We start from the raw sequence: 72089 nt of genomic DNA, 5'->3' as shown, positions 1-72089 counted from the left end.
TACTCTTTTTTTTTTTCGCGTGCACTGTAAAATAATTTACACCCTTAAATGTAAATAACGGTGTAAACCAGCCTATAACTTGCACCCTTACACCCTTGTTGAGTTTAAGGGTGGGAGTTAGAGATATTTACACCATTCTTTAATTTTAAGGGTGTAAATTATTTTACAGTGTATAGACCACGGTGCGCCGGTGTCTGGCCATGTATACGAAAGGCGCGTGTACAGCAGTTGTGTCTGATGCGTTATCGACGCGGCAGTATGTAGATCAGAAGGGGCGAAGATGGGCGGAAGTATTTCAAGGTGTATACGGCATCTGACGGTGACCGCCTCTATAGGGAACAGCGGATGGCCGTCTCGGCGCGGATGAGTCAGCGGAACTTCGGCGAATCGCGAGCTGTACGTAAGATCGATGAAAAATGGAATGTTCAGACGCGATCGAGATTCATCTCTCAGATTCTTTTGTGATGACAAGAGCAAGCAGTGTCATTATTTTTTTTCTTATCTTTTCTTTTTTCTTGCGCCAACTTCAGCGCTGTCTTATATATTTGTTCGAAACTGTCTGAACTGTCGCTGCTACACCTGCAAGATTCAAAAGAAGCCACGTATGAGACGTCGCGAACTACCCGACACGGCATAGCTCCGTACTTGGTTTTGGCATTGCGCTGCTCAGCGCGAGGTCGAGGTTTCGATTCCGGTCGATGTGACCGCATTCCTACAGGGGCGGAATACGAAAAAAAAAAAAAAAAATGAGTCACTTAAGTGATTTGAATGCGAAAGCATTCGGACTTGTCTAAATTATCACCTTAAATTAAAGCTCCACCTCAATCCACATTAATGGACGTTTCGGTAACTTAATCCACTGTAATCCGCCTTAATCTGCTTATAGTCCACCTTAATCCACATTGCTCTAATTTATACCAACCTTGATCCACTTTAATCCACCTGAATCCAATTTTGAGATTGGGCCAGGTCTGTTTTTTTGGGCGTGGGCCACGGGGTCCGACGTTCACCGTGGGATTTCGCAGTGCGAGCCGCAGCAGGTCCAGCGCCGGGAGCGTGACGTCATCACTTGGTCACGTGGGTTTTCTTGCCATCCGATGTTAACGCCGGACGCTCGCCGGATTTTTTGCTTCATCGGACATATGGCTTTCGCCTTAAAAAAAATAAAAAGAAGAAGAAAGAAATGCTCTCGTACCGTGTATTCGGTGCACATTAAAAGACTCTATCTAGGTGTTCAAAATTTAATTCGGAGTCCTTCGGTATACGGCGTGCATCTCGTAATCAGGTCGCGGTTTCGGCACTTGAAACCGCGAGAATTTATTTGTGAACGCGATAACGTTAAGGGCCCCGTGTCTCAGAAAATCTGGCGTCGGCGTTGGTGTCGGCGTCCGCGGCCGAGAAAATCATCTCAGACAACGCAGGCTCTCCGATTATATTTAAGTATATGTATATAGGGGCCTTCTTATATGACGTGCGGTATATGTACACACCATTACTATCACTAATGTTGCTCATACCGTGTCTTACATTCTTGACAAAGCTATTCCTCGGAATTTTGAGAATGACAATTCACAAACAAATCTCAGTGAAACAAAACACCCACAGCGCATGCCTTTTATGTTAAATCTTCTCAGACTGAAATATTATAAGTGCGAAATAAAAACGGAAACCTGAAAATGATGTATTATTTTTGGCGCGGTTGTGCACTAGTCGCCGGGATCGGCCCACGCAAGAGGCCGCGTTTCTACCACAAAGCTCGCCTTCGTGCATAGCGTTGGCCACCAGTGTTTGCCGATAACCGTTACGGTTGCATAAGCTGCAGTTGTCGAGAAGCGTGAGAACCAGTCAAGGATCTTTGAATGCTAACGCGTTCCACTCTTAAAAGCGAAGCTTGAACGTCCTCCGGTTTTTTTTTTTTTTTAAACGTCGAACTCGCTCGTTGCTATTCAAATCAAGAAATACATTTTTTTTAATTTAAAGGCACGAACACCTGCCGAATCTGCGTCAGCGAGTAGACATGTGACCAGTCAAGTGACGCCAATACTCCCAAGAACGGAAAATGTGGACGAGTTTCGTGTGACTTCAAAGTCGTCTGACGCACCAAGTGACCGATATTCCATTGTTCTTTTCGTTTTTGTAGATTGCAGGTTGTTCTTCGTGCGCCATTACATTTGCGATATTATGTATTTGTGTATGCGTGTGTTCGGCTTTGATGACGTCATGATGTCTTATTGCGCGGTATCTCGAAAGTGTGCTGAAACACATTTGTCTTCTCTTTCTTGTTGAACGTGGCTGTCTGTGTATGCTAGAAGACTTTCCTTCGGTCCCGTTTCAGACTATGCAGAAAGTGCGATATTTCTCTTTGTTATGCTCTCTTTTTTATATACGTATTGCAGACGACTACCCCGATTGTGGTAGCGAACCGCTTAGTAGCTGTAAGGATACGCTTCATCTCACAGCGTGCGTTCACTGGTAGTACTTAACATCGTGGAGAAATCGGCAATCAGTCAATCAATCAATCAATAAATAAAACAATAAATCAATCAATCACTGAATCACTAAATCAATTAGCAATCAATCAATTAGCAATAGTCACTGAAGCACGACGACGGGTTGAGAAAGGTTCTCCACAGTTACAAAAACATATGTCGCTGGTTATTATCTATAGCGCTTCGTCACTTCACGCGACATTCTGCATCAATCGCGGAGGGCCGAAGGGGTAGTCTTAAATAGGATTCATGTAGAGAGGTCGGAAACAGTACACCTCCGGGTATTCCATGTCACTTATACGGGATAATGGCAAATTTGCTTAAAGAAGTCAATTAAATGAAATAGTAAGAAAAAAATGTAAAGGGCAGTTTGTACTGCCTGCACAAGCAAACACCAACAACATCAAAAGAGAGGCAAAGAAAAAAAAATGACTGAACAGCAACAACAACAAAAACACATAATGCTAGTCATTGTACATATAAATTAGTATCCGTACTAATAAATAAATGTTTCACTACAGTGGAAGCTGTTTTATCAGGGGCACTAGCCGGCCACGGTCCAAGTATTATCCCAAGTGACGACGGACGGTTGTCCAGCGCCTAAAGTTTGCAGCGTAGCATCCTTCTCCTTGGCTGGGCATTCGGAGGGGGGCGGGTTGCAAGCGCGAAAACACGGGGCCAACCAACGAGCGAGGGGGAAGAGAGGATATAGTGAAGAAGGAGGGCAGCGGGGAAGCCACTTCCGAGCGGTTCCTCCCGGGCGTCGCCTTCTCATCTCCTTCTTCCTGGTGTGGTGTGTGTCCCCCCCTCGAAGCAGGTGCATCGGCCGCCCGCTCGTCGGGTCCGTCGCCCGGGTTGGTGCGCGCGTTCCTGTCATGCCCGAGTGCGTTGGCACCCACGGGTTGTCCGCTCTGCCGCAAGCCGTGTAACTGAGCACGGGCTTTGGCTCTGGACCACAGTGGCAGCGCGGCGGTGGGCATTGAGGCACCCCTGACATTGCCTGCGTCACAGAGACAGACAGACAGAGAGAGAGAGAAAGATGAACACTTTATTTAAAATGAATAGGTTTGTTCCGATTCAGAAAAGGTGCACGGCACCACAAACAAAAATGTGCAGGTGGTGACGCTAATGGTGTGCCGGGCTGTACCCACTCACTGCAAGGTTCGAGGGTGCAATGCACCGCGGCGGCACCTTGCCTTGCACCCCGTGCAATCGAGCACGGGGGTGCAGGGTGCACTGCTGCACATCGGGGACTCGAAGGTCTAGGTGCAGTACACCGTTAACGGGTGCAGAAGCTGCAGAGAAGCTTGGCTCAATCGAATAAACCTAATAATGGAGCTGGTGGAGGCCCTGAATCCGAGGCCTCGCTGGTGCACTCTTTCAAGGCGGCGTTGATGAATTTCACCAGGTGCTATTGTGGTGCCGGTAAGGAGGTGGCTTTATGTCGGCCACGTAGCCGATGGGGTAGAGGAGTGGAGGGAAAAAGAAGGAGATAGGAAGTGGGGGGGGAGAAAGACAGAGAGAAAGGATGTATAAAAAAAGCAAATAAATGAACCGGAAGTCATTTGTAAAGAAAAACTTAACGTCGAGAAACTGCACGGTGCCCTATGAGGTTCGCCGTATAACTCGAGGACTCCAGATTAACTGCGATCACTTGGGGGTTCTTTAACGTATATACACAACACACGATGCAAGAGTGTTCTTGTATTTTTATTGACGTCGAAATGCGGCCGCTGCGGCAGGGATCGAACTCTCGACCTCGAGCTCAGCAGCGCATTGTCATAGCCACTGGGCTATATATGGCGTTGGTGCAAATATACTATTGTGCAAAAAAAAAAAACGATTTTGAAAGAATTATTTGCTAGTAAAAGGTGTTTTAGTGTGTTCGATAGTCCTTTATAACGCTTCCATATCTATAACCTAATCCGTGGAGCTCTCCTTCGAGACTGGTCAGGGCTGCAATTTTAGCCTTATCTTGTTATATTATCTGATTATATGGAAGAATTTTGTCGCATTGTAAAAATGTGTACTTCCCTTCCCTGTAGTTGCAAAACCCAACAAATGTAACTCCACTCCGCTAAAACCCCCAATTCGGGGTCGCAGTATTTATAAATAAAATGAAATCAAATTATCTGCCAAGATGAACAGCTGATGGATGCTATATAGACGACGAGGAACCATCCGTGATACGAGCGAGCAATTTTGTTATGCTCGGCCCCCTGTCTTAACCAGGAATGAGGAACGGGTATATGGATCGACACTGCCATATAATATGCTCGGCACCCTAGACCGGCGCATTGGCAAATCAGTATGCGGAACTAGAAATTTAGGCGCGGGATCGTGACGTGCGAATACTTCTCATCGCCTTCTTCCATATAGGAATTCTCTGCTTCTTATTCGGTGTTATTGAAGCACTCTGGTTATGCTATCGCAAAAAAGTATTCGCTCTGTGCGTTTTCATCTTGAGTCGGGCCAGACCTGGTCCGCGCTAGCATCAAGCCTATATAGTAGTTTCGTGCGCCTAATGTGAATCACGTTTGGCGAGATTAATTAAGGTCGTGATGGGGGATCGGCGATCCTGCGTTTGGGTCACGAAGTGTGCAAGGTTTGATGCGAGTTCGGCGCCGCGTTATACGGAGATTAAGATCAGAGGACGGGTTTAAGATAGGGGGCCGAATTTTTCCGTGCGATTAATTCCGGGTCTCCGTTTAGTTTTGATTGGGTCAAGCGAGGCCGCGGCGTCAGCTTCCCGTGGGTGTATCCGCTTTTAGGAGACAGCTAAGGCTTGGCCGTGAGGACGACGTCTCGCGGAGTTTGCCGCACTGAGTTTGGGTTGGTGTTTGTTTAGGTGATAGACTATACGCGAGGAGACGTGGGCTGATAGTTGTCTACGTGTCGTATTGAGTGTCGTAATCTCATTACAACACTACGACACCACATACGACACTGCGACACGACACACGACACGTTTCAGCAGTTAGCCTGAAAAGCTCGCACTCGTGGCAGTCGACAAGTAATCTCGGTACTGGACTATATACGCTGTAAGTTAATTGTTGATATTCGGCGTGACGCAAGCGCCACGCGCATGCCGTCCCAAGAAACGGTGATTGGCAATGTTCACAACTGTTCACTCGTCGCATGCCTGCATCTGTGGCTACGGCGCTATCGGACCCTGGTTCACGTTCCGTCCCCTGACACAATTTATTTTTCATTGATGAAGCCCCAAACTATGCGATACAGGAACCTAGGTACAGTCAACCGCAAAGGTTTTCGGGACGCAGGATCTGCCAAGAAGCTGACTCCTAGCGAAGCGTGGTCACACAGCCTCAAATTAAATGTTCCGGCATGTAGTAGCCTTCGCCACCTACACAGTGATTCATTAAATTAGAAGTGCCATGCCTTAACAGTGCAGGAATTCACCTTTGCGGGTAGAAACCGCATCACGTAAACTTTTGTGGTTGACTGTACCTACGTACCTACCGCAATGTGACTGGTAAGAGGCAAAGAATGCTTTTAATTCACACCTTTTTGGAAGCAGTCAAATTCCTTCCTTCCTTCCTTCCTTCCTTCCTTCCTTCCTTCCTTCCTTCCTTCCTTCCTTCCTTCCTTCCTTCCTTCCTTCCTTCCTTCATTCATTCATTCATTCATTCATTCATTCATTCATTCATTCATTCTTCGCTGTTTCACTAACAGTTTAAGCTGCCGGTCAGCTGGCGTCGCGCCCTGTAGAGCTGACGAAGGACGCCGTTCGGTCCGTGGGAGCGGCGGCGAAGGCGCGCGACGCGAGTTCACCCGCGAAGGAGGCTTCTCCGCCGAGCGCGCACGCGTTTCCTGTATTGACGAGGAACGTATTGGCGCAGCGGCGCTGCTTATCTCAGCCTCCGGCACACCGCGGCCGCTTACGGTAACAGAGACGCCGGAAGTGTGGGCCACCTTCTCCTCCTCCTCCCCTTACACACACACACTCCGTGCACCCCTTGGCCTCCAATTACGTCGCGAAGAAATCGATCTACGGGACTCTCGGCGGTGGCATCGACCACCGACGCCACTACTACTACTACGAGACCGCCCGGGGCAGTCTCTACCCTCGCCCTCCCACCTCTCTCTCCCGCCGATGGAAGAACAGGTGCGACCAGCGCGAACCGCGGAGGCCGTCGCCTCGACAGCGCGGCGCGCCTCGGCGAAAGCGTTCATCGCGCACGGTCGCGAATCCGGTCGTACTGTGGAAGACGAAAGCGAAGTGGGCTTAGCAGTATAGTAGTTGTAGTAGTAGTAGTAGCAGCAGCAGCAGCAGCAGCGCTAGTAAGTAGTGGTACTAATAGCAGCAGTAATGTATAGTGCTCAGCAAGTAGTCCGTCGATTTATTAACCGTCACCTTTCTTTGCGACCATCCGATCCTTCAATCAAACGTGCCGCGCGACTGGCCTCTCAAAGCACTTTGCGTGTATTCGATGGGCTTCTTTCGCGCTCGGAAAAAAACACTTTTACGTTGCACGTATTGAGCAGCAGAAAGCTGTGTCGGGATTTTTTCATGTTGCTCTAGAATTTTCTCATTGCCAGTTTTCGTCCAATTGTAATATTTGAGAAGTTGATAAATTAATTAGCACTAAATGCCTAATTAGGCGGAATGCAAAAAATAATCCGAGTATCTCCAAGCGACGGCAAACAACATTGCCTCAGTTCTGTCCAGCTACGTGGCATTTGCATATTTTTTTTTAAAGTTTGGCTAAAGTTACGTGGGACACTTTGTAGATATAGGGTGTCCCGGCTAAAGTTAGCCAAGCTGTTGAAGAAAAAGAAACGGTGCAAGATACGGTTCTAAAGCCTACAGTGTTCGGTCGTCATACGTGTGACGAGCGAACACCGTAGGTTTTATAATTGTATCTTGCATCGGTGTTCTTTTTTTATTCATCTTTTTCTTTAGCGGCTCGGCTAACGTTAGCTAGGACACGCGGTATAAGTTTATTTACGAACACATGTCAGCCTGTCTATGCATGTTACAGCTTAAACGAGCGGCGCTCTGTACAGTGTCCTTTTAGAAGGCTGGAACCTTTGTTCGTTTGAAGGTGCCGCACGTCCATATTTCTACCTCCTAATTCCCTCTCCGTCTTATCTTCCGGCATTTTGGCTCCGTATACTTTGTCCGCCATTTTTGCTCCTACAGAGAGAATGAGGAACCGGTAACTTGCAAGATGGCTCTCCGCATAGTTGCGGCCGCGAGCCGTGCATCGCCGTTGCGATCGGTATCTCTCCGTATATTACTTGGCATGTGGTGCTGATAGGAGCTCGTCGGACGAAACAGCCTGGTATGCGCCGCCCTGATGGGCGTAGAGCTCCAGCTGGGCGGTGTTGCAACGCGACTCAACCAACTCTTTCTATATTTGCGGTGAATAATGCGACTTCGTGGTTGCTCGGGCAGCGGTAATATAATAAACGCAAGAAATCGTCGGCATAGCAAGAAAAAGAATCTCCAAGTGATTGTTGATTCTCATTGATTATGCTTGGAAAGAGGAGCCAGCCGTTAAGCGTTACGGGGGCTACTGTATTTTGCCGCCTGCACGTATGTCGTCGGTCGTGACTCTTCGTGAAGCGTCCCTATAAATAAACGCAATCTTCATGTGCGAGTCAGTTCGTGTTGAGATCAAGAAGAAGAAGAAGAAATGAGTTCTTTCTTGGCTGCCATTTTCTTCTTTATTTCTCTAAGCCTTTATTTCACCCTCCCTATGTACCCTACCGCCGACCACTCACCTGTACAGTGGGTAAGTATCATTATTTCACGAAAGAGCAGAGAGAGAAAGACGTTTAATGATATCAAAGGCAGAGAGGCCAGCCTGGGGTACATTCCTCTAGCTAGCTACTCGGCGCTGGTGGAAGGGAAAGGGGAACAAGATGGGTGACAATCAAGCAAGGAAGACATCACACACCTGCCTTAGGCACACGAAATTCACGCAGTTAAGGAGATTCGTACTTCGGCTCCACAAAGAAACCCCACAATGGCAGATCATCTGAACGTGATACATTTTGCTCACATGAAAGTCTTCTGGGCTTTCGAGCACTGACAGCAACGGTACCACACTGAGCCTGATATATGTTCCACACATAGTGCGGATTGTCAACCAAGAAGGCATCAAGATGGTGGGGATCGCTTCACACTGGCGGACTAGTTGCATGATGATGTTGAATTTAAACCTATACAATCTTTAGTAAATGCTTCGGTATACGAGTATACTGCCATGTTACCGACTCGCACTCATCGATAAATGTTGCAACGTACGAAGAGAGCAAGCTGCGTTAGCCTCGGTCAAGTATAGTCAAGCCATGCTGAAGACTATAGAGTCATCTCCACGAAAGGCCTACCGCATCTTCCTAATTGCGTAAAGAAGAAGGGGGGGGGGGGGGGTCCACTTGACGCTGGCAAGCCGTCGCTTCAATGCAAGCAAGCTGTTTATATAGAGCGGCAGTCTTCACATGTCCAGGCATGCGCTCAAGCGTCCAAAGTATAACGCGTGTGGAGACATATAGACATCGTTGCACACTCGTGCACAATCACAATGGTAACGGTTAATTCACCCGGGGCCGCCTCATATTTTCAGCTGCGACCTTGACAGGAGCTACCTTTGTCTTTAAATGCAAAAAAAAAGTGTGTGTGTGCCTGGGGGGAGGGGGAAGGGTTGAAGCTCACGGTCCGCCCCCCTCTCATCTTAACAAAACCACGGTCGCTCAGCTCAGAATGTTCGTCCTGTATAGGGTGCTCGGAAGTGTCCTTGATGCAGGTAAGGAGGAAGCGGCGGAGGAAGGCATGCGTTTGCGTGGTTCTTCTATATCGCTTCTGCCCCCGTGTGCAGGCATCCGCAGCCGGTGCTCGTATCATCATATGAGGAGCGAGTAAGAAGAAGAAGAAGCGGGTCTGCTGCTCTCTTAGCGCTAACTGCCGGTGGTGGTGGTGGTGCCATGGTTGTTGCGTGTGTACAAACTGCTGCCGCACCAGCGTGGTAGGGGACAACAGAGACGGACGAGTGGCGAAGGGGGATGGGTGGGGGGGGGGGGCAAGAAGGGGGTCGCGCGGATCAACGTCCTCGGTGCTGCGTGCTCCTAGCTGGCGCCGCCGCCGCAGCCAGAGCAAAGCATGCGGACGGACACACGCACGTACAGACACACCGACGACAGCGCTAAAGCAGCGGCGTATGCAGAGGCAGAAGCGCCGTCCTGGGAACCTTCGGGGTGCCCGCGGCAGCGGCAGCGTCGTCGTCGTCCCATTCCGCGCTTGACCGCCGCCGCTCTCTGAGCGCCGGAAATCGTCGCGTAATTGCGGCGCCCTTTGCTGACCCCCCGGAGGAGCCGCCGCCGACGACGACGACGCCGGATGCGGACGCGCAGCGCTGCTGCAGCGGTGAGAGGGAGGAGGCGCGCTCCCCTCCTCCTCCTGTGCTCCACTGTAGCGCCTGGGCGCTCATCCGTCGAGCTTCGTATTCGCCGCTGGAGTCGACGCGCCGCTGCGGAGCGACGACTGTACCCGGTAGCAGCGCGGCTGCGGCGTCTCTGCAGCGATGCGACGGCGTTGCTCCCGAAAGGCGCCCCCCCCCCCCCTCCTTCCTCCACACCCCTTTCACCCTCTCCACCACGTCTTCTTCTTCTTCATCTCTCTCTCTCTCTCTGCCGCCGGTGTCTTAGTTCTTCTTCCTGTTTCGCCCTCTCTCTATATACCAACTGAGTTATGATAGTGGCCTAGCTCGTGGAAGCAGCTGATCCCGAGACCCCATCACGGAGCATGGACGTCGGGTATTAAACGTCGCGCTCCGCACGCCCTCTTCCAGGACCCTCCTGCGGGGCCACGGAGGCCCGAGGTGTCGCGCAGCGCCTGCGCGTGGTCTTGTGGGGCATTCGCCATTTAATCTAGATCGTGCACGCGGCCGTGCTGTGGAAGAGACTCGCCACGTTCAGATCACGTGCTCAGCGGCTCTTCCGGCGCCCTGATGACAGTATACCGTGTGTCCCAGCTGACGTCAGCCAAGCTGTCTAAATGAAAAAAAAAAAAAAAAAAAACATTATTAAAACATCACAGTGCAAGGTATGATTATAAGACTTGCGACGTTGAGTTGTCAGAGTTCTGATGACCCAACAGCCTAGGTTTTAAAATCGTATCTTCCACCACGTTCTCTCTTTTTTCTTTCTTTTTGTTTAAGCAGCTTGGCTAACCTTAGCTGGGACACACGGTATGTAGTCCTTGTCACTTTGCCGCGGTACTTGGGTTTGAGGCAACGTTCAGGAAAATGCCGAGGAAAATGTCATTGTGAATTTCTTTCTTGTTAATTTTAGTGGAAATTGCGGACGCTTCTTTTATACCCCACTCGTACTGTACAATCATTTTATCTCCACCTCGTTACCTTTCGATCCCGAGGGCTATGCAGGTTCGTCGTGGTACAAACACAACGCGCCTCTTATCACAGTCGCCTTCATCCCCCTAAGGACTGTATACTACTACCGACATGCTTTGCGGCAGTAGTGGCGCATAGTGAAACTCTTCGTGAAATCTGTCCAGCAATTTTACTCTACGGCAAAATAAACAATATATATATATATATATATATATATATATATATATATATATTGCTTAGGGTTCACTCGGACTTCAACTCGCCGAAGTTCTTCTCAGCCAGGCTCACTCGGCAATCGGATTCACACGAATTCTACACACTCGGCAAACTCACTCGGTATCACACTCACCAACGTTCTACTCAGCCGAGCTAACTCGGACTCACGGGTCGGTTTGTGTCTGAGTGAGTCGAATCATGAGTGAATTTGCCGACCTATGCTCTGACCTGAGCTTAATCACCGGCTATATGTAGTTTGCTCCCTTTCTCGTAATCTGACTCGGGTAGAGGAAGTCGCTCTCAGTAGACTTACCTCCGTATTCAGAAATGCACCTTAACTTGAAGTCCATATGCATGCTTGGCTTGAATATGGTGCCACAGTTTTTTTTTTTTTTTTTTTTTGAACAGCTTGGTTAACGTTAGCTGGGACACCCTTTATATAAGGCGTTAGCAGACCATACGGTCAAAAAAAAAAAAAAAGAAAAGAAAAGAAAAAAAAAGAACGCTGCATTCCTTAGCAATATACTGATACGTGTCGTGTTTTTTTTTTTTTTTTTTTTTTTTAGGCGGTTGTGGAATATACTGCGGCGTATACATGAATAACGTTTATATTTCATGCTATTGACGGTCTCCAATACACCTCTTGTATAGTTACATTAAGTTCCATTAGGAAGCTGTACGACATTATCAGCTGTATCACTTTTTTATTCTCACCAACATCGAGCTGACTGGTTTCGCCTATGGCCGAAAGTGAGTCCTCGGATTATGAAATCAGGGCACTCCTTTAGGCCATTTGTTTCAATATGTCGATTTTTTTTTGTTCGTTACACTCGAGGATCCCCCGGAAAGGTGACCGATGTTTACCGCCGTGGTGTCGCAGGCCAATTACTTCGGATGGATTCCCGATTAATTTTGACCATCGCGTATAGGTTCTTCAACGCATGCGTCCAACTCAAGTAGGCCCGTATACATCTCGCGTCTGACGGGATGCAGCCGCCGCTTGTGGGATTCGAACCCACGACTTCGACGCGCAGCGGCGGACGGCTATAGGTGTATTCTAGCGTCACGTGACAGTGGTTAGACCGTTTTTATTTTGAGCCTCTGGGCGGTTGGATCTGAAAGGAGTACTGACAGAGGAGCCTTGTGTCTCGCTTTTCATGCTTTATTATATAGATACTAACTGCAGACTCCGTAACGATGGTGTGCTGTTTCCAGAATTCCTCCAGCGTGAGTGAAATCGTTACTAATATCGTCCTTTAATTTGGCTAATGTGATATGCACGGTAAGAACATTTTGCACCATTAGGACAAAATTTCTTAAAGAATTTCTTCTCCCCCAAGAAAGAAAGAAAGAAAAAAGAAAGTTTAAATTTCGGCCTTAATGCGAAGCAGCGACGCGATAACTCGTGAAGTGTTATATCCGTATTATGTTTTGCACTAATGAAGTCTTGTCTGTTCCCTGTTTTACCTTGTGTTCCGTTTTGTCGCGCAATTTGTATCGAAGTCTTGCATTCTTTTGGTCGGTATTGGCAGTATTGGTTGGAGTAAACGTTCGAAGGTGCGCGCGAGCAATTTCCCTTCCGAGAAGACGAAAACTTTAGCCAGTGGTATATATAGACGGAGTCATCTTCGTTTATGTAGGTGGTGCTCCCTATAGTGGTGTACACATAGATTCTGAGGGACGCCACTCCTTTTACCTCCTCTTTCCTATGCAAGCCTTTCGTTTCTCCTCACCGGCTTCGTTTATCTTCTTTCACCTCGGCGCTGGCTTACGTGGACGAGCTACGCATATATCGTGGTGTCAGCCAGTCATTTTAACGAGGGCTCAAGAGGCCAGGCGCACGATTGTACAGGCGCAGTACTCCTTGGTGTGGCATTGGCGGAGTGTCAAAAAAAAAAAAAGAAGGAAAAGACCGGCTGAGAGGTAGAATATTCGACTCGCAACTGTGCGTCCGGAGTTCCAATCCCGGTGGTGCTGAGCGAGATAAAGAAAAAAAAAAAAGGATTCTAGAAATATATTGTGGGATTCCAGAGACAGATCGACGCCGGCGGACGTCAAAGCGACACAGTCAGACCACGGCATAACGAACGTTCACTTAACGACATTCGCGATGTAAGGAACTATTTTTATTTCCCGATCTTAGTTCCGTTGCCTTAATGAATCCTAGAATTAACGAAATTCGCGTTATAACGAAGTTTTTCGCTGCACGTACGACTTCGTTATATCGAGGTTTATAGGCAAGTGAGCCCATAACAGCTATCGCTGTAAAAGTGCCATATATATTTCACGCATTTCCTTTCTGTAACGCTGTGTTCACGGTATACTTTCACGTCCCGAATGACATGCGCCTGACAGCGTGACGTAGCGTTCTTGACGGGAAAGCTGCGAGCGCAGATTGTTACATAAAGAAATGGGTGCACAGGATTGATGGCGATAAGATAAGCGTGTAAAATAAGGGTGTAAAGTGTAGGATAAAAGTAACTTTTTTTTTAAAGTGTATGCTCACTGCGCCTATCGGTGTAATCACATGTATACAAAATGCCGCTCCTCTTAGCTTCTTCGTATAACATATAAGTGTGTGCTGTGCTGCCACTTGCGAAAGCAAATACCACGCTCCGAACAGCTGACAGATTTCAAAGGAGATTGCGCGTGCGCCTTTTCGCCATCCTTAATTATCGGTGGCTTCGAACATCGGCCTCGCACCATCCCGGCTGTCCTGCCGCGCAGCTTTCCTATCGGGTCCCCGATAACGGTCGCGCCGCGTTTGACGCTCGGGCAAATGATATGCGTATACGTATAGTGCCACGAACAGGCGCTCCCATGTGCTTGGAAATCCGGAAAGATAAGGATTAATAAATAACGTCAGAAGAACGCTTGAAGCCCACAAGTACGAATATCAGGCAAATCCGTGTACTAACCATCATTCCCGTCGTATCGTGAGCGATTGCAGCGCCGGTGTTCAACCTATAGTGATTTTTGTACTAAACTATGATCGAAACCGTTGGTGGTGCAAGATGCCTTATGTAGCTGTCGTCTCTTTCACAACTTTTCACCGGTCATATAGTCCATTAAATATTCGTTCTGTGTTTTTTTAGCTATAGGGTACCGAACTGGAATTCGACGAAAAACCGAAAGAAAAAAAAAAAAAGTTATTTCTGCGCGAACCGAAACTAAACCGGCACGTTACTTTCTTCTTTTTTTCCACATTGGATCAAAACCGAAAAGGAAATAACGGTTTTAGGTTAAGGTTGCCCATCTTCTCGAGAGCTGTTCACCCGCGCACTGCCTGCAGTCGTGGCTCGACAATGCTGCCTCGTATGTTTTCGCGTCGTTTTCCGAGCGTGAAAGAAGCCCGCGAATGCACGCAAAGTGCCTCCGAGCGGTCAGTCGCGCGGCAATATTGCGTGTGTTCTCGGGCTTCTTTCACGCTCCGGAAAAACACTTTTATTTAGCACGTGTTGAGCAACAAAAAGCTGTACGGGAAGTTCTTTCATGATGCTGTCCAATTTTCTCATTGACACTTTTCATCTTATTATAATATTTGAGCTCAAAGTTGAATCAATTTTAGGGCTAATTGTGTAATTAGGCGGAATGCGAAACATAATATGACTATCTCCAAGCGATGGCAAACACCATTATACCTTGGTTCTGTCCAGCTACGCAGAATTTGCATATTTTTTAAGGTTTGCCTAAAGTTATGTGGGACACCCTGTATAAATCGCTGAAATTGGGCGGTCGCTTTTCATCATACTGCAATTTAAACTAATGTAGAGGTACGATTGACGTAATGCTTCTGAGGCATTGCCTGTGATGTGTGCTTCCATAATATGACTTTTTTTTGCGTACATGCGTTCCTTCTTTTTTTCTTGTTTTTTTTTTAGTTTTTCCGTGTAGTTCAAGAAAGAGCAGCGTCGAGGTTTTGTACAAAATACATTTATGCTGTTTTCATGTAATTGTACATAAGTTGTGAAAACCAACATAAACTGGTTCAAACCAGTTTGAACCGTTGCTTTTTTGACCCAGAGTGTAACCGGGACTGAACTGTTTTTGCTGATCCGGAACCAGAAAATTTTCGGTTCGACATTCTGGTTTTAGTACACCGTTCTGCGTCTATACAAGCTCGACATCACATTAAATAATTAATGAGTTAAGTAATTAATCAAACGACATAGAATGTTGAACTGAAAGTAAGCATAGCAAGACATAAGACATTTAGCCATATTTTGGCTTCTTATATTGAGACGGAGCTCTCATTTGGAGGACATGACATGGAGCCCTCATAAAGGAGGTTTCTAGTGTATACTAGAATAATAAAGTTCAAGTTATTCGCTCAATGCCCTCTGTTATCGTAGTTTTGCATCATTTTTATATTCCATATTCCACATTCCATATTTAAAAAAAATCCAGGTGTGACCAGGCCAGAGTTCTAGACCAGGGCCCTTTTACAATTGGCTCTGGACTTTATTAAATGACTCCAGTCCTTTAATTAAGGACTTCGTTCTTTTATCAAAGTCCTATAATCATACCAGAGTTTTTCAACAAACCACTGGTATGACCAAGTCTGGTCCAGCCGTGGACTCATACCGGATTCCTTTAATAAAGGACTCTCGTAAGATTCAAGGACCATATATCAGAGTCCTTTATTAAATGACTCTGGTATGCTTTGTCGCCTTGCGGAGTTGACCTGGGTGGTCCATTGCAAAGCAGTTCGAGCCACGTGATGTGACCAAAGCGTTGTCGGGCTGCAACACCAGCACCCCCCCCCCCTCTCATCGTTACCCTCTTCCTCCTCAGCCAAATTAAGTGCATTGGAAGACAAATGCGCTCCAAGTGACTCTGTTCTCCACCAAAGGTGCCCCTTCATCGCCCATGTGGCGAATTGTCTCGCCTTATCTTTCGCCCACATCAATATCGCACCACTCTTGCAGCCTTCGGGACACCGCAAACCCCAGAAGCACGCATAATGGCTGTCTATGAAACCATTAGTGGCACCGCTCGGGACACCTGAGTCACGCGAAGGCTTCACACGTTCCGATATCTGACCTTTCCGTTTCACCCCTTTCTGGTTGCTGCGCGGTCGCGGACATTTTTTTTTTTTCTTCTTTCTAACGGCGTCCGACAGACCATCGATCAAAGCGAGAACGAGACTCGGCATGAGCGGAGAAGGGGGGTACAAAAAGAAAGAAAAGAAAATGACCTCCTAAATAAGCCGGGACACGATGGTGTGCCTCCGCGTAGCGGTTATCGGGGAGACAAACACAACAGCAAAAGAAGTCCGAGAGAAGTTAACTGAACCCCGGGTTCCGGAGGGGGCGTGTCCTCCTCCGTGTGCATGAAAAAACGGTGGGACCCAGAGGAGGGGGCGGAGGAGGCGTGGCCTCGGGTGAACGACCCGTCTTTCTCCTCCTAACGACAACGGCGTATGGGACTCTAGGGGTGGCGGCGACGTCCTTGGGATCGGATCCCAGACCAGAAAAGGGGACCCGGGTCACGCCGGAGGCGGTGCCTAACGACCGTCGCGCTATAAACCCTATAGCGCAAGCCGGGGACGAGGAAAGAAGAGATAAAAAAAAAGAAAGAAAGAAAACCCGGGAGGGGAACCATTTGCCGGTAATGGCGGATCCGGGATCATCGGGGGCGCAGCGCGCGCTGTGTTTGCTGCTCGCGTTACGCGCAAGGCACAGCATCGGCGGGGGGCGAAGGCGGAAGCGCGCTCGACGCCGATAAGGCAAAGCGCGGCTGGGGCGATCTGGGCCGGCCATCTGGGTCAGCCGCCCCCCGCCGACAGCGGCAGCGAGCGGGAGCCTCTGGTCCGAGCGTGCAGCTGGGGAACGCGCCAGGAATAAACTCCGAACCGACGACGACGGGGAGACTGTGCTGTGCAATCGCTTCTCCCGTCGTCGCCTATAGCTTCGGAAGCAGACCCGCCGTCGTTATAGCAGCACGCGCCAGCTGCAGCGAGTCGAGTCGCGCACAGAAACGGCGCGCGGAAACACCCCCCCGCCGAGCGCGAAATCTCAGCGGGACGTCCAAACTGCGCGCCGTGATCCATCAGAGCGCCGGTCCGACGACGCCGAGTGGACCCGTTGCCGGAGCCCGCAGCTCGGTCCGCAGCTGTGTTGGTCCCAAGAAAAAGAAAGATTTCAAAGCCTTTCACTCCCGCGTGTGGCGTCGGAGTGCGTTGCGAGAGAGGAGCGGCGCGCGGCCGTTTGCCTCTCTAGCAGCGCACGAGGCCGCACTGTCAAGCTGCCAGTCAACGGAACGCGGTCGGGGAGCCCGCCTCCCCCGCACGAACCGGGCGCGACGTAGCGCCGAGACTCCGGCGCGGCGGGAACGCCGCGCCGCGGCCGCTCCCGAGCGCGCGTGCGCAGCGCCTGCCTCCTCTCCCATTGGCCGCGCGTCACGTGCGTTTGACGTACGACGCTCCGCTCGCTCCCATTGGTCGCGCCGGGCGCGCGGGGGGCGGCTTGGCGCTGCGCCCGAAGCATGGCCGCGCGGCCGACGCCGCGCGCCAGCGGAGTGCCGGGATGCAACGGGAGCAGCACGATCCGCGCGAGCTGGAGCTCGCCGCGGCAGCGGCCGCCGCCGCCGCCGGCGGTGAGTGGGCGTCGCGCTGGACCCTCGATCCGCCGCAGTGTCCGCCGCCGCCGCAGAGGGGTAACCCCGTGAACGTCGTCGGCGGGGTGGCACCTCCGCCGCCGCCCGAGAGCCCGACGCAACAGCAGGTGGCCGCGTTAGCGGCGGGCAAGAGGACTTCGGAGCAACGCATCCGCAGGCCCATGAACGCCTTCATGGTGTGGGCCAAAGGAGAGCGCAAGCGGCTCGCCGACGAGAACCCGGACCTACACAACGCCGACCTGAGCAAGATGCTCGGTGAGTAGTTATCAGCAGAGCCCGTCGGCTCGGCTGATCGCGTCGATGATCGGCGCGGGGCCCCCTTCCTGTCAGCTACGGCCGCGTGCTTCTTCTTCTGTGCCCTGGCGCTCTGAGGAGATTACGCCCCTCTTGTGTCTGTGCGTGTGTGTGCGTGTGTGTGCCCCGTGCGAAGGAGGAGGCCTCGGTCCGATCGTCGGCGGTCAGTATTACCTGCTTGCTGCTGCTGCTGCGGAGTAGCGATAACGTTGCTAGCTCTCTCTCTCGTCACCCCCTCCTCTATGAGCGGGGCTCGATCTATGGACACCCGTGCGAGTGTCTAGCCATGTCTCGTTACCGGTCGGGTCCGCAGTGTACTCTGTATCAGTAGATACAGCCACGTGACTGCGCTAATAGGACTTTCTTCTCTGTGGTATTTTAAAGTGAGGCGAAATGCATGTGTCATATCTGTGATGCTCGCATTGAGAGGCTCAGAAAAAAACTCGACAGTTCGCCTTGGCTTCATCGCCCATGTGTCACCAAGCTTGGTGCCCTTCACGAACTCCGCCATACTTCCATCGCTTCTTCGTCTTTTCTTTATAAGTTCATTTAATTGTTTGCTCCGAGTGAAATAGTTGCACAGATTAGTTCACCCACGATTAAATTCCTAGCTTCGGGATTGTAACTTTTGGAAACGCATTGCATGCCTGTCACGTAGAGACTGTTAAGCTGCGTTTGCGAAGCCAAGTTTCGAAATTCGTTGATGCGATCCGTGCCTTTCATCTGCTGTTAGGCCGCGATTTCCCCGTGGTTTATCCTTTCTCTCATCTTTCGTCCGTTTCCCCCGGCTCACTTATGCACAAGTCTTTCCTCGAGATCCTTAACTTGCCCTATAGACGCGAGTGTATAACCACATGGCCGGAAATGTCCGGTTCCCACGCCCCTTTTTCTGTATCCGACCGTGGTATGACCCCGTTGACACTGGACGCGACCGCCTTCCGCTGTTCCGTCCCTGCGTACACCTTTTCTCTACGCTTGTTTAAATGCACTTTGAAGATTGGTCTCGGAAGTCCGCGATGCGATGCAGTAAGTTAAGTGATGTAACTTGAATGCGTTGCCGTGAAGAAACGTTTGGCTTTCGAGAACTGCTCTGAAGACGCATAGCATTAGCATGACAAATTCTCATGATATTTACGCGATTAAAATTGCCATTATCGGTGTTTTAAGCATTAGGTGCGGAGTCTTCGACGTTATAATTGGACTGATGATACCTTTGTACCTTGTCATATACGTGTTACGTCATGTTCACTATAAAGACATCACGTAAATATACCTTGTCACTGTGTCAAGCCTCTCAGGTCTTTGTACTGGTCTTCACGAATCGATATGCTTTGGAAATACAGAATCCATCTCCGCAGTTGATACGTGTTACGAATGTATAACATATGGGAGCGCGTATGCGCCGGTTTCACTTTCGCAGAAAGGCGTTATACAGAAGCCTTTGTGAAGGATTGTCTTGGTTTCACGGCGTCATTGAGCATCTCTAAATTTCCTCACGGATTATCATCGGCAGAGGCCTTTGTTCATTTTGTTCATACGTATAGGTCTGTTTACACTTTAACAAGGAGGTGAACGTCTGTTCTCAATATATATCTGAAACGCCCGACTTTTCACCGAATAACCGTCAAAACGAGCAATTCCTTTAAATCACAATACTCATTTAATATAGTGGCAAGTTTTACATACTCCGTTAGAGAGCAATGGACGACGCTTGTTTTTAGAGCGTATTACAATCAAGCGATTTCGCTGTGTTCAAGAAGAGAGAATGAAAGTGTGCTAGCTGTTCACGCAGAGGGTTTTTGTTGAGATCAGTATATAGCCAACAAGAATCATCATTATCACATACGGCTCACTGTTCCAAAAAGCCGTCTTTGGAAACGTATAGGCTAATTTGCTATGGCTGAGAAAAGCGGGGTCGCTTATACTAAAGACAACAATATGAATGGACATCCAAGGCCCCGGTAGAATCGACGTTCGTACAGCCGTTCGTTACGGTATATACTCGCTGGTGAAAAAGGCACGACGATCAGTTGGGACATATGCAGCTCCTCGGTGTTTTCGAGGTTCCTGTATACGAATGTAGATGTGTGCGATCTATATATATATATATATGGCTATGCATACGCACTGTGCCTTCACGTGTATGTCATACACTACAGATACATCAAATTCATCACATCTGCGAAGTTGCTCCCGAAAGAAAGTTGGCCAGGTCGCATGCACTGCGGTGGATAAGTCGGCTGAGCAAGATGGAAGCTCACTCTTATTCGCCCAATCTGTTTTCAGGATATACGCACTCGCTTGAACTGCACACTCGCGTCCACTATGACACTGTGTGTTATAACACTATCACGTGTTACAACTCTATAACACGTGATCTGGTGCCGACCCATGTTTTCCATGGTGTCGTGACAACTCGAACTGACGTTACTCCGGCGGTCGTATATATATATATATATATATATATATATATATATATATAATGAGATGTAGCTGCGACTTTAACGCATGCTCACTGCACCAGCTGCGCACAGGCACCTAGCGTATATGCTGTTCTGCGGCCGGCAACGCGAAGCACATCGATTTCTCGCGAGAGCTAAATCCACCGCAATCGCATATGTATGAGCTATACACTATACACGAATCGCTGAAACTGAATTCCGAAATGCAGATGTCACACTCTTTGGCCATTCTCTCGCATCCAATCCTTGCTGCTTTTTGAACTCCACGACGCATGTCGAGATGCATTATGGTTTGACAGCTACATTTTTGGTGTCCTTCCCTCTTTTGCGGGCGTTGTGAAGCGTTTATCGTTCCTTAACCACGCCTTACACCACAATCAGTGCTCCCTAAGAATTACGGTATACAGTCGGCGTCAACAGCTTCTCAGAAGACGTTGAATTTCTGAGCAGTTTGAGACCCGTAGCCAGATAAACCGCTGAACACAATGCTGTTCGGATATATATATATATATATATATATATATATATATATATATATATATATATATATATATATATATATAGTGCAGGTTTTGGAGACCCGAAAACCTCAGGCTGCGGAAATATTTAGCTCTTTTCTACAGAGATACCGTACGGTTTGCAAGCTTTTGACGCCGATTGTACGTGGTTTCTTAACGTAGCCTTTACACTGCTGTTCAGTTTAACTTACTGCCTGCCTTTTCCGATCAAAAATAAATGAAAAATCTTGAAATCATAAGCGAACTGGCGCCTCTAGATACATTCATGGGAACGCCAGCATGGAAATCGTCTTCTGTATAAGTTATATGCGCAGGCGTAGTGACCGGTGGCAGTTGCCAGCCTGCTCCTCGGTTTTCCCTTTCCTGTCAAGTGTACCTCCTCGACACAGCCAAAACTTCATCCACGACTGAGCAATAAGAATACCTATGGCAGTGTCCAACAGAGGAAGAGGCCTGCCATAGAAGAATGTCTGTGATAAAAAAAAAAAACAAAAAAAAAACTAGGTTACTCCGTGTTGGAGACACCACGATTTCATAATGTAAAAAACGGCGATTTCTTCTTTCCTTCTTCTAATTGAATGTTCGATGAGTTTGTTCATGAATTTATTCATGCCATGGCGTTTAGTGCACATTCCTTTCCACATCGCAACCACTGAGCCGTTGCCAGGCAGCCGCCCTCGAAGCCATGTGTGTATATTTCTCCAGGCTCTAAATGTCAAAACGTGCGTTCGCCAAGACGAACGGGAGTTGCGAAAAACCGTTCTGTACGTTTTACGCGAAGACATTTCGACGCCTGTTCGCGCACATGCGGTCTGGACCCGGGGCCACGTTTATCAAGTGCCAGCACGCACGCACACTATATATATATATATACGCTACGCACGTGCACACCCACGGTATGCCCGGGCAGCGTCGTTATGAAAACTACGAGAAGGGCACTGTCGTGCTTACGACATGAATGTACTGCGCGGCGTTTAATTTTGACTCTAAATACGCGCCTACGCTTAAAGGAATGCTGAGTATATTTCTGACGTCCTTGTGAAAAAAAAAAATGCGTGAAATAAAACGTCACCGAGCTCACAGAGCCTTTCTGCCATATTCGAAGGCGACGCGTTTATACTATAATCTATCTCCCATTTTTCTCCCACTGCCCTTTTTTAAAGCGAATACAGCTTTCTTTCGCTCGTTCACCCATTTTCGTGGTTGGAGGTCGGAATTCTACACTGCAAAATAATTTAAACTCCTAAAGTCATCAAAGGTGTAAATCGGTCTATAACTCACCCTCACTTAGAGGGTGAAATTGCACCCTTATTGGGTGTAAATGTGTTAGTTATAGACCTATTTACGCCTTTATTTACTTTAAGGGTGTAGCTTACACCTTTTTTGGTGTAAAGGTGCAGTTTTAGTTAGATTTACATCTTTCACTGTTAAGGGGTGTGAATTATTTTACAGTGCCTTCACTGTCGATAAGGGCGTCGATGCATAGGGCGTTGCGGGTTGCATTTGTCGCCGAATGCGAACTATTTAGCTCTCTATTTAGACGCACATGCTGTCAGCCTGTACTATACTGCTACAGGTGTGCTGATTAACCGTTCTGTTCGCTACGGAACTACGTATAATGAAACAAGGAAAGCTCCCTAAATACCTTCACTTCAATAAATATATACCTTCAGGCGCACCATTCCTTTAAAAAGCGAATAGCTTTCTATAGATTAGCGCTCGGCAATTTGCTTACATTGAGAATCCATCGTCGGTGGTTTCCGCACATTTTTCTTTTCTTGTTTTTGTACATTTTCTCTCCTATAGAGCCTGCAGGCGTATAGCGCATCTCCTGGCGGCAGCCGTCAGCTAGCTCCTTTTCGCCTCTTTATGATAATTTTTTACGTGTACAAATCTAGTAATTGTAAATGAAGTTCCGAACCCTTTGAAACACCAGATAAACATATTGGCAAGCGTCACAGCGTCCTCAATAATGTACTATCCTAACGTGTTTCTACCCACCAGGGGCCGAATTCGCTAAGCTTTTTCGTTCATAATTGCTCTATTCCATTGGCCAACCGCGACTTCGCTAACGATATACAGTCCAACCCGGATATGTCGAATCTGAAGGGAACCACAAAGCAGTTCGATATATAGGTAATTCGATATATAAAATAAAAAATTCATGCAAAAATTTTCAAGGGGATTTTACTGCTGTTCGTTACACGCAATAATTCGTTATATGTGGCTTCGATATATCCGGGTTTCACTCTATGCCCCCAGTGTCAGGATTGGCTGAAACTTTCTCTCGCGAACAATTGTAGCGTAACACGTTTTTTGTGAATACGGACTTAGATTCGATCTCGTTACACAGGAGGCGGATGCCTCATGACGACATGGTACGATGACTCGTTCCTTTATACGATCGCAGCGAACGCAGCTTGAAGAAACGCGCGCCGCCCTCTTCATATGTTTTTTTTTTTTTTCATGAGCAATACGTCATCGTAGCTAGCCTCATTGCCACATGACGTCAGCAAATATTTGCTCCGTGTGGTGATGTTACGATAATGTCGGCGACGTCAGGTCCGGTATTTCGAGACCAACTTTATTTAGTATCGCATTAAAATAACTTGCCGTTCTCAACTTTCATGCTTGCTTATAGCGTCACCTTATTTAATGTGCAACAAGCGTGCGTTAGATTTCATACAACTTTGAAGGTATGTACAAGCACTCTATAATTAAGCCCGTGATGAAAAGTACGTCGACTAGGGGTTCTACAAAAAGAAAAAAGAAAGAGAGAGAAAGAAATTCTGGATGTACACCGATACCAAAATCAACACTTTATTCACCTTTATGCGTGTTCGACTTTGTCCCGGGCGCGCAGGGAACTCTCTAAACTTGCCACCTGCAGTCATCGGTTGCTATGGCAACAATGTACGCAGCCCTTCTCTGGTAATGATCAATTAAGTGTTGAAGCATGTGTGAACGCTGTCAAAATCTATGACGTCACGCATGTATCTATGACGTCACGCAGCTACCGTTTATGTATAGAGAGAGAAAATGAAAAAGAGGCAGGGAAGTTAACTATATATATGCTTTGTCGTGTTTGCTAACCCACACGTGGATGGGGTAAAAACGAAAGTGAAAAAGAAGATCAATCAGTGAGTTCAGTTCAATCGCGCGCACTAGACCATGCATGCATATAGCCGTGTACTCGTGTCTGTCGCCTTGAAATACCACATAAGAGGGTACGTGGCTTTATGACTCGGCATTGCAAACGTATCTATAGCTGCACATTCATCAGTTTCACGTTGTCAGCATTACTTGCCAAAAAATTCATTTTCCAAATTTTTTCTCACAGAAGCCCTTCTTTTGGATGCTTTTCACGGGTGTATACACTTACAGTAGTCACGTGCTAGCACATTTATTTATTCAAGGAACGTTGAATATTAAAAGTTTGTGGATCACTCTGCACTAGCAAATCATTGTCGCGAGACTCTTATTTTAATTCCTTCCGCGGAAAAGGCAGGGGAGAAAACGAAGGCTGAAAGCAGAGTCCTATAAGTATACTCTGCTAAACTTGACTTTCTTGAACTTCGCGCCGAAGCCTCAGTGCTGGTATATGACGTCACTGTGACGTCACGAACTTTCTCTGAGTCTTCTCGTGGTCGGCCAGTTTTTGGGACGCCACAAAAAGTTATCTAAACTAGCTCGCTGCATGTCTTCCGTTCCTGTGGAAACAATGTACGTAGCCATTTTTTGACGATAATCAATTAAATATACGTAGAAGCAGTGCAAACGTTGTCATAATCGATGACGTCACCGTCAGCTGGTGCGGAAATTTCAGGGCGGCGCAATGGCCATCCGTCTGGTAATTTTAATAATTTTTCTGCATTACCAATCGTCTCCCGAACTTTGGCCGCTTTGAAACTGCAGAAACTGAATTAATTAACAGAGATTTACTTAGTAATCTTTTTTTTTTTTTTGTAGTGTGCCCCTTTCAGTGCGCGGGAGAAATTTTTTCCGTGGCCAGACGGAGCACTCCGAGCGCGTCGTCTGCTCGGAGTTCTGAACCGCAGACGATTATTTGACGGCATATTTTGCCATTTGATGACGCACAAACTAAGTGCGCCATATTGGTTTTGTGACGCCGCGCTTCCGCCTTTTCTAGTGCTACACAGGCTTTTACCATGAAAAGAGAGAAACAAGCGCACATTTGTGTAGCGGCTAATCCGTGGGCTGCCTGCTCCTGTGGATGCCATGCGTATTTGCCGTCGCATTCCCCGAAACGTTCAGAGATCGCTCTTCGATGGTTACAACATCGAAGTGCAAATGTCACTGGAATGTTTTCTACGGACTGGCGCTCCGAAGTCGTGCATGAAGTAGTCGTTGCTGCCTTCTCGACACGGTTTCCATTGCAAGGTGCTGGGTTTGACTCCCGCAGTCACCTATGTGAGCACTCCCACGGGCCGCATTTTTCATGTGTTTCGGTATGGACCTAAGAGGAATAGTTGCCCTATTGACATAGTCTCTCACGTGTTATAGAAGGATCCGTAAGAGGCCCTTGTAGAGAAGAGATCCCACGTGTCGTTTGGTTCCATTGGCGCTTCGGATTCGAGCGAACGCTTCATTACTTGTGTGGTCGGTATCCACGAACATGTAGTATCGTGTTTGTATGTACGTATTTACTCGTCTGTGGCTGGCTCGAACACGTAAGCCTGCTGCTTACCGCTATATAACCGGCATGCAGTCCTAAACCTCAAGGAGCCGAACTCACAAAGCAGTTAAGCTTTGCGTGATACGTTACCGTGACTTCTGCACGTGATACGTTAGACCCGCTGTGATTGGACCGCCGACTATACCGCAGCAGGTTACCGCGATTGCGTAACAACATGGCAGCGTCTATAGCCCGCATCGATCCGAATTCGCCCTGACAGCAACTAACTAATGGTAAAATGAGCCATCGCTTAATCATGCCTCACACTGAGAACAAAGTATATGAGCGATGGTTTGTCGTTATTGTTGAGATCAGCTGTTTGCTTTGACGCTGCTATTGGCCTATATACACAAGAGAGATGTCACAGAGCGGGCAAATGTGTTTTGATTTCCACCTAACAGATGGAGCCACCACATTAGCGTTCATGCATGATGCGTTGGCAAGGCGGAACGCCCTAAAAGCTTATTTTTTTTTTTCATTGCATCATTAATTTGATTCTGTGCTCTATATACCATTGTACTCGATGACGGTACGCTAAACCTTATAGACCTCTCGGCATGTACCGCGATACCGCGGAGAGACATACGCAATTGGTCTGACGGTAACTTTTCCACGCAAAGCTTAAACTCCGTCAGGGCACGATTTCAGGGAGTCTGCGAACACTGCCCCATCAGTTTGTATATATATACACTGCATGTGCTCGAGGTTTCTGTTCCGTAACCTTTCTGTAGTTTTTGCGGGGGCGTATGTATCTTTTCCCGTGTGACCGCCGTATAATATATGACTTATCGGGGACCGATGGAAACAAACAGGCGCGCGTACTCGGTGACTGAACTTTATAAATGAAGGCCGGCTAACCCAACGGCAGCAGCTGAAAGCAAACGTCGTCATGTCACTATAGGGTTTAAGCTGCTTGCGACTGTCACTCATATATGTACCTATATATACGCGTATCCTCTGGGTAATCGCTGCTGACTTAATGAATTTCTTTGCTGTAACGTCGACGTATACTTGCTGCAAAAGCTTCTTTATTCAGGCGGACTAACTGTACGCTCTTAGTATCTCGTTCCACTTAGTTTCCTGCCATAAGTGGAAAATCTTAGCAAACTTTTTTCCACTTATCCTAAACAAACCGAGTGGTGTTCTATGTGCATGAAGTCACAAAATAAACGAAACGGCGTTGCGCCCTCTATCAATAAGAATAACCACTACAGCACCGAGTGTAAACCGTTGTGGTTATAGTGTGCATGCCCAGGCGCGTACTCTAAAAGAACTCGCCGCGTGTCGATTGGACAATGACTTTTGCCGTATATGTAAGGGCGTGATGTGATGGCATTCGTAACGTTTGTTTACTTCGGGAGACAATGCTTTCGGAGGCAGATATAGGGCGTTCCAACCATGAATGGCGTATTGTTTTGACTCTTTGTATATATATACACGCGTGTACCTCCTTTCCCGCGTCTGTTTGAGTGTAAGGGCGAGGGTCTTTTGATTAAGACGAGTTGCATTTATTTCCGCCGTCAACTTATTATTCGCGACTTCGCAGCTTCGTTATCTTTGTAGTAACGTCATCCGAGTTTACCCCGTAGTGTTTTTTTTTTTTCTGTTTTCGTTTCGAAAAGTAAAGAGCTGCCCTTTGAGTTATCGTAAATTGTTTCTCTCCTGATTATGTTTTTTTTTCCTTTGAGGTAGTAATTACTCATAGCAGGTTTATTATCCATTGCCGCCACCCGTGAGATTATCACAGCCTCTTTCAATTTGCGTTTGACGTTCTTTGTTGCCGTATTGCTGGCAATACGGGTCGCATACTTGGTGGTAAGCTTCCTAGTTCTTTTCCTGCCACTGTGAGTCAATGTTTTTTCTTCTTGATTGTTGGTCCGCGTGCTACGTTAAACTACGGTGAATCGAGAAGAATGGGAATCGAGGGGCTCGAATTTTGGTAGCCATGACCGCGCGAAACCCAATAGACAACGAATGCAAGCCAAGCAAAGCATAGGGCAAATAAATTGTGCTTTTAATTAAAATGCAGAAGCAATGAGGAAAAGGAGAAATGAAAGTTGTCTCGAAGAGACGACTTAATTGCCGCCGGTGGGAGTCGAACCCAGACCTTCCGCACTACGCGCGCGCTTTGCTGTGCCGATTTAGCTACTATACGGTAGCGGCTATATCCTCCCATCCGTACAACTTTCTTCGTTGTAAATCGTAAAGAAGTTGTTCTTCAAAAAAAGATGGCTGTGCCGGACGTGAGAGCCTGATGCTTTTGAAGTATAAACGAGCTCAGAGCTGGAGCAAATGCTGAAATCTGCTGGCTTTATTTCTTTTTCGTTTTTATTAGGTGAAAGAAAGAAAAAAAAAGGGGGGGGGGGAGGGGAAGAAAAGTTTGCATTAATTAATGAGCGCTATCGAATCAAGACTCGAGGCCTACAATTCGCACGAATACCGAGGCGAAAGGTCAAATGTTCATCGACCCCAGCTCACCCGAGCGTCGACGTACTTTAATACACCGCTTTTCAGTGTCTGCGATATCCGAATAAATTTGTGCCCGTGGAAACGGCTACGCTGTTCAGTGGCCCCTTCCATAGTTATGTAGTCAAAATTTTAGAAATCAGTGTCTGCCTAAGTGTGCTCCTTCAAACGTCGCGGAACATGAACAATGTCACCGAACACAAGTGGCGAACAAGCTGGGTGGTTGACGACTTTAAACCCACGCATTCCGCCATATAGCGTCATTTGCGACGTATAGGCTGGTGCACTTTGTTGTTGCATCCACACATGGCTCGTACCCACAGGGCCACATATGGTTGTTTAAAAAGTGCATCGAACAAAATACCAAAGGGGGTAAAGGCAAACATGCAACACGAAGCGATAGGCAACTATATGCTAACAGAAATTTTGTGAGGGCCTATACATAAATTTAGCAAAAAAAAATTAATATGAAGTCAAGTGTCCCACTGTCGGTACCCTAGCAGTGAAGCCTTCCTGACACTTCAATAAACGTGTGTATAGCAGTTATCATTGAACCAAGGCTTGCGCCTAATTGACACGCACCAAAGGACAAAATGTTGGGTGTAGTAAGTGCTAACCCCAGCTTACTTGTTGGAAATATGAGGAACATTCTGCAGAGGGAGGAGAATGTGCTGTCAGGTAGCAGCGTTCTTCTTCCCCCCCCCCCCCCTTTTTTTTTTTTGCTGACTCATGCACCAAGTCTCATAGCCTGCCAGAAAGCTTCGCGTCTTCTTCGTGCATTCCCAAAATGACGTTGGCTTTGCTGGACATTTTACGCCATACGGCAGCGACATACATACGAGAAGAGGCTCACAGGCGGACCATTTGCCGACTTCGACAGCCATGTCTAAACGCGCCCCGTACAGCTGCAATCACAGGAATCTCGATATCATTACGTTGTAGGCGGAGGTCATGCGTATCTCCATACCCTAAAGGTTATACGACGACGAACATACGACCCACTTTTTTTATAAAGCAATGATCTATAATCGTCGGTTATGGTATACGCCAAGTGGAATCGCTGCGTGCTTTTTGACAGTCTCGAAGTGTTAGGAAGAAGAAGTCTGATGCTGATTATGATTAAGGTGTTGATGGTGGTTGAGGTGGTGATGAAGACGATGATGATTTAGATGGCGATCAAGACGATGATGATGACTAGGACGGTGATGAAGAAGGTGTTAATACGTTAAGCGAACCCAGGCGGCGAAAGCGATACGTACGTCGTATACAGCAAGGTGGTCGAACTCGAGTGCTGTCAGGAACGGCGTTCTTCTTCTTTTTTTTTTAAATGTTTTCCTAGCATACGGCCTCTCATATTTACATTTAACACGCACCCACCACGCGAATTTATCGACGCAGCTGGTACAGCAAACAGACGTCAAACTGCTTTTTAAACCTACTTTTTTTTTTGCTTCGCCATCCTGAGAACACGAGACTCTCTTCCAGACGTATACTGATCGATTTGCTTAATCGCGTGACTTACGGTATCAAAAAAAAAAAAAAAAAATTGCCACGAGAGTCTGAAGCGCGTCCTCTGCGTCAGAGACTCGAAGCCGATATGCTGATGGAAGTTTAAGTTACAAAAATTATTTTTCAATGTTTGTTTCCTTTCTTTCGTTGGCCGCGTAACGCGTGCCTCTGGGCGAAATACAAGGATGAAATGTATTCCAGATGTACCGCTTCGAGGAAACGGCGAGCGTCACGGTTTGCTCACTTTGTGATATTTTACGACCCGTGTGTGTGTGTGTGTGTGGGGGGGGGGGGGGGGTCATTAAATGATCATTAGCAGGACACTTGTAAACAGAACCAATAAATGAGTTCGTAGCGAGGAATTACTACTTTATTAAAACTTCATTTGCGTTAATTTCGCGGTGAGAGGTGGATCCATCATCATTGTCATCGTCAGCCTATTTTTTTATGCCCACTGCGGAACGAAGGCCTCTCCGAGCGATCGCCTATTATCCCAGCTGTCGCGCGCTAGCTGATTCCAAGTGGTACCTCCTGCAAATTTCCTCATTTCATCCCCCGCCACCCAATTTTCTGCCGTCCTCGACTGTGCTTCCCTTCTCTTGGTATCCATTCTGTAACTCTAATGGTCCACCGGTTATCTGCCCTACGCATTACATGGCCTGCCCAGCTCCATTTTGTTTCTCAGAACGTCAACATGAATATCGGCTATCCCCCGTTTGCTCTCTGATCCACACCGCTCTCTTCTCTTCCTGTCTCTTAACCTTACGGCCTAACATTTTTCGTTCCATCGCTTGTTGCGCGGTCCTTAACTTGTCCTCAAGCTTCTTTGTTAACGTCGAAGATTCTGTCCCATCGTTAACCGCAAATTCCCATCGACCATTTTAATTTTTTCCACACGGGGGTCCAGAAAAAGACTTTCGATTTCGCCTTCCGTATCAGGCCGCTAAATTTAGCGGGTAAAAAAAGAATAGGAAGTTTCAGAAGCCTGCATACCTGTGGGGCCCTCTAGCTGGCACTAATACAGTCGAACTCGGATATACCGAATCTGAAGGTGATCATAAAAAAAGTTCGATATATGGGTAATTCGATATAGAAAAAATTATGCAAAAATGTTCAAAGGGATTTTACTGCTTTTCGTTACACACAATAATTCGTTATATGTGAGTTCGGTATATCCGGGTTTGACTGTATTCCAGCGTGCTTAAAACTTTATTTGACTATGAAACGCCCAAGGAAGCCGCATACACGAGCGCGAATCGCATGGCGTGCATGTTACTTTTTCAACACATCATGAACGTGTAATGAGCCGAATATAGGGGTCATAATGCTTTGTTTTTTAGTGGCGAATTTGGCTGCCAAGAATTTGCAACCGGAAGTGTTCCGAAATCACAGCACGCCGTCCATGGCACTGTGGTGTTCCTCTCCTATACGTGTTGTCTATATAGGCTTTGGGTTTGTGCACGAATGGTTCTTTCTGGTCTCCCGGCCGGCTACGCTGTATATGAAAAACACGTGTGCATTCACCGCGAACAGCCGGAGAACGAACGGAGAGTAAAGGAGAAAACGAGCGCTGCGGTTTTCGCCTGCCGATTCAAGCTGGAGGAGCTCCGGGCTTTGCACAAACTTTGCTTGTTTTCTTGATTTTTGTTTTTCGCCTTGGCGGAAACGGGGCGGAATAGAGCGAAGGATAAAACCCGCTCATATGAGCGCGCACTCCGCGGTTGCAGCGCTCCCTGCACATAGTTCTTTCGTTCGTTCGTTCTTTCTTTCTTTCTTTTTGCGAGGACGGGCTTCTTGACACATGTTCGCTTCTTCTTCACCGCTCACTTCTGCGGCGCTGACTTCGGCGAAAGCCGGTTCCTCGAAAGCTTCTATACACGCAGTATATAAGAAGCGTGGTGGCTCAGGGGCGAAGCAGTTTTCGTGATTGAGATTGATGAGCTTCGGTATCCAAAGTGGTTGGGAGGGCAACCATCCCCACATGAGCTCTCTCTCTCTCTCTCTCTCTCTCGTTTGTTTCTGCAGTCCATTGTCGCTGACAGTTTGACTTTTATTGGCTTCCAATCGCCTTTTCCTAGCTCATCGCACTTTAACCCGATCTCCGTTCCTTGCTCGCTCCCTGTTCGTAAGCGTTCTTGGTAGCTTCGTTTCCCGATGAATATTCCGTTACCGTTCTGGCACTCTGAATGTGCGTCGTCGGCTTTTTTTTTTTTTTTTTTGTCATTTGCTTACGCGCGCAATTGTGAATGCGAGGAACGTGCACACGCATTATTGTATCGATCTCACTTGAATATAGCCACGAAGTGTGCGGCTCTGTGGACGAAGATGTGTTTCATTCGTTCCGTTACTTAGACCAGTTGTCGTGCGTAGGTTTCTCAAAAAAAGAGTGGTATCGCGTAGATTCAGTTGCAAGCGCTCACATAAGATGTTTATGAGACGTTCCTTTTAGCGATTGCCCTGCCCCTCTGAGATTATACGGACAGTCATAATGAATGAATGAATGAATGAATGAATGAATGAATGAATGAATGAATGAATGAATGAATGAAGTTTCATGCACCACTTTCTTAATCGAAAAAACAACAACAACAACAAAGGAGCGAGAAATAGCTTTGTTAGCGTTATGTCGCCGTTGACACATTCGCAGAGCTGTAGCCGTTCTAACTCTCATTTAAATGTTGTTCAACGCCGCCGCGCTAGGTGTCGTTGCAATCGCAATCATTCCCGTCTGCGTCTCGCGGTGCATGCAAGCGTGGTGAAACGGCATAACCACGGCACGACATAACCACAGTGTGGCATATACGTGCATGTGCGATCGTATCTTTATTTTAATTCCCTCCTTGTGCAGTGCGATCTTTCTCGACACCGTAGCAAGCGAGGTGCATGTTTCATCGCACTATCGCGGCAGGCAAAGTGCTCGGCGTGCTAGTCGACAGGTGAACCCGTCACCCTGTGTTCAACAGCAGGACGACCTATAGCGACCGCGTCACAGCTTCTCCGAAGGCAGGTTGTAAGAAGCTGCTGCAGCACGGGTGAGCGAACCGAAACCACCTGTAATGCGATCAAAGTTCGCAGCCCAAGCCTTCGCTAGGCGCCTGCGAAGTTGCAAGGAAACAGGCGCCAACGTCAATCCAACGTAGGGCCAACGGCTTTATGACGCTGGTGTAATGTTTCCAACAAAACTCACCAGGGGGAACTCTGGCGTGGCGATCTTCCAGCTACCGTTGGAACAATGGGTAGTCTTCAGTTATATATAGGGTGTCCCCGCTAACGTTAGCCAAGCTGGTCACCGAAAAAAAAATGATGAAAAAAAAAAACACGGTGCAAGATAAAGTCATACGACCTAAGGTGTTCGCGGTCGTCAGTGGTCTGACAAAGGAACACCCTATAGGTCGTATAATTTTATCTTGCAACGTGTTTTTTAAATCGTTTTTTTTTTCGGTGAACAGCTTCGCTTGACGTTATCTGGGACACACGGTATACACATGGATTCAGAAGCGTTCTTGTGGCGTTATTTCTTAGGCTTTTTTTTACCTTTCGAAATTTCCAAGCAATCACAGTTTTCTAAACGCAGGCAGGACAATATAGGTCTCTGGGCAGGTGCATAATCCATGCGAATTGTCGCATTGATAACGCAACATCTTGTTGAAAAATCATCAACCTGTGAAGTCACAAACCCCGTTTCAAGCCTGAAGGGCGAAGTTTAGGCAAATCCGTGCACCAACAACCACCATTCCCATGTTGACTGAACTGTCATGCTTGCATCCTCCCATAGACACTAGCGCCAAAATTCCCTCTAGTGACGTTTGCAGGAAACTCATGTAACGCATATATACTGCCACTGTGGCTCAACATTAGGCCTACATTGGCAGCTGTATCCTGTGTTGAATGGGTATTTTGGGTATGTAGGTATGCACCACAAAACTGACTTAAGTTGGCAAATAGTGTCTTGGCTGCTCCGTCAACATATGTGCTTCTGTCACAAATTTTTTTTTTTTTAGCTTACTACGTAGGCAACCACAAAGGTTTACGAAATACGGGATCTTAGAAAAACGTTCACTTCTCGAGCAGCCTAGTAGCAGTAGCCAGTAAAACTGCATGCTATACGACAATATTGTTTAGCATATTCTAGTCGAGGCCCGAAATGCAAATACCTGGCTGCGTTGTGAGGCTTCCGAGATATTCAGCTTTTTCTCAGATTTCATGGCCCGTAATATGTTGTGATTGACTGCACGCGCGACCAGTTGCAGCGCATGCATGCAGGAACATCAGTATGTATACGCCTTCGTTGTCTGCATCGCACTTGTATCAGGCCATTGGCCGATAACAGCGCCTTACGAAAATGGTTGCCCCTGCCAAACGCTGGGTATGCCAATCGCATTTTTACTGGTCTTGTTGCAAAAAGAATAGCAAAGGTCATAGTATATTATTTATTTGTCGAAACTGCGAGAAACTGCACATATACACGTGCGCAAAAATTGCGGAAAGTTCAGGACGAGTAAACTCGTCATATCGGCGCCAAAGGGCGCTCGTTGCGATCGGGGTTTATCGGGTTTATCCACCGTTCGGTGCCGGCCAATACCGATGATAACGTAGACGAAGCCCCGTTCATATATACCACTCACGAAGCGTCAAAATAAATAGCGTTGGTGTATGTAATCGTTATACACCGTATATCTCGGCCCCATGTATAGCAAAGATACCTGACTTCGCGTACCCTTTGAACATGCGCAACTGCGAACATATTACGTGTGCTTCCGACGTCTCTGACGCGACAGCAGGATAATCTGTATACGGTATTGGCTGCCTGATCTAATCTCCTGGCATGCTCCGATCGTAATGACTTGTGTGGATTTTTTTCGTTTGCGTGCTTTTGGATCCGTACGCGCTATAATCTTCCTTTTTTTTTCTTATCTTGTATATTATTTTTGTGCTAGCGAGCTTTGACAATGGGAGAGCGACAAAAATGTCACGGATCTACTCAGACTTCGTTAGCATTCGGCGTGTCCATTGTGACTTGGCCTCATATAATGTTTTGCGAAACCTGGATAGATATCGCGCCCTCCGTCCCCGTATGTATGAACGTCAAAAGCTTGAATGGATACACTGCTCAGTGCGCAGCTATACAGGCCTCCTCGACGCGATAGCTCGAACTCTGTGAGTTGTTAGCGTTCGGCTCTCGAGAAGCACCGCTTGACCTCACGCGCTACTATATATATATATATATATATATATATATATATATATATATATATATATATATATATATATATATATAGTAGCGGGTGCGTTACTAAAGCTTGAAATTTTGATTTGACGAGAGGAGATCTTCCTGCGTCAAATGCAGAACATTTAATTCCGTTTCTTGTGACATTCGTCCGCGATAAACGCCTTTTTTTTTTCTTTTCTCGTCTCCGGATAATTATATGAAACGACGGGCTGAAATTGAAAAGAATACGTATAAAAAAGCAACGTGACTGAAACGACGGGTTCAAATTGAAACGACGTGACTGAACTTCATGTTTGCTCGAACGTTCCACTAATTTCGCGCGTTTCAAATGTCCTGCGCTCGACAATTTGTGGCCGCAGAAAGGTTTTCTCTTCGTTTAGGAGCTTTCCGCCGGAAAGTGATGTCTTTTCATTAAAAAAGCGCATCGCAGAAACATGTCGGAAACTTGTACAGCGGGTCGGCATTTGAGAATCGTTATTCGAATACGCAGGCACGATATATTCGAGTTAAAAATGTTACGAAGATTTAGTATGCAGAGTTTATATTATGGATGTCCCAACATGCTATAACCATTAAAGCTATGCTATAGCCCTGGCAGAATTTTTGTGGCATGAAGCACTTAGCACAAACCACGCAGTCCGCGCAGTGATTTCTGAGTGTTTTTCCAGAAATTCTTGCGGGTAATACTTTTTGCCTTAGCCTCCTATACGGCATAACCCATATCCGCTACTTTCATCAAATCACCCCGCCGCCATGTACACTCTTATACGTCACGCATAAGTTCATTAAGCGGAACATTTTTTTTTTGCAAATATCTTGGGCTTATAGTTGTTGGAGCCTGTCTGTAACGAGGATAAGATGTCCACTTGGTGAAACTTACGTGGAACATTGTTAAGAGCGATGTGTACACTGTGAAATAAACTAAGCCTTTAAAAGTGAATAAGGGTGTAAATTATTTTACAGTGTATACAGTAAGGGTGGCACGAAGCTCGACCGAAAGGGAGAGCCAACGCTCAACGTCATTCGTTCCATGTATACGTTTTACTTTGCGATTAGAACATTCTTGCAAATATGTGAACATACTAGTGTGGCCTACGTGGAACGAGATTAAGAGTGAACTCGGTGGTAAACTATAATAATTGAGCACAAGCTCCGCCCGCAAAGCCGCACTTCACCTCTGCCCTCCCTTCCTCCGCGCTCCGAAATATAGGTCCCTAGAGACACTTGTATATTGAAAGTAGTTCTCCGCCCCCGCCGCGACGTCATGGAAATGAGGGAACGTAATTGGCTGGCGCATCTATACAGGTTCTCCTTGAGTTGGATAGCGGTGTATTTTTTACTGCTGTCTAAGTTTGCAACCGAATATATGAACTTGAAGACTTGCGTTCAACGTGCATATCATCTGAATTCAGTCTTCTCCCGATATCGTTTCTCTGCTGCGTTTCCTTTCCAAGCCGTTTGTAATCAGTGCATAGATGAATTGTGGGCAAAAGACGAAAGAGAGAATGAATGAATGAATGAATGAATGAATGAATGAATGAAATCCTCACTTAACTAATCAGTCACAGTATTCGCTAAAACATTCAAAGGCACTGCGCGCAAAACAGAAGTTATGCCGGGCTGTGTACGGATTAGTGTCCTCAAAACGATTGGCTGCCGTCAAGACCACGTACTCTATATTATAATTTTCTCTGCTTATAGCGGTGCCACGCATACTGCACAAAATCACTGTACAAATGAAACTGGCGTCTCGAGTTGACCTTCACTGATTAAAGGGCGCGGGTCGGGCCACAAACTCTGCAGAAAGCATTTGTGACGTACGAAAACGGGCCTCCAATAGGAATGATTGGCGTCAGACGTCCTGTCCGACTCGGAGAGTATATAGCGTACGTCTTCTGAACTTTTTACGGAGACACGGGCAGCCAAACACAACTTTATACTTCTAATCACCACCCCTGCCTTTCCAAGCATCCTTTCTCGCTCAACAAATACTTGCGCAAGCATGCTGGGCTCGCTCAGAAAGCGAAAATCCTGATGTAGTCAGCCTGTAGGTACGGTGCTCAGCACCGCAGCGTGCAAAAAACAAAGAAAAAGAAAACGTTGCATCATTACAAATGTTGCAATGCAAGGCAATAAGAACAAACGCACAGATTACCAAGCCAAATGGAAAGCGATAAAACAGATTAACATTCTTGCTATTACAAAGCAATATATATCTAAGCGATAAACTACGCTGTATCATGTTATGCCTGTCGCGTGTGCGAGTGAAACCGCAGTGATCTGTATGTATTCAGACAACTCGCAACGAAATAATCCATGCATTGGTACGTCAAAAGCCTTTGATGCGGGGTATTACACGAGGGGGTGTTTTTAACTGTTACGTAACTTACGTGAGGTGTCTTTAAATGTCATTAAATGCCTTTAAGAGACATGCCTAGATATTTGTACTGTATTGACTTCGGCCCTGTATAGGGTGGGATGTTCTTGCTCCATTAAAGCTATCTGTAGTATTGATATAATCACTAACTCGCAAAGCTGCATTTTGGGCTTTCTATGTTAGAACGGGATTACAGTTCGTTCAGCACAGTGTTTTTTTTTTTTTTCTTCATGGCTATAGCGTGTAATCAATACTTGTGTACCGTATAGTAATAGATACTTTCATGTGTGTTTTTTCTACGGTCTTGAGTACCATCGAGGCGCTCTTGGAAGCTGGAGATGTGTACATATAGTGCTCGTACTTACGGGCACTCTGAAACAATAGATGATACTTCACGTCGAAGGTTGAGGCGCCCATAATTTCGTACGCACTCGCGTATAACGGCTTCACTTTGTTGCACTTTCTACGAGCGTTTCCAGTAAATCACGACTTCCAATAAACACCATTCTCCTTCGATTTAGTTATGGCGGCGGTGGGAACAGTGAGTTCAACTCCTGAACAATGTTCAGGTGCCGGATTTGCGTTTGGCAGCTGCGGTGCTGTCAGTATACTTAGGCTTTTCCTTCGCCGTTCGTGGTCAATGATGACAGGCGATCGCATTTACTGCGAAACATACGGGATCTCTCTCCGGGTATATATCCGTGGCCAACATGTTCTTTCTGTGATCGGCTGAACGAAGGAACGAACGAAGGAACGAACGAACGAACGAACGAGAACAAACGAACGAACGAACGAACGAACGAACGAACGAACGAACGAACGAACGAACGGACGAACGAACGAACGAACGAACGAGTGAGCGAACGAATGAATGAATGAATGAATGAATGAATGAATTTAACGTTCCAAAGCAACTTATTGGGTAGAGGAAGGGCTCCGAACTAATCTCGATCATATGGATGTTTTTTTTTCTTTTTTTTTTTTAACGTGCATACACAGCGCGGTCCACGACGAGCGTTCTTGCATTCCTCGCCCATCGAAATGTGGCCGCAGATGAAGGGATTCGAACCCGCGACCTCGTGCTAAGCAGCCAAAACTCCGTAGCCAATGATCCACTGCGGCGGGTCACCGCAAAGTTGACATGAAGCACTACGTTGCCGCCCTTCAAACCTTCTTACGACGCGAAATATTGTTTCGGTATCCCAGTTCGCTAGCGAGGCCTTGGGCGGAAAGTGCCTGTTAGTTAAAAGTTCATAGTGGTTCACCTAACAGTAGCTAAGACAGATATACAGATGCTGAGTAGAAGGTTAAAGTATTCACGCTGCAAACTGTGGAAGCAACGAAACAATCTCAAACTAAATCGGGAATATGTCAGCAATTAAGTCTGGAAAAGAATTACGAGACCCATTTGTGTCACACTCCGAACAGAAGCCATAACTGCCACTTCAAAGAAAGCGCTCATCTGACCGAGGAAGTGCGTTCACTTTCACACGGTAGCGTTTGTACACCTCTCGCAGGCGTGTATTTTGTCCTGCTGGTCTCCGTAAAGTTCCCCGATGCGTTGAAGCTTATCAAGCGGACTTCACTCTGCTTCTCTCTCGCGCAACGTGCCTTGTCCGCACGTCCTCGCTCGTCCATCCGTGCGTGCGCGTGTGTGCTCAGTGACGTTTGAAGGCAGCGGACAAATAGAAAGGCAGCGATGGTGTCAAGGGAGAGGGCGTTCGGCGGAGAGGGAAAGGCTTGTCCGCGGCCCGAACGTCTCTGTCGACAGCAGCTCACCCCCCCCCCCCTAACCCCCTATCCGGCCTTTCTCTCTCCCCTGAGTTGGCAGCGTGACGAGCGGGGTCCCCCCCCCCCCCCCTCCTCCTGATGGGGGGTCCCATAAATAACGCCGCCGGAAAACAAGTGTCGGCCGCCACCGGCGGAGCTGCCGTCGCCCGCTTCTCTTCTGTGCGCTGCGCACTGCACCCGCCGCTGGGCGATACACAGCGGCGTTGTTGGGTCAGAGGTGCCGAAGAAAAACGTACATTTAAACACGCACGCAGGAAAGTTTACCACCCTACACGTAGGCATTGCACAAACTGCCTGACGTGTACTATGGCTTAGTAGTGGCTCTGCTCTGTGAACGAACAGGAGTACAGGATTGAGAAAAGGGTAACTTCACGAGAGGTTTAGCATTTTTCGAGGCTATAGGGCCAACTGGAGCAAGCAACACAACTTACTCCTCCTCTTGTTTTAACGGAACATGAGAGAGCGAGATAGATAAATAATGCTTTAATGAAAAACAGTGTGTTTATCCGGCGTATGCCCCGCCTACATGCTGCTCTGCACGGAATGGGACGAAGGCGAAGAACAGTGGGGGGTATTCTGTAACTGTCCACCTAGTGGACATGCCCATTTCGTCTGTCGCTGAAGTTTTTGATTGGCTGGGCTGGCGTACACGTGAGAAGTAGACAGGCGACCCCAGCCAATCAGCACTTCAGCAGCAGACGAAATGGACATGTCCACTAGGTGGACAGTTACATAAAACCCCCAGGAAGTTGGGCTAGTAAGTAAATGAACACGATGTGCAGTATAGCACGAAATTTAGCTCACGTGAATTGCACGTCTGCGGCGTCTCAGATTATTATGGTGTCGTGTCTTTCGTGCTACAGTGTACATCACGTTCACAAAAGGTAGCCTCAAGAACCAGCGGATGCTTATGCTATCGCTGAGAACCGGTGCGAGCAGTCGCCGTCGGACTCATTCGGAGCAGTTGCCAGTATTCCTGCTTGTCCATCGGCAAGCGTCGTAAAACTGTGCTATAGTTTGTCGAAGCTAAGGATATGTGACGTGTACTGCAGAAAAGCGTTGCGCGATGGACGTGAGCGATTGAGGCACATAGCTCCGACTGTGGTTGCAGCGTTGCTCCCACGGACTAATGAGAGTGATCTAGCGCGGTACGACAGAGGCCCGCTCTCTACCCTGTGGCGCGCGTGGCGGAAATTGCGCCTGCACACATGGTTCCTGCATGTCGTGCATCGCGCCGTTTCGGATCTCCCATTGCGATATGACAAGGGCAACGTGTTCGCAAACGCTACGCAGGGTTTTTAGATCACACGACGTGTTTCTGCCTATTCTTATAGCTTCCAGTATAGCTGTAGGCCAGCTGTTCATTTGGCTCTGAACGTATTCACTGTTAGGGCAGCATGTTTCTCGCATTGGGCACGGTCGTCTTTTTAAGTTCATTGCGACGCACGCAATGTCGTTCTTCGTCAGCGACAATATTGCCTCCACAGGCTTCCGAAATACGTGTACAGACGCCAACACTTTCACAATCTGCGTGGCACGCGAAACTCCGCACTAATGGCCGAGTACTGTAGAACTGTGCTATGGGTGAGTGCCTAGCGCGGCGAATTCCCAACTGCACATTGCAGCAGAGGTGTGAGTGAGTTCGATTCCCATCAGCAGCGATCGGCAAGGTTTTGTTTCTTCAGAGACGTATGACGAGGTTCAAGCTATGGAGGAGAAGGAGGAGGTAACGGACGGACGTATTCAGCAAACCCAATTTCCAGGTGCTAACCGCTGTCGCACAAGTACGCGCGAATGCCCATGTGATTCGTAGCTGAACTGAACGTTTGGTTGGCTGATTCCACAGCCCTGTACAATCGAACCCGCATATATCGAATCTGAAGGGGGTCTCAAAAAAGTTCGATATACGCGTATATGTAATTCGATACATAAAATGAAAAGTTGTTACAAACATTTGCAAGGAGATTTTACTGCTGTTCGTTATACACAATCATTCGTTATATCTGTGTTCGATACATCCGGATTCGACTGCATATCTAACCTCTCGAGCGCGCTGCTTCCGTACGACGCAGTGTTTGTGGTGTGCACGCGTCAAACGGTTTCGATCGCTGCCCTCTCTGTCCTTGCCGTGCGTGTCTAAAGAGGAGGAACGCGAAAGACATGCGAGAGGACGTAACGAGGTAAGCGAAACGGCGGTGGCAGTGGCAGCCAGGAACCTTCCGGTCACACGCGCGATGTCACGCCCGATCGCATAGGGACAGGAGGGGGGGATTTGACGGCGCGCGGCCGCCAACACCCGACGTCACCTCTTTCCCATTTCCGCGTCCTCCTCTGTACTTCCTCGGCAACTCTGCCGCTAACGAGGCGGTGCCAACTTCTATGCATGGGAGCTCCCACTGCGGTCGAGCCCGCTTGTAAGCATTCCACTTAGAGCGAACTTTCGGCTACTATATAAACGAACAGTTTCTGAACGAACAAAATGTTTCGAAAGCAGTCTACATCGAACTTTCGGCTACTACGAACAGTTTCTCAACAAGCAAAATGTTTTGTAAGGAGTCTGTGAGAAAGCAGTTGGCTTCTGCACGTTGGTGAGTTCCGTATCGGTTGTTTTGAGGCCGAGTCCTACTACAACCAACTTCTGACATAGCGAAGACTGGGCTATTAAGGTGTTCGTTATATCCGGGCTCCGCTTATTATGGGGCGCAGTACACATCGCGTTCACGTGTAAGTGACGGAATCCACGGGAGGCTACGCCTAAGGAATTGCTCGCAATATCCCTAGGAGCAGCTGTGTGGCGTATACTGGCTACCGTGGATGGGCTTCCTTTCAAGATATTCCTTGTTGGTATTTATCAACGCTGAGTGAACAGGGGAAGTATCAGCTCGCAGCCAATGTTTCGACTGGAAGGCTTGTCTAGAGCGATGTTTGACTTCAGCTCTGACACGTTTTTCGAAATCTGTCGAAGTTCATTCAAGTGATGTTTTTACTGTATAAGACAGGTTGTATAGCTCCGTCTCCCTTACTGGATATACCCGAACATCCAACACGTGCGCTGCTGCTGCTGCTGATGTCACCTAAAGTGACATTGGCCCTACATCGGACAACGTTGGCGCTTCATCGGTCACGATTACAATGTTATACTTGGTGATAGCAGTCTATAAAAATAGCATAGCCCTTGTAGTTTTCTGTGAAGAGCATGCCCCGGCCTATGCCATATGATCCCTCTTTAACCTTGTGGTTATTAATTTGAATGCAGCTGAGAGGAGTATGGTTATCTCGCAGTTCTCGTAGGAGTGCGTTCCATTCTAGAAGTAACGCTTTTCTTGTTCAATTGTGTGCCGCGAATTAGCCCGTGGCAGGATTCGGTCGGACCCAAAACTACGCGGCGCATAATTTACGGAAGGTCCTGAAAGATGTTCCGTCGAGTTTACTCCAGAACTTACATGTCAAGTGCGGAAGATACACCACAACGGCGAACACAGGTACCCTGATGCCATGTCGTTTTGCAACTTCCGCCACGCAATGAAGTTCCTTAAACAATCACTAGAGAAAACCGTGGCGCTGCTGTCGTTCAGCTACAGTGATGGTTAGCACGCGGATTTGCCTGATCTTCGTTGCTTGTTGCTTCAGACGTTTTTTTTGTATTATTAATTACGATTTATATTTCTAAAATTTCCAAGTGATCGTAATTTCTTTCTTTTTTCTAAACACGGCAAGGCAAAAAATATTTGCGCACACACATAATCATTGCAAACTATTGGATTGACTAGTGACAAATCTTTTCGCTCTGACAATGACCAACGTTGCACGGGCACTGGCGAATGACAATACGACACTGACAGTATGGCAACACGGCTTGAAAATATGGCACTGACAATGACACATCAATACGGCATGACCGTATTACACTGATAATATGGCAACGCGACATGACATTAATGCTGCGGAACAGTTATTGCAGTGACAAGAGCAAGCCTGTCATGACTGAAGGGACGAAGAGGACGACGTTATAACCTGTCACGGGCTGTTCGTTCTGGGCAGAGCTACGTGTATGTTTGCCTGTAAATATACCTGTATGTAGTCATTCCCGTGCAGCTTTATACCTAACAATATGGCACTGATAATATGGCAATACGGCACGACAATACGGCACTGACAATATACGATCAGGGCTAAATTCGTGAACTGCACGTCATCCCCAAGCTGAATGAACCACCTTGCAGCAGACGCTATCGCTCCCAATAGTTCCCTCTCTGCTCCACAACCACCGCCGACGCCGCGCCGTTCCCGGCCCTCCTTCGACGGTCGCGACTCCGTCATTCACTCTGCGCGCGCTCCCGGAGTCGTTCTCGTAAACGGCCACCGCCGAAAGTGGCCGCGCGGAAACGTTGCACGCTTCAGTTGCTCCACTGCCACCGCGTGCAGCACAAACAAACACACGCACGCACACGCCGCCGCCGAAGGCGCGATGGGAAGAGAGAGAGAGGAGTGGCTCGGCTTGGCTGTGCAAGAGCTCTTTTGCGAGAACACGTCCCTCGCGGCGGCGGCGGCGGCGACCGAGATGCCGAATAATTTCGTCACGGACGGTCGCCTCTTCGCGCTCTTCCTCCGCCGCCGCCGAATACATACGAGCCGCCGATAGGCGATTGCACGCCTTGCCCCCCTCTGTTCCAGTGTGTGTGGCCCCCTCCGCTTGCTCTTTCGGTCACAATACGATGCAGTGTTATAGAGGCTACGGACGAGTTGAGTTGGGTTTATACCAAAGCGCGATTGAAGACTGCCTCCCGGTTAGGCGATTGCCTCGTACTTCGTATTCGCGTACTGTTCAAGGCACTCTAGGGAGGACTAACTATTGGGTTAGTAACTGTTCGTGGCGGGTAAGAAAGACGGTACACACTGAACAAGAGACGAACGCGAGCTCGTTATTCAAGAGGGTCGCTCGTTGCAGCTCGTCGAAAGGTACACCTGAGGGAGAGAGAGCAGTACTGAGCCAGGGTTTGGACTGGGGTTGCTATTCCGGGCATTCTTAGATTTCGACGTGTTTGCGTTTTGAGCCAGTCAGAGAGGGATGCCAGCCTGTATAGTCAGTCCGAGCTGACTAGATGGTGAACGTCGACGATACGGAGAACCATGGCCGTGTCTGCTAGAGTAGCAAACCTTTGACAAGTTATTGTTTCAATGATCTTTATGTTCGATCATTTCGCGGAGAGAGGTTGATTTTTCTTGAGGGGCAATGAAAGGCCAATTGTGCGGTCTGTTCAATTTTGCCCCGAAACCTCAGCATCAATTAGGTAAATATGACATCACCGATTTCGATGTGTCTGCACGAATGTCGGCCACTTTGGAGCAGAAAAAAAAAAAGTTCGCGAAGCTTGCTGTGAAGTCTTTGGTTGCTTTGAGAACACGACGCGTAGTCATTCAGCGGATGAAAACTGGACCAACCAGTGCATCCACTGTAAAAAATATCGTGACGTCACAGCAAGCTGGTGGGATAATTTCAAGGACGCGTGTCATCACCCATATTTCGTTTCCAGCGTCTTTTTTCTGGCCTTACGAAGCTTCCTCTCTAAGTAAGCGTTGCCGTTTCGGAATCGCAGAGACACGCAAATGAACAATGATGCTTAACTTAACGTTCCTACATTAACGTTCCTTCGAACGCGCAGTTTGGCGCGTCTCCGCTGAGTCACCGCGGCTTAGCGTTCTCCCAGAGCAGACGACGGGGGCCGGAAGTTCCCGCGTCGCGCAAGGACTGACGGTACCGGCGCGAGCTCCGGTTTCCGCTGTGCTGCACAGAATTAAGCGAGGCAAAGACTGTGCGTGCGTCTGGTGCTGCAAGTGGTGTGTGTGTGGAAGTCGCTCCTGCTCCTGCTGGCGCTAGAAAGAAAAGGGAAGCGATATTGCATGCGGTGAAGGTAAACGTTTTCCTGTCGATTGCCGCTAAAGAGACGCCCCCCCTCGCTACATCCAGCGTGATGATGTCGTGCGGTGAATCCCGTAGTCATCGCGCGGCGACGCCGAGAAGGACCGCGATGGAGTCTCTAGTATAGATATGCTTGAACGCATGGCCACCGGCGGAGACGTTGTGGTGATGCAGGACTTGGTCTTTCGCTCATTGTATATAGTGTACGCGTTCGTTTCCTCGTTCGTTAGGTCGTGGAACAGTTTGCGCAACGGATCTCGCGCGACTGTTATATAGTTTGTCCGTTCTCCTCACGCGCTAGCCAGTTGCGCAAACTGTGTGCTTCGCTATACTCTCTGGTTTTGTTCGTTCTTTTTTCTTTCCGCGCTGTGGCGTTTTATTCATTAGTCCATGCAGAAGTCTGGTGGTTCTGTCCCTACGCCCGTCTCTCAGGGCCAGTTCACCGATTTCCATATAGTTACTCGGTAGATTCCGAAAGTATGGAGTCTATTGTGTTGCGCGCGTTTGGTCAGCCGCTTAACGGAGTACGTATTCTCGGATGGTCACTTTCGGAGATATATCAATTTCGGTGCCCGCTGATTTGGCCGGTTGAGCAGAACCGCTCGAATCACGCAGCGCGTCGCGTACTATATACGTCACGCGATGTGATAGTTTCGCCGAAAGTGATCGTCCGAGAAAACATCCCCTGCTCTACATCACTTGATAATTGCGAAAAAAGGTTCCGTCCATCTGCGCCTATTCTTCGGTTTTGCCATGCAGCTTCCAACAATATTGAGCATCTTGCTCCCCTAAAAAATATTCACGGAAGTTGCCGTTTAGCTGAAGCTATTCAAAATTCGTTTAGTACCGGCTGTATCACCACGTCAGATTGTGTTATCTATAGAGCGTGGGCTGAATTTGAAGTAGTTAGGTGTAGTTGCTAGGCAATTCCCTTGTGTTCGTCTGCTTCTTCCAGGCTGGGCCGGCAGCGCATCGTTCACAATCTCTTCCTCATTCGGGGCTTTTTCACTTTACGTTAGTTCTGCTGCGTGATGATGATGATGATGATGATGATGATGATGATGATTTAATGGCATCCACTTTGAAACGGGGCGGTGGCAAGTAGTCACCTAGCTTGCTTGATGCAATCAGGTATGCTATACATATGTTGCGTGCATATGTTGTGCAGCGACGCCTATCGGTACCTTTTCAGTCTTGTGTAGCGTGTGTTTGATTGGACAATATGCAGAACAAGAGGAAAGAAAGTTAGATAGATAGATAGATAGATAGATAGATAGATAGATAGATAGATAGATAGATAGATAGATAGATAGATAGATAGATAGATAGATAGATAGATAGATTTAGTTGAGAGATCAGTTGGAGAGGTTGGAAGCGTGTGCCTTCTGCTACGGATCTCAATTCTATGATATATGGGCTAAGGCGCTATGAGGGATGAGAATTACTCTTAAGATGTGTTCTTGTAAACGAAGAAGACGAATAAATCCTACTCTAGCTAAGCTATGACCCCTTAAGTTCCAACCTAAAATAAGCAAAAACTTTCTGCCAGTCGCTTAAGGAGCGATGAAAGAACAAACACGACTTTTGGTATTTCGCATGTATGCCGCTGAGGAAGTGTTAAGTCCGCTGTTCCGTTCGCATGTATGCAGGCCCGTGCCCACCATCGGGCCCATGCACATGCGCGCCCCTTTGAAACGACATCTTGAGTCCAGATATCGGCGAAATTTCGCTCAGATTTCGGGGCTTGTTATCACCGACATTGCATCTTATACGTACGAGTCGGTATTGCGACATTAATCGTAACGCATCGCGAGGATTTTGTATACGGCCATGCCCAAACTCAGCCACAGTCGGGATTTGAGTCGAACGAAGCCATGTATAATGCCAACCTGCCTTCGGCACAACGACGTTCCCCATACATGCATATGTAAAGGTCTTGGGGGGCCTGACCTCACAGCTCGTCAGCCCAGAAAGCCTTTCGAGCTCTTCTTCAGTATACCTGAAGGCGACAGACTTGTTTGCCAGACTGTATGTATACATGCTGCCCCTGTAGCTTAGTGCACGCGTCAATTCTCGTGTCTTCTCTCTCTCTTTCACTCCCCCATTCCCCTCCCCACGTGTAGGGTACCAAACTGGACTAAGTCTGGTTAACCTGCCTGGATTTCCTTCCTCCCTTCCCTCTCTCTCTCTCTCTCTAGCACGAAGTCACCCGCCACCCGAAACGACAGGTCTTTCATTTCCGGGGGTGTCTGCAAAGGCGTTACGCGGAAGTGGTCCATGGCGCCAATTGAAATCACCCGTTCACTCCCGCGATAAGACTTTGGGCTTTCTTTTTCTTCTTTTTCGCGTATAGATTGTGTTCTGCTCGACACAACCGCTGTAACGAGAACATTGCAACGACGCTATATACAGCCTCGGCTCCTCCGCCAGCCAACAGTATATACGACTCACTCCCGGCCGCCGCCCGAGCTCTCATTTGCAGCTGGCAGCGGAGGGAAAATGACCGGCTTTCGGCATCAACTTGTGGCGCCGAAAATCGCCGGTCTACCTTCCCTTCGTGTTGTGCCTCGCGCCTGGGATATCCGGCGTGGGAATCTTTCTTCGCGGCCGCCGCTGTTCCGCGCGTCCGTCTCTGTTATAGACTTGTAACTTTCGGGCTGTCTCCGATCTTGCGCCTTTCGGGGCGTCGTCGCGCGTTTTGTATACTTTTGTGTAATCAGTGTACAGCAGCAGCAAGTATAGAGGTGTGTTCTTTAGTGCTTTGGATTCTCCTATATATGGACTGTCAAAGTTGGTACATGTCTGGGAACTTTGTATAGCTGCTTCCCGCGCATCACTGCGTTTTGCTCATCGTGTTCCTCCATCTTGAATGAATGAATGAATGAATGAATGAATGAATGAATGATCTTGCCTTTCGAACCTTTCTTGGAGGTCCAGTGTTTCCACGGCTTGCTTGGTTTCATGCGATACTTGCCATAACTTTCATCCTGTCTGCGTTCCTTAAGCCTTTCGGCCCGTCTTCATCCCGTTTTGCACTTTTGTGCGAAGTGCCGCACCATCGTATGTGTGTGTGTTTTAGTGTCTTCTTTCGCGACTGTTGAATTTGATGCAGCGCACGAGAATCTTCTGCCTGCTTTCTGTGCAGCCACGGCGTTTTGCGCGTGATGTTTCTCTGTATTGAACGAACGAACGAACGAACGAACAAACGAACGAACGAACGAACGAACGAACGAACTAACGGACGGACGGACGGACGGACGGACGGACGGACGGACGGACGGACGAAGGAACGAACGAACGAACGAACGAACGGACGGACGGACTCTCAGCGCGTGTCTCCGATATCTCGCCTTTCGATCACTTCGCGTCGTGTTTTGTACTTTTGTGCACCGTGCTATCCGTGATCGCTGCGCGTCTCTTAACCTGACACGTCTAGAACAACAAGATGTTCATGGTTGGCTGCTTCATGTTGGATACATATATGAACGCACGCAGTACGCATGGGTGAGAACATCACCATGGCTGACATCCGATATCGACCAGCTCGCCACAAACCGTTGCGGAGCTTCCCTTAGCAGCTATATACTTGGCTGTAATGAATCTGGCGGATGCTCTGTCTTATTAAACTGCCTAAATCGGAACAGGACAGCAGATCCCTGCAGGACGCTCGAAGCGACCCCGCAGGTCGGCGCGTCGCCGTTGCAGCAGCCATGCATACGCGCGCGTGCTGCAGCCATGCCCTTGGCGCGGCACTCACTTCACCGAGGATGAGAGCTAGGGGGGCGTGTCCCCGCTCGTTTCGGAACAACAGCTCGAAGAGGAAACCGCGGTGCCGATCGGTCGTCATCGTCGAGAAGTGCCAGCGCGCGAGCGTATATATATCTCACGATTGCGCGCAGCGCACGGACCGACCGACCCTTCGGGAAACACACTCGTGCCTTCGGCGGCGAGCTCTCCGTATTATCGGGCTCGTCTATCTCGCCATCGCGGTGCCTGCCGCGAGCTGCGTGCGTTGCCGCTGCGGCGGCGGCGAACGGGCGGGGCGGTCGCCTTGACGAGTCCGTCCAAGCGTGTCGGCTGCCTTCCGCTCGCGGGTCGGTCGGTCGGGCCCCCGCCGCTTCGACTGCGCGCACCTCCGGCTGCTGCTCGTCGACGTTGGAGCAGCGATGCACGGGTAGAAAGAGCTGCAGGACGAACGTGCCGGTTCGCGGGGCCGACAGCCAACGATGCCAGCCGTGGCTGGCGCGCGGAACTGCCGCAGCCCTGGCGCTTCCCTTGCGGGGAAGCGGCGTTGCCGCTTATAGCTCACTGGCGGAGCCTGTCAAACGTTACGTGTAACGCTTACCTCTAACGCTTACGTTACCTCTAAGCGTTACAGCCTGTAAGCGTTACTATGCTGCGTTACACAGGTTGACCCTTATCTGTCGTGATAGAATGGAACACCGTCCCCCCCCTGGTCGGAGGAGAGGATCCCGGAACGCTATATAGCTGCGTCAGACCGTTTACAGCGCAGACCGCTTTAATTAACCGTTTATCGAGGGTATGTCGAAAGACCGATGCACTTAAGCTGGAATTATACATAACGGGATGGATTGCCGCTTTCACAGAAGCAAGCCGCTGGCGATCGGCTAGCGGCACGATTCGCGGCAGCCCAGTCATGTCAAACTCGTCTTGTGTGTCTGCAGCTTTGTGAGCTGTTCCGATTGATGTCCATTTTTTTTAAAGGGGAGTTTTGTTCGCGAACACTCCCGTACTTTGCTGGCCGTGGTTTCTGGTCTGGGTGGTGGTGCTCCTGCTGTCTTGCAGTGCAGCAGCAGTACCCACCGGTTATGATTTGGCTGATCCTGGAGATGGTGTGATGAAAAGGGGGGGGGGGGGGGGGGTTTGATGCCGGAGGCAGTGTAATCCGCGCTCGGGCGGATCGTGTGAGTCACGGGGTATACCGAGGAAGTCACCGCGTCCTGCCGGCCAGGCACGAAATCGGTATGCCGCAAAAGCGTTGCGGAAGATGAACACTTCGACAGCGTTTAATTAGCTGCTTCATAAATTACAATATGCGTTGCGTGGAAACAGAGCAAAGGAACCGGATGCAAGAAAGGGACAGGCGTTGCAACCTTACGTCCTGTTCCTTTTGCGCTGTTTCTGTTGAAGTCCACGAACCAACCGGCCCAAATGCGAGCGCTTCTTCAGAAAAGTGCGTTTGGATCTGCATAACCTTTCTTTGCGGCATCCGCGCTCGCCGTATCGTAACAAGCATACGAAAGAGAAAGAAATAGGCGAGCGATCTCGCCCCTCGACACGGCCGTGTAGCTTACGTCCGCCGCGATCCAGTCCTCGCACCTGCAACAGCCCCCCCCCCCTCTCCCCCCTCCCCACCGGCTCCTTGACGAAAGTATATACGCCCGCGCCTCGCGCTCTTCAACGTGCACTGCGGCGGCTTGTTGCTGCTCGCGCGAAATAATGCGGCCCCGTCGGGTCCGGCGCCGCACGTCCTTGGCGGACAAGCAGCGCTCTGCTTTTACCAGGGCAGGCCGCGCGCGCACTGACCGCCCGGTCCTGTTAGCTGCGTGTCCCGCGCGGGCCGGGGGACGACGACGCGGAGAATCCTCGACGGAGGAAGTGCGGCGGCTTGCGCACCTGCAACGGCGAAAACTGGAGCGAGCGCGCGTAATGCGTATGCTATACGTGCTCTCGTTCGTTCCTCGCTGTCGTATATACGTCGTCGTCGGAAGTCGCTGGTTCGACTCGTTTCCTGCGATGCTCTATATAATATGCTGGCAAATGAGCGAGGATCTACCGCTATTCCCTTCAGGCGCCGTGTACACAATTGAGCAGGCCGAGAAATTGCACCCAAAAGCAAATGCATTGATGAAAATGATCATTTTTTAAAATTTGTCGTAGCCATGAAAGGAAGAAGTGACATCCACCCGTATGCAGCACGAAGCTACAAAGGAAACTGGGGGGAGGGGGGGGGGGAGGTCTCCAAAATCATTCGTTGTACAGGTCACTTCGTTGTAAAGGTCGCGCACCGTACAGCTACCGTAGAGCCGGGAGAGAATTATTCCTTCGTTATACAGGTCATTTCGTTGTATAGAGCGTTCGCTGTAGAGGCGTTCGACTGTATATGATTCCCACTGCACGTAATTTGAAAGCGAAGCTTTCTTCCAACTCTCCCGAACTTTGCTGACTTCAGCGAGTGACCGTATAGTTTCGATGTGCACCGCCGGACGGAGCGAAACCTTCAGTGTAGTTCCTACTTTCAGGGTAGCAAACCGGACGTGCATGTGGTTGACATTCCTGCCTTTGATTCACTTGTCTCTCTCTATCTCTCTCTCCGTTTCCCTGTGTAGGGAAGCCAACCGCTCTCGCTTTCCTTCCTCTCTTCCTCTCCACATATCCACTCTCTGCTTCAATACCTCTCCGAATCATCTCTCTACTGCGTCTACGCATTCTCGCTGGCCGCTGCTCCGCTCCGCCGCAGCACGTGATCCATTGGCAGCAGCAGCCCTTCGCTTCATCATCAGTGTTCGTCAACAGCGATGACGCCGTCGACTTTAACACGTGATGGATGGTTATGCAACGCGCAGCGGCAAAGCCAGCGCATACCGGCGACAGTCGCATAGTGTGTCGCACGAAAAGTCGCATGCACTGTGAAGAGCAGCACGGCGTCACTGCTGACGTAGCCATATTCACAAACCTCGGTTTAACTCGGTCCAGGACTCAACAAGAAAGTGAACTGAATCTTAATAAGAACGTCGGCTTTAATTAACTGTCAAGGAATGCGTATTTGTGACCGGTCGCGGTGGTTCAGCGCATGGCTATATAATGGCGTTCTGCTGCTGACCATCATGTTTGCCGATTCGAATCTCGTGATGGGGGCGGACTGCAGGAGCGCTTGTGTGCTTAAATTTAGGTGCGTGTTAAATAAAGAACCCCAAGGGGCTGAAATTGATCCTGGATACTGTAGAAGGCAGTGAAGGCACTCCTGGGCTTTATAAAAGCAACCCAGTAGAAGGCAGTGAAGGCATTCTTATGAAAACAACCATGTACCAGCCCCTTTGACTGCGCAATGCTCTCCGCCGCACGTACGCACACAAGTTCACCGTTCCCTGTTCTTCTGCCCTGTTCCCTACCGTTCCCCTCCCCATGAGGGTAGTCAACCGGACGTTTTTCTTTTTCTATCTTCTGGTTAACATCGCTGCCTTCTCCTTCTTTTCTCTCTCCTTCTGATGCCATTCCTGCCATACCTCAGACGCAACGTCTCCTTCAAAACGGGCATTAATCACTCGCTGCGCTAGCAAAAAAATGAACCGCGCCTCTCCGCCGTATACAAGGCCTCGTTCTCGGGAAGGTATACACGCAGCGAACCATAAGCGCGGAACGATCGCCGACACGTACTCCAGCGAAGGCAACAGCCGCGATGTTATAGTATACATTACTATACTGCAACGCCACCGACGAGTTAACGGATGGCGGTGGTGGTGGTTCGCCGTACAAACTACCATACCGCACACGCGGTGTTTTGTACCACGCACATCATTAGCGATACGCGAGCGCGTCCGTATCGCACGGGGACTTGAGCTCGTCGTATTATACCGCGTACGCTATACGCCCACTCGATCCGGCCGCCTCGGGCCGATGCACGCATCCACTTTGCGTGCGCAAAGGCGCGGATCGGACCGGAGGGCGGTTTCATCCCCGATGCGCGGCCGGCGTCTTTCTGCCGCTCTCGATTTGGCCTCCCCCGCACCACCGAGCAAGGGCCGTGGTCGGCCGGTTGGCCCGTAGCGCAAAGCTTCCTGCAAAGTGACTACTAGCTAGCTCTGCCGACGCGAGGATACATGTATACAGTCCCAGCGGAGAAAGATGAGCACAAGTGACTGGCGCGGCCGGAGCGGCAAAATCACAACACGCTTTCTGCACGGCCACCCCTGCTTTGGAAAATGGAATGTGCCGCTCCGGCCACCAGTCACTTGTGCTAATCTTTTTCCGCAGGGACTGTACGCTACGGCTTCGGCTACGGCTGTATAGGAGTGGCCTTCCTGAAGTATTTTCTTTCTTTTTTTTTTTTTTTTTTGCCTTCCGTATCGGGATGGTCGACGATGCGCTACGCGTGTTGCGACTGTGATGACGTGGAGACTCTCGAACGCGTTCACTGTCCTTGATACAGGGTATCCGGTGTCCCCCACTACACGGTGTGCTTTATAATAAATACAGTGGTTTTGGCACGTAAGACCCCAGAATATTATTATTATTATTATTATTATTATTATTATTATTATTTTGTAAATTCCGTCATATTTTCGAATCGGCCATCTTGTCAGCTCTGATTGGCTCACAGGGCTGCTACGGCCTCTCCGATTGGTTCATAACGCCGCCATTGCAGAATTTGACAATATGGCAGGACTCGGCCGTGTCCAGATTATAGCAAAGCAGGTGTGTAGAAGTGCGTATCGCGGTCGCCCCTTCAGTAGGCGCCGGTCAGCCCGCCGCGACGGCAAGAGAAACGAAAAAGCAGCGGCAGGCGAGCGGCAAGGCAACGCCGCGAGTGAGAACGTATGCGGACTTCTCTCGGGCGCTTTACTTCCTCGGCGTCTCTGCATATACATGCATGCTGGCGTATGTATGGTGGCAACGCGCACGGCAGGTATAAGACTCTGCGTGGCGATGTTTGTTGGCCTCCACGGACACTCGGCGGTTTGCGGCGGGGTCCTTGGCTACGCTCGCCGCTGCAGTGGCCGATGCCTCGCTCGCTCTCCCAAATTGCGGTTTACGCGGATCACACGCCACGAGTAAAACGGCCGGTGAAACTGGTCGCTACGTTTCCTTTCCGCCACCCTAGATGAATATAAAAAAAGTTAGAAAGCCTATATACGATTCACGTTGATTTCAGAGGAATTTACTTAATGAGGAGTAGAACGTGGAAAGTTGGGCGGAGTTGGTGAAGATTCACCCACACGGTGTGATGAGTAGAGAGAAATTTACTTTGGCGTAAAGTGGACGGGAGGTCATCCTGCTGCTTGTGTTTACTGTAACCTGCTACGATCTGCGCTGGGACAGGGGGAAAACGTTACCAAAAGAGGGATGCAGGTTGATGGCAAGAATAGCGACGCGATGAATGTTAGAGGGTCAGCGCATGCAGCAGCATCTTCAAAGCCTCGAGTTGGGTCCTGTGTTGCGCCGAAATCGTATCGTGACCGGTGCTACTTTTGTAGGTGGTGTCAAATGACACGCCCAATGATTGCCTGCGATTTACAGAAACGTATCTCGAAGGCCATGCTTTCTTTTGCGAGCTGCATGCATGCACCGGAAGTGATTGCGGAGCCGGAAACGCGTCATTTATACACTACCCATTGCAGCACACGTCGGATGGGGCTAAGGGCCCTAGGTATAGTCATCCTAGTATGGCCTGGCGTTGATTGGTTGCCTGCGAAGAATGTCTTGCTCCATCGCGTATGATGGGAAGACGCATGATGAGTGATTTTTGAAAAAGTATGTGCTCTATATAGTGTCTCTGGTATTCATGGCAGCGGTCGCAATATGAACTGCTCCCACGGCCGACGATGTACGCATAGCGCCTTGTGGACTTTCAGTTTTGTAGCTCTGGTTCAGGAGTACAACCGCGGTGTTCGTTATCTGAGGAATACATGGTTGCACTAACAGGAAAACAACGACTTAGAAAGAAAAGTAGGAAAGATAGGTTTGGTGCTGAACTTCAACTGTATTGTTCTTAAAACAGAGCAGGGGGGATTCAACGAATGCGCATGTGTGTGTCATTGTCGTCTAAAGCGATTACAGTGACGTTTTTAACAGCTGCATCTCGTTGTCAAACGAAAAAAAACAAAACAAAACAAAACAGACGTATCACTAATACAACTCGTGCCTCTCTCTTTTAAGTGATGATGATATGAGAGTGGTTGCGAAAATAGCGAGCAGTGATTGAGTATAATAAAGCTAAAGCTAATAAGTGCTAAATAAATTTGTCAAAGGGAGAACTGGAAACCATGCGGACAATTTTTTCGGAACCTTCCAGGGAAAAATGGATTCGTGCAATGTAAATCAAATCGGGGAGACGCAGATCACGTATAGCTATCCAAACGAACGCGTAATAACTACAGCAAGCGAGACATTGTTGTCATAGTACTGGTAGATTTGATCGTAGCGTTATACAAGTTGGCCTACGTAAGCCACCGAATATGTACGGGCGTCCACACCGACGGACATCATTAGCGACGTGTATACAGATCGGATGCGACTGCTTCCGCCACGTACGCGGAACGTATAACGGACAAAATCCCAACTGCACGGCGGGAACTCAAAAATTTCCGTCGCACTTTGCGCTCCCCGGTGTTCCATTCGGCTTTCCGAGCTCCTGGAAGATACGGCATGCTTTCCCTAAAACGCTACATTAAGTATAATGCGCACGCGCACAAGTGCTTCCTCGTCACTGTTGTCAAACGAGTGAGTCAAGAGCGGTCACGAGGAAACCACTTCACTTCGCACCCGAGAATATGCTCGCAACGGTCCGCTATCAGAACACAGTTGCGTTTCTTTCTTTCTTTTTTTGGCCTCCTGGTCCCGAGGGACCGACGCTGACAACGCTGCAGGTTTCAAGGCACGTCCCCGTCTCTGAAGGGCAACGGAAAAGCGTTACAACGGTGTGATTGTGTCGCGCGCGCATCAGAATCTGATTCGTTCCGCGCAGTTGTTGCTTATTAGATGATGCCAACCCGGGAAAATAGGCCACCCAAGGGCCGGACAGCCTACGAACAACATGAAATAAACCCCAGAGATTAGGAAAGATAAAGAAATGTAACAGAAAACTACAGTCCGGATTGTCAGCTCTCTTTTTTTTTCGTCGCCAGTATCTCGTTATTTCGCAAGTTTTTCCCGAGGAAAAACTAAACGGGAAACAACCAAACAGCGCAAGAGAGGAGTCCCGCTGCATGCAGTACGCGCCTCAGACATAACTCGTTTCGACGGTGGCAATACCTCGTGTCGCTATATTGATACAATGCTAATCGCATACCGCCGACTGTCATCGTGAGATCGGTTCTGCCGATTATATTCATCTTCATTAAACTTTTTTTGTGTACCTGTCTGTGTGTGAGGGAAATTCAGCTATATAGTTCTCGATGATTTGGTTGCGTACGATTGCTTAACCAGGACACCTACCGCGCGGACCCTCGATAGCGTGTGGTGTAATGGCACACACCGTTCGCCGCCAATGCGTCTCTGTCATGCTCTCGGTCCCAACCTTCGGCGCGGCTGGTTAAAGCGATCGCGTAATAAAACGCGCGCGCTTAAGTCGACTTAGCGGTGCGCGGTCGCCGACGTTTGCGCGTATATGTATGTGTACGATATCGCGACACAGCGCGTACACTGCACCGCTAGGCACCAGCAGCGCCGATCGCGAAACGGCCGACCGTGGTCGTCGCTCGCGCCGCCATATCGCGCGCACGGCTCAGCGCGAGCGAGCGTCGATCGGCCAGTCCGTCCGTCCGGCCGGCCGGCGACGCTGCAAAGAAAACAACAACAACACAGTCTCCTAAGCAGACAGCAGCGGCGTATGAGCTAAGAAAGAAAGAAAGAAAGAAAGAAAGAAAGAAAGAAAGAAAGAAAGAAAGAAAGAAGCAACAGCGGCAGTACACGGTGAAGGTGGAAGCAAAGGGGGGGGGGGGGGGGGGTAGTAGTAGTGTGGAAGGCAGTCAGAGGCCGGACCCGTTTCGCTTGGCCTACATCCCGAGCGTGGGAAAGAGGGCCCCGTGCGCCGCACGGCCGGCTGGCCGGCCGCTCAGCTGACGCCGGGCCGCCCGAGGAGACCACGGGAAAACCTTCGGCGTCGCCGAACGGGTTGGTTCGACGGCCGCGGCATATAGGAGAGATCTTCGCGCGCGGCGTTCGCCGTTGTAGCGTCGTCGTCGTCGTCGTCGTCGAAACGTTCGTCTTCCGACGCGGCGGCGGATGCTTGTCGCGGCGCCGGAGAATCCGGCGCCCGCGGCGAGCGTCGAAACGACGCTAATATAGCTGCAGGCCCGCCGCGGGCGTAGATTTTTTTGGTTATCATCAGGAAGGAAGTATATATGTGCCGGTTAGGTAACGCTAACACGCCCTGTCTCGAACGGATTTTCGCTGGGACGGACTCTTTCTGCGGTGACGACGCAGTGGAGAGAGAGAGAGAGAGATAGATAGATTATGACTAGACGAGGCGGAGAAAGGAAAATAAGAGAAAAAGAGAGAACAAGGGACGGACGCGGGGCATTTCTTACACTTCGAACTATTTGTAATATACAGCTCCCCTCGGTCGCTCTTCGAGATCCTGGAACTCCTCTAACGTACACCTAAATTGATGTACAGGGGCGTATTTTACGTTCCGGCTCCATCGAAACGCGGCTGTTGAGGTCGGGAATCGAACCCGTGTCCTCGGAGCGGAACACGGTATAGACACTGACCCACCGCCGTGGCTTCCTGTTCACTGCCTCGCCCATGCGACTTCAGGTTGTATGTTTAACCGGCTTTTCTTGTTAAGTAGATTGGCGAAGTGGACTCATTTCTGCTTGGTTGTGACGGGCGTGCAAAGACCGAATCAAAGCAATACTTTCCTGTCCTGAAAGTGTTGCGAATCGGCGATACAAGAAGCCACTGCGCTAAAACGCTTTGAACGGACGGAACATGGCCGTTTATCGTCGCGCAACCGAATGACGTGTAGCGCGCCGACGCCGTTACGAACTGCTTCCACTGCGCGAACTGCGACCGGTTGCTGCCAACGGCGTTGTTTCAAAAATCTTAGCGCCACCGTTATCGTTGGAACCGTGTACAGTGGAATCTCGTTGATACGATCTTCACGGGTACCGGAAAATAAAGCGTATCATCCGAAAATCGTGTCATCCGACGTATTACCCGAAAATCGTATTATCGGGAAAATAAATAAACGTATTATCCCGAAAAACGTATTATGCAGAATCGTATAAAGGAGATTCCACTGTATGGTTACACCGTAGCGTACGGTCATCTATCTGCCCAGATCGACGTGCGTCGCCCTGGATATGGGTCGGCCCCCAAATGAATGCTTTGCGCGTGCTCCGCGGCGCAATTGTGCCTCTCCCAGACTCGTCACGACACCTTTCAAGAGGATCCCCCCCCCCCCCCGCTCGTCTTATAGCGGCGCTCGAGCGAGGTGTGGAGGCCTCACGCGACCTCTGTGTGTGTGTGTGTGCCTAACCACAGGGCGCCCCGCGAGCGCGCGGTCGCAACCTCCACGCCTTCGAAGCCCTTAGCCCTCCTTTCCCTCCCCCCCGCCCCCTAACCTCCTTCCTTACTTCAGCAGCCGCTGAGGAGACGTTATGGTCACGCACGGCGAGAGCGCTACGCACATGTCCGCCTGTCAACGGCTTCGAGTCACTTTGCTGCAACCTTTTCACCGCTCGTGTTTTTGTTGTTATTGTTGTTGTTGCTGCTGTTGTTGTTGGTGGTGGTGATGTTGTTGTTGCTCTCTCGCCTTTTCGCCGCGTGATGCAGGTTGCGTGCACCATTTGGATGAACAGGCCGTCAGAGCGAAACGTAGTTGGTGAAATAAAACGGCTTGAAAACGCAGTCTATACCCGAATGAATCGGTCATTTCATATAGCGCAAGAATGGTAGTAAGGAAATTGATTGAGTGAGTGAGTGATTGATTGATTGGTTGATTGATTGATTTTGGGATTTCTCATCCAAAGCAACACTGGGGATTAAGAAACACTGTATAGCAGGATTTTGACTACGTGGTGTCTTTAAATGTACACTTATAACTAAGTACACGAACATTCTTGCATTTTGCTCCTATCGAAGGGCGGTCGCCGCGATCGGAAATCGAACGCGCGACAATGTGGCATTGAGCCGCCGCCACGTCGTGTGGGTTAAACAAGGCGAGGAGCAGACAGGTATACGTAAAATAGCGAAAGTTGCACAGAGAAGACCAAGTGTGTTAGCTGTTCAGTATGTTCACGATTTTTCTCATCGCCTGATCAGCAATTTTTGTTTTTCAAGCTGTGATTTAATTTACACTGAACGCTAGAGCACCAGGCTCTCACAACGGGCGCCGCTGTCTTAAGAACGATTTCTTACATGCGATGCATACAAACACAACATCCGCTGCAGCAACTGCATGCCCTGGGCTCCGAAATACACGTACTGCAGACACCACCACTCTCGGAGTCAGCGCGAGTCGCAAAAACGCGCGCGAGTAGCCAGGGCTGCGCAGTAAAGCACAATGGTTAGCAATGTTCACTGTAGAACATTGTTTCATTGAACGTACTGATTGACAGAAATGCCGAACCACACCGGAAAACCAAGAACGTCTTCCACGAGCAGATAATTCACATACGTATATACGAAGCTCTAGCGACGTTCTGATTGGTTTCGTTTTCTTTGATTTGTGTTGGCATTTGCCTGACCATTGGCTTGTGCTGTGTTCTGTTTAAGTTCCTCGGTTGCGCTTCTCTTTAATAATAATAATAATAATAATAAAAAGTGGCGCAACGGCTAGCGAGTCCAGGTCTTGAGGTTGCCGCAGGCCCATGGGTTCGAATCCCTGTAGCGGTGGCTATTGTTTACGGCAAAGCTTTGTGTCTCGTCACCCTACGACGATAATGAGGTTGAGGTGTCTGACCACACGATAACTGCGACGGCCTATTACGCGAATGACGTACAGACGCAGCAAACCGCCAGTTTCGATCTCAGTAATATTACCTCGTATGCATATAGTCTGCGGGGTGTAGCTGGCGATGTCACCGGCACGTCCCAACGCCTGCCGCGCCGCGGGCGGCGTCCCTGCAGTTGCGTCACGCCTATCGTCACGCTTATCGTCTTTACCCGCTCCCACCTCTCCTCTCCCCTCCGTCCCACTCTCCTTCCTCTCCGCAATCGCGGGCGTTGTTTTTCGCGGTACTGTGCTTCTGTGTGTGTCGCCGCTGCGGCGGCCGACCGCAGCGTAATCTCTCTTCTTTCTTTCTTTCTTTTTTTATTTCTCTCTTGGTGCGCGATAATGAGCCGACCGTCGTCCCAAATACGGTTGTTACCATAGCGCCACGTAGCAGGCGGGAAGCCTTGGCTCCTCTTATTGGCCTCTTCTTCCGTTGCCATTTTTTTTTCTGTTCCTTTTCTTTTCTCTTCTTTTTGGCGTGGCAGTTGTTTTTCTTCGTTCTGGTAGCACGCGACGGGGGGAGCTGTTCTTGGCATGCCTCCAGGGCGTGTGTACAAGTTTGGCAAAAAACAGTTTTTTCCAGGAGCCGAGAAATAAGAAAAATAAAGTTTTGCCTTGGCAGCTTTAGGTGCATGTTTATTTAATGTTTATTTATTTATTATTTTTTTGCACCTTAAGCAGCCCTCATGCACCTAAGCACTCCTTACACAATCTCTTACCTCCTCCTTTCCGCGACGACTATTCTGTTAAAGACGCACTTTGTCTACATTAAAGTGAGAAAAAAAGAAAAGAAAAACAGAACGGCGAAAAGGAGGTCACTTGGAGTCTCGCAGATTCTGGTGGCGATGGCCGAGCGTTTGAAGTACTCTGGTGCTAGACGTTCAGGCCCTGGGCTCGACTAATAGGCCCTGGGCCCTGGTATAGTAACAGCCGTAATTTGGATGGAACGTGGAAATGCCCCTCCGCTGAGATTTCAATGACCCCGTCAAGGCTGTCGTGTGACAAGCTTTTTGTCTCTGTTCCATAGATGTCTATTGCACGGAATGCAGAAATAAAAATGAACGAACAACCATCATTTCGAACGCTGCTTTCATGATGCTTTTCTCTCGCTCTCTTTCTCTCTGTTTGCAATGAGACACAATGAATCAGCAGTTATAATATGTCTGTTATAGTAGCAGTTATAATATATAACATATCATGCATAATGTCCAGAAATCTTATTGCCATTGTGTCGAAATACACGCATACGGTCCGAGATACACGTCGTTGCTCTTGGTTGTATTTGCAACGCTTCGTTAGTTACTAACTTTTCGCCAGGCAGAGCGGCGGTAACACTGATGCTCAGGTTTTTGCGCACATAGTTGTTAACGGTTCCTGCGTAGCTGTCAACGCTGCAACAACCGGATGAGAATAGTTTGCTCGACTGCTGCACAAGCTTCGCCTGAAATGCCCAATATGTCCCAGTTCGTTTGACAGTAGGGTTGGTTTTTTTATATATCGGTGAGAGTTTCGTATTTATTCCATGATTCCGCCTGAATGTCTTTAATGTCATTGTCCGACTGTCCACAATCGGGCGGTATAACAACATTTTAAAGGAAACTTACGACATTGCGTAATAATGTTGCTGTGCCGCAAATCCTGATGCTTATATATGTCGTTCTTCCCGCAGGCAAGAAGTGGCGCAGCCTGACTCTGCAGGAGCGGCGGCCATTCGTCGAAGAGGCCGAGCGGCTGCGGTTACAGCACATGCAGGACTACCCCAACTACAAGTACCGGCCGCGGAGACGCAAGCACGCCAAGCGCGGGTCGCGCCGGGGTAGTCCCTCGCAGCCCGGTAGCCCCGACGAGGGCGGCGGCAACGGCGGCGGCGGGGGCCTCCAGACGCCCCCGGACTCCAGCCCGGCCAGGGGCAGCCCCCCGGACTGCAGTAGCCGGCTCATGCCCGAGATGCCGTACGAGACGCCCGTGCCGCCGACGCCCGAGCTGTCTCCGATGGAACCCGAAGACTGCTGCGGTCCCATAGACGACGGCACGGGCAGCCACCTGTCGCAGCTCATGTGCAAGTTCAACGACAAGTCCATGTTCCTCAAGAACGTCCGGCCCCCGTACCGGACCCACACGCAGAGGGGCCTCGGTCCCCCGGGGCTGACGCAGCAGCACATCTGCACGACGGCCAACACGACCATGACGACGAGCGGTTACTCGTTCCAGAGGACGCCGCCGTCCTACTACTCTCCCATCTACGCGGCTACCTCCCCGTACGGTCCGCCCCAGGGCGACCTACCCCAGGACTCCTACTACGGGGCCACGGAGCACATGTACGCGCCGCAGCCGCCCCAGGAGACGTTCCTGGAGCACAGCGACCTGGTCCAGTTCCTGGACGCCGCCACGGCCGCGTCGCCCGTGTGCACGTCGGCGGGCGGCTACGCGCCGCTGCCGCCCCTCGGTGCGGGCGATCACGCCACGTACGAGACGCTCGGCTCGGAGCCGCCTCCGTGTGGCATCGAGTACGCGACGATGCCGCCGCAGCCGCATCACCCGTACGGCCTGTACCAGACGCACCACCACCACCACAGTCATCACCAGGGAGACCTGCACCACCAAGAACCCGGGGCAGGCATCATCGCGGCGTTGGCCGAGACGCGGCACATCATGTCGTGATGGTGACAGTAATTTTTGTTTTTTTGTTATTGTTGGGGGAAGACGACGTGCTTCTTCTCTCGGTGCGTTTCTCTCTGCTGCCGCCGCCGCCGCCGCCGGCCGTGGTTGAACCGCCGTCGAATTCCGCTTTCCTCGGCGTCGATCTTCTTCCTCCCCGGAGGCCGGCCGGCCAGCCAGCCAGCGCTCGTGGGTGCGTGCGTGTTTTTCGAAGCAAGTTTTGTGTGTGTCTTGTGAGATCGAGAGCGCGCACTGGTACTACACCCCCGCGTACTGTACAGAAGAGACTCCTTCCTCAGAAGCTGTCGTGCACCGTTGTGCCTATAACGCGAAAGCCGTGTGGCTGCAGCGGCAGTGTGTGCGTGCGTGCGTGGTGTGTGTGTGTGTAACCCGCCGAGCAGCGCCCGAACGACGGAGAAGTCCGTCACGGACTGCCTGCCGACAAAACCGCGGGGGATCACCGCGGCGTTCGCTACGGTTGCGTGACCGCCGACATGCACTCTTGCGCACGCCTCGCCGCACCTCCCCTCCCCTCCCACCACTCGTCGACCGACGATGCTGTGCCGCTGCGTCGTCGTCGCCGTTGAACGTCGCCTTCGTGGGTCTCCGCGTTGGGTCGCTGTTGCTGTGATCGCTGCGCGGCGCGACCGCCCCCGCAATGTGTAAAAAGCGAAAAAAAAAAGAAGAAAAGCCAAAAAACGCAGACGAAATAAGATTGTAACAGACACGAGATACAAGAAGAGAGAGAGATGTTTTATAAGACGAGATGTGGTCGCGCAAAAAACAAGGCCTCACTGCGGTGTGCGCATGTCTGTTGTTAAGCGAGCGCCGCCGGTCCCGAGCGGCGGCCTCGGCCCGAACCTCCAACCCCCATGCCTGATCTGCTGCCGCTACCGCGAGGCCCTTCTCACTGTGCAATAAATGAACACCACCGTCCGTTCTATTACACATCACATGGCTCCCTGTTTTGTGCGCGTGCGTGCGTGCGGGTTGTGGGGGGGATGGGTGGCGTCACCCTCCCGTCTTTCCTGTAGCGCGCACTACGCATGCGCGGTATTGCGCAGACTTCCTCTGGCTTCTGCTTGGGCGGCCTTCGGCCCCGGGTAAGCCGCTCATGGGGCTTGCTTTTGTGTTTGCGACGCTGTTATATACAACGGCGATTCACATAGGTCGGGAAACCGAGGCTTCAAGGACGTCCCTGAACCAGGGTAACGAGTTGGGCAACGGGTTCGTGGGGAACAGGATAAGAGTAACGGTTAAGGGCCACGGGTAAGCGTAACGAACAGCGCTTCTTGGTTCGGGTTCAAACGATGCATTTTTTTTTCAGGGGAGCGGTTAAACACCCAAAAAGACCGAAAGAGGCTATAGCGGTTGTTCGGTCCCTTCTGTCTCTGTCTGCGTTTAATCGTTCCGCTGGAAACACGCATCATTTATGCCCAGAACATATTACCGCCGACTTAAGCCTAAAGAGTGTAAGACACCAAGAAACTTGCCTAGCGAAAACATGAACTTAACAGGAGCTTCCACTACCACCAACCTCACTCTCTGCTTTTCTCGTGTACCTAACTATTGAAATTATTTTATACGCTAAGATGAATTATTAAATATAGAAAGTTCGATCCATGTCTTGCCTCCTTTTGCGTCACCACTCTTCCAGCAGTCTAGATCCATTCACGTGACCACGATTATCTTTAAAGGTTTGGCGACTGGAGTGCCACTACTAATCGTGAGGCCGAACGTCGTTGTGGTAGAATACGTTGTTCAAATATTAGACGGGAATAAGTTTATAGTGTTCAATCATCCAGTACTTAACTACGAGCGACGTATATACTTCGAATACAACCGAATAGGCGCATTTTTATTTATATTGGTGCCGTTTGTCATCTAGCGCCATTTCTCTATCAGAGCACATACTTTTTTTTTCTGAGATAAGCGTGGCCTCCGAAACGATTGCCGGCAGTCAAGGAAAAACGAAAGCCACGTGATATGCAGCCAAGTAGCCAGCCTAACCACCCGTGATGACAGCTACAAGAACACCGGGCTAAAGCTAGAGACCATTACGACTACGTCGAAGGCTGTGTTGGCTATGGCTATGCTTGACTATGACTATGGCACAGCTATGGCTACGACTGTTGTCGTGGGCATAACTGTTGGTCATGGCGCCTGTACCAGGAGTAGGCGGTGCTCGGATAGAAGCCCGCGCGTGGGACAACGCCGTTTCGCCGCTGCATATCACATAAAGATATCCTGAATGTTCCACTAAGCCTACTTTGTTATCTTTTTCTTTCGGCGGAAGGTTACGTAACACGCGTAGTTTCCGCCCCACAGTTACGCGTCACTAGCACACCTAGGTCATCCACCGTGTTTCAGACGTACGACGATCTGTTGAAGTCACGTCTTCACACACGTGGGCAGCTTTGGACATTTCTTGAAGCCTTTCAATACACTTGTAGAAACTGGAAGAACAAGTCACATCTGCAGCCTCATATATTCGCAATTTCTCCCGCGCGAGCACGTTATTTTTATTATGCGTAAAGTCGGTATGGGGTTCAACGTGCCAATGCTACACGCTGTCTTAAAAACTCCTCGGATTAATTTTGACAACCTGAGCTTTGAGTAACGCGCACCAAACTCTCTACATTCTACCCCCGTCTAAATGCAGCGGCGCAGCTGGTTATCAAACCCGCTATGTAGTGACCTGCAGCAAAACGCCATAGCACTTTAGCCACCGAGGCGGGCTTTATGGGGTTTAACCTGTACTTTATTATATTGGAGCATAGTATGCTGTAGTATTATCACTGCGAAGCATATAGTTTACTACAGTATTGTACAGTATTGTATACTTTATGTAATATTGTATAGTGTATACTTGTAGGAAAAGGAGCCATGTGGATGGATAATGTACGTCTAAAGAGCGAACAAATACAGTACGATTCCATTTCTCGGTACTATTCGCAGCTGTGAACAATATTCGACATCTACCCTTTTGAACATTTGCCTACGAGTATTGCTCTCATCTTTTCGAAAGAACTCACTTTAGTAAAATGTGTGGTAAATCTTTTGTTCTTTTTTGCCACCGCACCTATCCTAGAGTAACGATATGCGGATTGTATTATGCACACTTCCGCATAACCGTCCGATCTCGTTCTAATGAAGTCATGTCCGATGCCAAGAATTCTTCGTTATATCCGATATTTGATACATCCGTGTTCGTTATATCGAGGTTCGCGGTACGAGAGCAGTACATTGGGGAAAGAGCCTTAAAAAAAAGGGCAGATGAGTCAGTGCCTTCTCGCGTCTTATGAAGGCTTTACTGATGTCGCTGAAGTCTCAATATCGTGATAAAAAGTTATGAGCTTATAGCGTGAAGCCTTACTAAATGATCGAATAATTTTCAGAAACTTTTTTTCTCTAATGGTTCCGAAAGTCGAGAAAACTTGGTTGAGGTTTTAGAAATGGTAATATTGTGACTCACGCCTATATCTATATATGTAACTCAACCCGCGACCTCCGCGCTCAGCAACAAAACACCATATACTCTGTGATCTTTTTTTAATTGGAACAATTTTTTTATATAGGATTTCACCGATATGTAATGAGGTATTCTTCGCCATTCGTTCGTTCAACATGGTGGACACGTAATTAACAGAAATTGGTTAATTATCTTTTTTAATTACTGGTTTTAACGCGAAGGTTGCAATGACAGTATTGGAGGAGGACGCCAAATGAGTCAACATCAATTTACGTGGTTAAAAAAAAACGCCAATCGTTGAGATATTCGACGCCAAGGAAATCGCCTTTTGTCTCTCCCATACCGAAACATAAGCTCTCGCTCTGTCGTGTACGCCTGTACATAATATGTGAACAGTACAGGAGGCTGGGCCGCGAAAGTTGCAGGAAAGACGAGAAAGTAAGCTGACTGCGCGTGAGTCTTCGTCGTATGTTTCGGTTTTATTCTCTTACTTGTACTGTATTGTTACGAGCAAATATGTAAGTAAACATTATTGCAGCATACATAACACAGGAAAACAAGACTTTCTACAGAATATTTCATTTCAAGAAAGTCATATTTGCGGAGCCGTGACCATGTTTTAAGCCAAGCCATGATCAAAACAAGCCGAAGCGCCCACATCCCGACGTTCCCATGGTGACACAGCGCCCGCTAAAAAACTCGCCTAGACGGTGGCGCCAGATTTCGCCCCTAGGTGACAGTGTACGAAACTCTATGCACTACGTATACTTTGTGGTCGAAGTAAAAGCGCGCGAAGCTGCCATGATCGCGCTGACTCCCATCGTCTTTTCTAATATATCTCAGGAATTAATAACCTCATTTTTGGGTTATAGTTGGTTTCTGTTGTATACACGTATAAAGGTCAATTAGCCTGAGTGTGAAAGCCAGGAAGGAGAAAGACATGAGACAATAGGAAAGGACAAGAGACATGGGTTTGAATTAAACCACTACCGCGTTCGCATACTCCGGAGAGTTAAATGAACGCTATAGTGGGGAATGGTAACCTAAGTTGTATTAGCAAATAGCGCTTCTGCAAATAGCTTGCCGTCCCCACTTGCAAAGGTTGGTAAAGACGCAAAAACGAAAAATAAGCGCTCATATGTCGTACCATGTGTTCTTTTGTGTCCGTGTTGCTCTTGCGCTGCAAAACGTTTCCGAAAAACAAGCGGCGACACAAAAATCACAGAAAGGACGTGACTTTCATTTTTTTCTTTCTTTACTATCGTGTAATCAACGTCTTACTGTAAAAAATAGATATAGATAAATGCCTTTGCCGGTCTAAACTGACGTAATGATGATACTCTGTCCCTGCATGTAGTCAACAGCGCTACTCTTCACAGGACGCATGCGCTGCTCAATGAACTTGCGCTCGCCATGCGTTCTTTAAAATGTACTTTAACGGACCTAATATTGGAATATATTTGTATGGAGTAACTTCGTATCACGTGAATAGATTTTTCTTGTGATCCCGTAAACAAAGGACGAGACAGAAGGGAAACGACGTACACTAGCCTTTGTTTGTCGTTGTCTGTCGTGTCTGTCGTCCTTGGTTTTACGCGCTACGAAGTTACATCATGGAATACCGTACCTCTACGTAGGCAATCAGTGTCTTTGCTATCAAACGCTCGACAGGACGCATGCGCTGTTCAGTGAACTTGCGCTCACCACGGGGTTTTGATATAATACTTTACCAAGTCTAGAGTAAAATAGCACTGGTACCTGTAATACTGGTACCTCTAATACTGGTACCTGTAATACTGGTACCTGTAATACTGGTACCTGTAATCAAACGCTAACTCTTCTCTTCCACAGTACGCATGCGCCGTTCAATGAAGTTGCGCTCACCAGGTTATTTCGAAAGAATACGTTACCAGTCTAAAGTGATCTGGTATAGGCGCTAACTGTCCCTGTAATGCAAACGCTGTAACTCTACCCTTCCACAGGACGCACGTGCTGTTCGGCGAACTATTTGCTCAGCGCCGGCCGAAAACCGCGCGTTCCCGGACTGTTGCAATCTCCACCGGTAACCCGCACCCGGTCGTTAATTACTGTACTTGACCCCGCGGCGCAGGCGATCTCGCCTCGTCCCACGTGACTGCCGCTATAGCAGTGTGCCGCCATTGGTCGGATGTGCTGGCGCAACGGTTGCTGAACTTGGCGCGGCGCTGAGCGCACTGCGGGGGCTATTCATAGCGCGATAAGCGGCATGCGCGGCTTCGTCGCGACCCGAGCGCGAACTGCGCGGAATGCGGTACACTGCGCGTCGCCGCCGAGCCCCGTGTTGAACGCGGGCGGGGTTGAACAGCCGATTGGGGAGGCGAACAGCTCGTGTCATCAGTGTGATTGACCAGCCAACAAGCAACGCCCACCTTTTTTTTGCTTTCTTTTCTTTCCTTTTTTTCTTTTCTTTTTCTCTATAGCACGTCGTACTCTGCAGAGCGCTCCTGATTATGACGTATAGGATAATGAGAAATGAAAGAATAAAGACAGTTAGCAAGGAAAGGCGACTGCGGGAGCTGGCGGATCGAGTACCTCGCATTGCTATATACACTGTATTATTTGTGCCACAAAGAAAAAGGAGAAAGCGACGGCAGTGTTCTCGTATCCCTCTGTGCTGGCCCTGGTATAGTGTTTTGCTGATGTGACAGGTTCAGGAGTGCGCGGAAAATTTCGCCTTTGCGGTACTTGCCTCCACGTACCACACTTACACGTATGTACCGCAAGCACACACAAACACTCACAAGCTACGAATTTTTTGTCGTTTCATTTTATTTGTCATAGCCTCAGGGCCAAAGACATTGTAGATGGTAGTGACACAAAATTTAGTATACTTAGTAAACAAAAACGCAATGAAAGAAAAAAAATACAAAACAAAAGAATTTCTTGTTATATGCAATATTAGCGAGTGTGTCGCAAGAGAATGCGATAGTTCTGGTTATAGAATGCTAGCGTCAGTCTCATGAAAAAAGAGCCTTATCGTTAGTATGATACAGTATCAGCGGGAAGGTGGTTCCAATCAATGCATGTGTGAGCACGCACACATAGATTGGATTTCAGTTGCATATGAAAATGACGCCTTAACTGTACACACAACCAGAGTGAAGAAAATATTGCTCAGCCTGTTGCGTCCGTTACATGCACTATTATACGACCCTCATGACTCGTGCCATAATCATGTATGGTCATATTCGTGAGGATCTAGGGCTTTTGATACATGATTCCATATCATATAGGATCATGGATACAAGGCATATGAGACATACGTTTTTTCTAATAGGAAATCATTTGATACGTATTTGTTCTTGAGCAATAAATGCTTGTCCAATACACTAGTATTCTGTACCAAAATATTTTCATACTTACTACTTGGGTAAGATGCCGCTGCAGTCTTTCAAGCACCCTTGGAATCATGGCTTGCACATGGGTATGTAGTCCAATCGATGTTACAGAGCAAGCCCCACAGCCTTCGAGCTCATCTACGGCATCATCATCATCATCAGCCACGAGAACAACCACCGAGGGTGGATGCCATTCTGAGAAGCTATTCTGGACATCGCCACACTCCGCCATATTGGAAAATTCTGCAATGGTGGCATTTTGGGCCAATCAGAGACGCCGCAGTAGCCCCGTGGACCAATCAGAGCTGACAAGATGATGAATTCGATTATATGGCAGGAATCTGGACAATGTCCCAAAATAGCACTCTTGGGGCGCGACCTTATAACCGTTGAGAAAGCGAGCCTTTATACCATCGCCACCTCCAGGATACTGTAAAACTCCATCATGTGTTCGCATTTCGCCGTGCTTACGTTTTGAGCCAATCAGAGAGGCCGTAGCAACCTTGAGGGCCAATCAGAGATGAAAAGATGGCGATCGAATTTCTTAATATGATGGAATTGGATGGTGTCCAGCACAGAGTTTCCTACAAATAATGCTGGATGGAGCTCCGGCATGGCGATTTCAGACTTTTCACCATTTCAAACTTTTTTTTGGGCGTCACTTTTACGCTTTATATTTTATAAATTGTGAAGCAATCACATTTTTCTAACACGACAAGACAATAACTCTCTGCGCGCGTACGTAATTATGGCGAATTGTTACGTTCACAGCGCAATATTTTGATAAAAGTGATCAATTTGCAAAGTCACAGAGCCATTTGAAGCCACAAAGATGAAATTTAGGCAAATCCGTGCAAAGCCCATTACTCGCATGCTGGCTGAGCCGGCCTGCTTGCAATTCACGTAGACACTGGCGCCACATTTCCCTCTAGCGATTTTTGTAGGAAACTATATGGTGTCGAAAGCAGAACCCCGTGATCCGAGTCTCATCGTCACGGCCACCCACGTTAAAGCAAAGTCATTGCTCCAAGCAGCTTGCTGTGACTACGTCAGAGTCGCGTATGCGAGCCACGCGCCACAGCATGGTGATGCGAACCCTGCTGTTTCGCAAGCTACACCACAATGCCGCTGAGACGCCGTCGTCACACACTCTAAAAATTCGGACACCTTTTGGTGCTTGTGCTGTCCCCGACAGTAATTGTCATGAGCTTTCCATTACAAAATTTAAACGTCGACAGACCATCTATACAGTGTTCTCTAGAATTTCGTCCATAGACATTCGATAAACAATGGTAATATAAAGTGTGAAATGATGTCATAAGGAGTATATAGATATTCTATCGGCATGCATTTACATATATAAATTCAATATACTCTAGACAATAGAAACGGTAAGACAATAAGTCATTAGACTGTCTATGGATGTTCTATGGACGATATTCAATGAGAAGCGTAAGCCCATAAGTCTGTCCATAAACTAGCCTATACGCAGTGTCCAGAATTAGTCTGTAGAAGTCTATAGAATTAGTTAAGAAACGGTCAGTCCGCCCTATAGATAAATGTCAATGGACGTTCTATAATCGAAAATTTTCAGCGCGAATTAGACAGTGACGAAATAGAGACACATGAAAACAGGACCAGCGCTGGTGCTGTTATTATGTGTCTCTATTTCGTCCTTGTATAATTCGCGCTAAAATTTTCGTTTTACCATTGACCAACTAGCCATGTTCTTCTGACTTTCTATAGACTGTCTAAAGGAATGTTTGTACGTTATTGCGTAGAGTTACATTATTTAACGTTATGCCCTGGACTACTTTCTTGTCAGGAATGCTATGTCAAGCTGACACGCACATGGCAGTGGTGACCTGAACGAACCAGGCTCACAGCGTTCAAGAAAGGAAATGCGCACAAGATATATATAGAGGTGACGGTAATTGTTAAGGTACGAGATAAGCCTGAAAAGAGTGCACATTTTTGTTATAGTACACATCGATAAGGAACCAGTGACGTAGTAGCAGGCGGGGAATAAAGCATGTGCACTGACGTTGAAATTAATAATTTCATACTTACACCGGCCTCTGTGTACGGTGATAGTGCGGCAATATTTTACTTAATGAGTCGAGGTCAACGAGCCCGTCTCACAATCTTGTTGCAGAAATGACGCTCGGACACAAACGTTCCTTTATCTTATTCTTATTGAACAAAATAATTAAATTCAGCTTTTCAAAGACCACGATGAGACGGCAGTAAAAATCCCCAACTAACAAAGTATACTGGGTACACTTGCAGTAGGCAACCTTTAACGAAATCATAAACATTTATTACAGACGCACTCATTTTCATAAAGTTGCATTTAAATAAACTTGCTTGGCAGGGATATTAGCGCGCGTTTGCTGAACAGCTCGGTTGTGTGTATTGGTGCCCTATTAGGCACGAGGATGAAAATACATTAAGCGCGAATCAATCATTCATTCAATCAATCAGTCGTTCAATCGATCAGTTATTGAACTTTATTGAACATCATTAACTCTAGGGCACTCAGCGCTCAAAACTCGATTTACTATTCCAGTTGCTCTCGCCGAGGTTATTACGTAACAATATCGTCGAAGGCCAAGTTTTGATCTTTGCAATTATATCGCAAAAAAAAAAAGTTGCGAAAAGGCTATGACTCGTTGATAGTGTTCGGCTCTCGATTTTCGGGGTTTGTTTTATCTCCCTCTCTCTCTCTATCCAGGGTACGCGCTGTTTTATCTAAGCAAGGCGTGGTAATCGAACAATGCGGAAAGAGCTTCCTGGATGCCCTCGTAGTGGTTGCTGCTGAGGTTTCAAATGCATTGTCAATTATTGCAGTAAGTCTTGGATACTTGCCCTCGACTTTCGCAAATACTCTGGTGTCTGTCTCCACTACTGAAACTGAAGACAAAGGAAACAATGTTGTGCA

The 72089-nt window shown here is 48.6% G+C and overlaps 1 protein-coding gene across 1 annotated transcript; it reads left to right on the top strand.

Moving 5' to 3' along the window:
- The first annotated feature begins 17340 nt into the window (after nt 1–17340).
- Nucleotides 17341–63250, top strand: LOC119466369 (transcription factor Sox-7). Its single transcript, XM_037726880.2, has 2 exons — nt 17341–17953; nt 61311–63250. The coding sequence occupies exons 1-2, from the start codon at nt 17608–17610 to the stop codon at nt 62300–62302; spliced, it is 1338 nt and encodes a 445-aa protein (XP_037582808.1). The 5' UTR covers nt 17341–17607; the 3' UTR covers nt 62303–63250.
- Nucleotides 63251–72089: the final 8839 nt, after the last annotated feature.

This window comes from Dermacentor silvarum, chromosome 10, assembly GCF_013339745.2.
Source record: "Dermacentor silvarum isolate Dsil-2018 chromosome 10, BIME_Dsil_1.4, whole genome shotgun sequence".
In the NCBI taxonomy this organism is placed as follows: Eukaryota; Metazoa; Arthropoda; class Arachnida; order Ixodida; family Ixodidae; genus Dermacentor; species Dermacentor silvarum.
The sequence above is the reverse complement of the archived record's forward strand: the minus strand, read 5'-3'. Positions and strand labels throughout refer to the sequence as shown.

Bases quoted from the DNA above. Each gene is read 5' to 3' on its own strand.
- LOC119466369 (XM_037726880.2), top strand. From the start codon at position 17,608: ATGCAACGGGAGCAGCACGATCCGCGCGAGCTGGAGCTCGCCGCGGCA. The intron at 17,954-61,310 runs GTGAGTAGTTAT...TTCTTCCCGCAG, and splicing joins CGACCTGAGCAAGATGCTCG to GCAAGAAGTGGCGCAGCCTG.